Source organism: Molossus molossus, unplaced genomic scaffold, assembly GCF_014108415.1.
Source record: "Molossus molossus isolate mMolMol1 unplaced genomic scaffold, mMolMol1.p scaffold_m16_p_1, whole genome shotgun sequence".
NCBI lineage: Eukaryota > Metazoa > Chordata > Mammalia > Chiroptera > Molossidae > Molossus > Molossus molossus.
The window spans coordinates 6,274,536-6,345,829 of NW_023425344.1; the positions used below are offsets into that span (position 1 = coordinate 6,274,536).

A 71,294-nucleotide genomic window follows, 5' to 3' on the forward strand; every position below is an offset into this window, starting at 1 on the left:
TGGTGGAGGTCTCCATTTACACATGAAGAGACGGGTGCAGAGATTCCTGCAGCTCCGAGAGATGAAGTCACCCACCCAAGTCCACGGCTGCTCAAGGCAGAGCCCAGGCCGGAGCTCACAACTTTGCATCACAGGCTGTCGTTCAAAGCGCACCCTGTTTCAAACGGAAGTCTGCTGCATCAGGGAACAAATGAATCCCTCACAAAGCCAAGTCCCAGACTTCTCAAAAATCGGTACCACCAAGCCGGGGCCCCGGGCCCCTGTGCAGGGCTTCACGCCGGTCAGAGAACATGACGATGCCCAGGAGGGGGGAGGAAGTGAGCAATGCATTTGGTTCTCAGATAGTCCTGGACACTAATGTTTAACGTCCTCACAGGTGTTTCCCACTGTGTCACCAGAACCACAGAACCTGCTCCTGCGTCTGTTAGGGACAGAGCAGGACCGGCCGGCACAGTGAGTGGCCTCCGCCAAGAGCAGACGGCATTGGATGTTCCTGATTCGGTCCGTCATCCAGCCCCCCTCACCCTGCCCTGCAGGACAGCAAGGCTGTCCTCTCTTCGCCCTGCTTTAGAGAGGGGAACAGAGCCCCTGTCCTCACCTGTGCATCCCCGAGCAAGTCACTTTCCTTCTCTGAGCTAACAGCCTTATGTGATGGGACGGTTTGGAGGAAGAAAGAGGCAGATGGCGAGGTGCCAGGTGGCAAGCTCCTGTCCTGGTGACACCTCCTCGAGTGGGCTGATTTTGTCATTGGCACTGGTAAATGGGGACACGAGGGGAAAACCATGGGCTTGGAACCAGTTATGCACAAGGTCAAGCTCAAAATCTGTCTTCCCAGATGGAGGACACTGTCACCAGAGACTTCTCCTTTGTCCCGAGGGAGTGATGGCATCCCTGGGGACCCTCCACTATGCACTGTGAGAAACGGTGGCTCCTCCACCTAAAGGCTCAGCTCCCAGCTGGGTCGGGCCGGGTCAGCTGGGTCTGGGTCCTGCTCTAACCCGCAGTCCACCAGGTCCGGGTTCCTGTGTCATCCCTAGTGACCGAGCCCCATCCAGCACAGCAGCCGCTTCCGCAGAGGCCGCAGCCCCGCGCTGAGGGTCATCATTGACTGGCTGACGCATGCCAGTCCCTGGGGCGCAAAGGTGGACCCAACATCGCCCCGCCTTCCAGAAGGTGGATTTTAGGGGAGGAGGAGAGAGGACAGCCCCTCACTGATGGTTGACCGCAGGCCAGCGCTCGCTGGCACCGCCCTCGGAGCCCGTCCTGCTGCAGGCTCATGTTTGTACCGCAGCTGCTTCAGCACAATGGATACATCCGGGGACAGTTTGAGCTGGACGCAGCTTTTGTGCTTGCTTAGCTGAGTTTTGTCCACAGAAACAATGAACAGAGAGCGGTGCGTCCACGTGGACAGAGCCAAGGAAAATACAAAGCACAGACACACAGCACCCACAGGGCTCCCAGCTGCACAGGCACCCGTGTGGCCATCGACGCCCCCACCCGCGCCCCGCGTCCCGCGTGCAACCCCCCATCCTTCACAGCGGCCCTCCGCCACGCTGCCGTCTCTCCCAGCTACAAACTCCAGGTCCTTTGCAAGGTCAGGGGACACATTCGTTGAACTACTGTATCTCCTCTCGGCTTACGGCGCGGGCTCTGTTATTCCCTATCTTTTCCTTCCAATGTGTCAGTGATGGAGTTTTCCGGGGCTGTGCCACTAACGCCACGTTCCCCGTGAGCCTGGCCGGGCATAGTGTGGTGATTTTTAGTTTCAAGTGTCACGTGAAATAAAGCGGGCCCTATGTAATCGCGTTGCATTTAGCTTAACCGTGGCAGAAGCGTAGTATGTGGGTGTTTACGATGTGGGAGCCCGGGCTCCGGTTGATGTCGGTCACCCTCTGCTACATGGTGGAGCTGAAGTTAAAGCCCCGGTCAGTCTGATTCCCAGTGTGGCTCTAGCCAGGGGCTGCTGGGAGGGAAGAAACCTGTCTCCTGTGACCCAGCAGTCCACTGGGTCCGGGCCTGCTCTTACAACCCGTGAAGCTTTCCAAAGCCCAGTTCCTGAGCAAGGATGCTGTCCGGGGAGAGCAAAGCCGGGCACACCCCACTGCTTCTGTTAGAAACGCACGGCCGGTTGGAGAATGGACTCCAAGCCCCCGGGCTTCACTGTGATTCAGACGCTGCCCGGGCCGGGGTGGCAGGACACCCCCTGCCTCCCTGAGGGGGCACAGAGGAGGAGCCGGGCTGCGGGGCAGAGACAGCACAGATGCTGCGGAAGGGAACATTCACAGTGGAAGGCAGGGTGTGGGTAAGGTCGAAGGCTGCTGGGACCTCCCTCCAGGCAAATGCCAAAATGAGGAGACCATGGGTGAAGGTGGGGTGGGTATGGGAGATGAAAGGAACAGCGGCAGGTGACTAGGAGACCCTTTGGAGAAGCGTCATTTGCCAGGCAGAGACGTGTCATCAGTGGGGGCAGGAGATCATGCCATCTTTTGCTAAAATGAAGGGGAATGAGCCTGTGTAGATGCTACAGGGAGGGAGGGGACCCAAGGCAGAGGGAGAAGGCTCCCCGGGGAGCCAGATGACACCGCGTGGAGGTGAAGACAGGTCAGGGCAGCGCGAAAGGAGCCGGGGAGCCCGGGCACTGCCAGCAAGGCACCCCGAGCAGGACTGGCTCAGGGCGCAGATTCCTTCTCACATCAGGGGAGGACGCAGCCCGGCTGACACCTGGGTCTTGGACTTCTGGTCTCCGCAAGTGAGACAACACAGGTGTCATTTGAGTGACCGCTTGTAGTGCTCTGCTGGGCACAGGCAAACCTGTCCGGCAGCTTCCAGTCCCAGCTCTGCTGTGAGGCACCAGCTCACCACTGGCCTACCAGCAGGCTGAGAACTGGGGCACACACGCGCGCACACACGTGCACTCGCATGCACACATGTGCACACACGCACACACGTGCACACATGTGCACACACATGCAAACATGCACACACGAGCACACTCTCTTCTCCACCTTTTAAATTACCAAGACATTTCGGAAACAAAATCCCATATACAATTCTCAAGGGACTATGGATCAGGCCAGCATGTGGCACGTGGTAAGTGTTATTTTTATTCACAGTTCCAACCAGTGTGACAATGTATTTTCCAACCAATGAGGGAAGAGCCCAAAGGGAAGAGGAACTGACATGTGCCAGGTACCAGGCTCTGGATCTGCGGTTGCAATAGACCACTTCCATCTGACAAACTCCTCTGATTCCTAGCATGTATGTCGACATGCGTGGTCTCTCCACTCCCACACCTGCTCCCAAGAGAAACCCTGGAATGCCAAACAGAGTAGAAGCTCAGAGCGATCAGAGGTAAGACCTCACCCACCCTGGGGTCCTACGGCATTTTAGTGCAACAAACAGTACATAGGATGACCCCCACCCCCACCCAAGACATGGACAAGAATGTGAAAATAATTTCCCAAGAATCCTGTCTTGGAACACAGGAAAAGGTGCTTTATTGCTATGAAAGAATCCATCAAAAATGTTATCATTCTAAATGTAAGAGCATCCACGAGCCAAATTGTACTCATTCCAGAATATTTAGTCACTCTAGAAAATCTAATGTACTGGAGTTCTGGAAGGTGAGCACGGTTTGAACTTATCTGACCATGTTCATTCCTATGACATTACTTAAGCACAGCCACCCAGATACTAGGGTGAGAAAACATAAGTCATAGTGATGTAAACAGTGTTCTCAGGATAGCTCGGGGGCTGAGGTCTCCAAGACGGCGGACAGGGCAGGCCCTCCGGCCCACCATGCTGTCTAGAAATAAAGCACAATCCCTGCGACCATAGTTGCGAGTGTTTCGGAGTTGATGAGCCATCGGGAACCAGCAAAGGCCGTGCTGACCCCTTCTCCTGGAGCTGCTTCTTGCTGCGTCTGTAAGAGTCAGCGTGACTTTAGGCTCCGTGAGCACAGACATCATTCTGAGGAGCGACCGAGGCGGGGCCTGTAGACCTTTCCATGAGCTTCTTGAAGATTCTTTGCTCCAACCTGGGCTCCTTCCGAGTGAAATCCGTGCGAAGTTCGTTCCGTAAGTGTTTGTGAACAGCCTGCGCCAGGGCACCGTCCTAGGAGTGGCTGACAGTGGAGACCCGGCCGTGCTGAGCGTGAGATGCGGCTGCTGTCTGGGGAGCAGGGAGGAGGCGGCTCAGGACAGGTGGCGGGCAGGCGGGGCAGGAAGCCAGCCCTGCCGTAGCCTCTTTGCTGGGGCCAAGGTGCCGCCAGCTGAGCAGCTCAAACAGCATACATCTCTGGTCTCACAGTTCCGGAGCCAAGGTGCGGGCAGGGTGGGCCCCTCTGAGAGGTGTGAGAAAGGAGGGCTCCAGGCCTCTCCCCCTGGCCGGTAGACGGCCACCTCCAACCCACGTCTCTGCACGCAGGCTTCCCTCCATGCTTGCCAGACTCCAGGTTTTCTCTTTTTTTCCCCAGTGATCTTGTTTTAACTTATTTCCTCCGTAAAGACCTAGTGTCCAATTAAGGCTCCATTCTGAGTTACTGGGCCTTAGGACTTCAAGATCTGGATTTGGTGGGGGGGACACAGTTCAACACATAACACACAGTAAGCAGCACAGAAGTTGCTCTAGACCAGGCAGAGACGCACCAAGAGTCCCAAGTGCAAGACAACAGGTGTCGCCCAGGTGGAGGGACAGGAGGGTCTGCGGGGTGATGAGAGAAGGGCTGTTCTGTCTCCGGAGGAACATGCTTAAGGACGGGAGAAAGGTGCTCTATTATGAAACATTTAAGGTATTTTTTTTTTTTATATTAAAAAATTCTTGTCAAATTTCTATCAATTTTGTCTGGATACTGACCACACTCCAGTTATTCATTATTTCCCACAATAATTGGGAACTTTATAAAATACTCCAAACCTAACAGAGTGAACTGAAGAGAGACTGGAGTTGAATCCCGAGGTAAGAACAAGTTTTTACAGGGTACGAGCTTGGCTGCAAAAATAGGCAACTTTTTTTCCCTACGACTCGACTTAATTTATATCCCTTTGCACTTGGTGGCTGAAAATTCAACCCAGGTGGTTGTCTGCAGCTGTGGTAAGGAAGTACCTCAAACTCCATGGTTTAAAGAGACTGTTTGTTTGTTTGCTATGGATCTGGAGGCCAGAAGGCCGAGGGCAAGGAGTCTGTGGCTTGATTCCTTCTGGTGACTGTGGGAGAAGCATCTGCCACAGACCTCTTTCTTTGGCTCCTAGGTGACTTGTGGGGGGCCCTTGTTCACCAGAACTCGCATGTTGAAGTCGTAACACCAGTACCTCAGAAGGTGACTGCATTTGGAGATAACGTCTTCAGAGATGAGGCTACACGGTCGATCGTGATCCAATATGACTGAAAGAGGAGAGTAGGGAAGACACAGGGAGAAGACGGCCATCTAAAAGTCAAAGACAGAGGCGTCAAAGGAGATGAGCGCCGCTCACTCCTGGGTCTCCTGTTTCTAGCCTCCAGAGAGTACGTTGCTACCCCAGCCCGGTGCTTTGTGATGATGACCCCAGAAACTAGTCTGCATCGACTCCCTTTTTCTCTTCACATCATTTTCCCTCGTTCTGTGTCTGTTTCAATAACAAAGTGTTCCCTTTTTATGAGGTCACTAGTCATATCGTATCAAGGTCAACCCTAATGACCTCACTGTAACCCGATTACCTCTGCCTGGCTGGTGTGGCTCAGTGGTTGAGTGTTGACCCATGCACCAAGAGATTGCTGGTTCAATTCCCAGTCAGGGCACATGCTCATGTTGCACGCTTAATCCCTGGTAGGGGGCATGCAGGAGGCGGCCAATCTATGTTGATGCTTCTCTCATCAATGTTCCTCTCTCTCTCTCCCTCTCCTTTCCTCTCTATCTAAAAACAAAAACAAAATACAATAAAAAATAAACATTTAACTTGATTACTTTAGATCTCATTTCCAAATAAGATCACATTTTGAAGTATCGGGCATTAGGACCTTACACATATCTTTGGGTCTCACACTTCAATCAATAACAGTTGTCATTTCAACGTGAGGCTCCTGTTAATTATTGTTTGATCCAAGGAACTCAAATTGGCCAATAAAAGTCATACGAGGGAGAGATTTATGTTCCTTATTGATGGGGAATTAAGGGGAGTGGACATGTAGAACCGAGCTCCGAGTAGCTGTGACCACAGTCGACTTTCCTTTCCCTAAATGCTTGCTGTTTACCTCCTGGAGAACCGGTCTGGTCGTTTCTAGCTAGGGTTCAGGGAGAGCCTCCGACCCCTCAGCTGTAACGGTGGGTGACCAGTGGGACAAACAGGTCCATGTGGGTGCTTCTCCGTGGGCCACTCCCGGCCTTCTTTTTCAATGTTTAATTTTTAACTTTAATGTGCAAATAAATAGAAAAGGAAACTACATTCAAAACAGCTGCAAAGGAAGTCCAAGCCCCAGAAGAGAAATCCTTCAGAAATCAAAGAGCTCCTAGACGCAGGCGGGTCGGGGTCCAGGGGCTTGGCAGACACCCCAGGCCCTCGCTGAGGCACAAGAGGTACTCAGCATTCCTCGCAGCCTTCGTGCTGTGACACGAGGACCATGACATTGCCGAGAATGTCACCCCAGGAACAGGCCCGGCAGCGCGTCTGTGGATGCGTGCACAGGCCTGGGGGTTTCTGTTTTGAGTTGGGCTGCTGGCCACTGGCCACGCCTCTTGTCATTGCTGGCGTGGCCTTGCGGCAGGGAGCATGTGCGGGCAGCCGGGCTTAGAACCGGGGCCTCGGTCACGCCCTCCATCCCTGCAACGTGGGCCCGTGACCCTGCAGAGCCCGTGCGAACGAGATCATGAGTCCTGTCCCTGGGACTCCTGTGAAAATTAGAGACGGCCACTGACATCTAGGAAATGTAAACAACAAATGAAAAACAGCAAAACAAAACAAAAAAAAATGTGTTTACTTTCCCTGCAGGGGTGACCCTCAACCCCTGAACCCCACCGGCTGGGCCACAGTGGGATTCTTAAAAGGCAGACTCAACGTACCGCTGTTTACAAACGCTTCTATGTACCACCCAGTTTGCATGTTTTCCGATAGAAATGACTGAGTGTCAATACTGGCACGGATTTCACGAAACGTTTAACATGAATGAGCTCATGCAGTGCTTACACTGCTTATGGTGGTATGATAGCCCTTCCACAGAAGAGAAACATCAGTGGCAGATGAAATAAATTTCCAAATTTACTAAGCAGTGGGGGGGCCCAGCACGGCCCCCTGAAGTCCTATCCAGTCACCGTGCTTTGTGCAAATAGGGACAGGTAGGGGCAGAGTCCGTGAGTTCTGACTCAGCAGCGTGGGCCACCTGGAAGGGGAGAAAAACTAATAATAATGAGAGTTTATTATGTGTCAGGAACTTTACATGTAATACCCTAGGTTTTTTTTTTACCCCTCAAAATAAGCCCTTAAAATCAGTATTATCATTCTCCTTTCACAGATCAGGGAAACTGAGGCACAGACATTAAGTAACTTGCCCAAATTCAAAGAGCTGAGGAGCGACGGAGCCAGAATTCCAGGGTCACTGCCACTCAGCTGGGCTTCCACTGGGGCTGGGGGCCGAGTCCCGACACATTCCCACCCTGAGCAGGGGGAGGGGGCGTTTGCTGGGGACTGGGTGAAAAAAATGAAGGGACTAAGCCAAAAAACAAAAATAGACACAGACAACAGCGTGGTGAATGTCAGAGGGAAGGGGGTGGGGAGGTGGATGAGGGTGAAGGGGATAAATGGTGACGGAAGGAGGCTTGACTTGGGGTGGGGAACACGCAATACAATATGCAGATGATGTATTGTAGAATCGTACACCTGAAACCCACATAATTTTATTAACTAATGTCACCCCAATGAAGTTAATAAAAAAAGAAGAAAAGGAAGTGAGCTAGAGAATAAACATTGAAATATCTTTAGAAACGATGACATATTCAACCAAGTCACTAGTAATAAAATAATTCAATAAGGTGCATTGTTCTTCAGACACGAGGATAATCCTTCCAGAACTCGGAGCAGCAAGGAACTGTACCTGCTGGTGCGTATGTCACAGTGCAGGTGGTAACCAGGGGACAATCCAGCTGGACTTTGCAGGTGTCCCAGCGTATTCCAGTGAAGACCTCCAGAGACCCAATGAGCAAGGAAATAAACAGTCAGAGGAATATTCTGTGTGACCTACAATATCCTTTCTCCACAAACCTGCATGTGATGGAGAGAATCATTCTTTTTACTTCAAACAAGCAAAAAGAACAAACACCTGCTCACGAAGGGAACTTCCAAGTTCCACCAGGGCAGCCTCGACTCCCTGGGCAAAGGAGCAGTCAACGTTCTCTGTTAGAAGTTCTTGAAAAACCTGAAGAGCTTTGATCACGTGTCATTCTGGAAAGAGAGGAGTCGGCGTGGTGACCCACGGATGAAACCACGAGGCTGGAACACGCGCACACCCACACCATTGGTTGAGGTGTCCCTGCATGCCTGCAGGGGGTGCTGTACACCAGAATTCCCCTCATCCTCGCACCCAGGAAGGGGACACACTCTGGTGCCGCAGAGAGCAAAACAGAAGCCAAGGAACTGTCTAGGATAACACAGCCTGTTAGCAGCAGAAATGCTCACCTGTTACTCTGAAGGTCATTCCAGTCCCAAGGTAGCACACGCTTCTCATTTTCAGTGAAAACACAATGGGTTTAAACTCGTTAAACTTTTCCAGACGGGTCCAAATAGAGGGCCCTTAGCAGTGGTGGGCAGGGGAGGGCGCTGTGTGCAGACTAGACTGAGGGGAAAGCGGACCCCCTGGACTCATTTTTTCCTGGAAAAAGCAGCTTCTGCCACAGGCTGAGGCAGTAACCCAGGTTCTGGCTGCAACGCGATTATCAGGTTCATGAGAAATTCTGGGAATGAGACAACCAAGCTGGGAAATCACATGGCTTTCTCCTGTTACAGAAATATGCGGGGGGCGGGGGGGTGTCAACTCCAGGCCAGGTTTCTGAACGGATGCCTCAGCTCTGCCCATCAGGAAGCTCGTGACGGGGAGGACAGGGCAAGGCCGGGAAACAGGGTGTTTTGTGCACTTTTGGGTAACAGATTCATGAACCACCTCTACAAAGAAATCAGAAGATGGGTCCGAATAGGGATGGGAAGTACGTATAAGAGGCCTTATGCAGCAGCTGATGTCCCGGGCCCTTGCATGTTAGCCAGCCCTCTAAGTGACCTGTGAGTCGGGGATGGGTCTTCTCTCCCTTTTCTGTGACGGAGCAAAGCCCCAGGCAGTCGCCGTGTCTGAGGTTTCACAGGGGATGTGGGAGCCCACTTCCACTCAGATCTGTCTGACACGTCGTGAGGGCCGAGAGCAGCAGGGATGTTTTGCTGGAGCGAAGTCTCAGGGTGCAACCGATCAGACGGAACAGGCAAACGCGCACATGCCTTGGTGACGTGAGCAGTGTGCCCAGGCCAGACAGGCTGCCCCGTAGGCCAGAGGCAGGGTCACTTCGTGGGTAAGCAGGAGGCCCCTTGAGTCCGGCTGCCTGGGTTGGAGCCCCGCTCCGCCACGTCCTGGGTCTGTGGACCTAGGCAGACACCCGACGATCCTGGTGGTGCAAGAGTCGGTTTGGGTCCAGTGAGAACCAGTTGCAGAGATGGGACTAGACATGTAAGAAGACGGGTATCGGGGTGTGGACTGGTATCAGCTCGAGATGCCATAACAGAATACCACAGACGGGGTAACCTAAAGAACAAACATGTATTTCATCAAAGTACTGGAATGTGGGAAGTCCAAGGTCAAGGTACCAGGCCTCTGGGTTTCTGGGGAAAGTCTTGCTTACTGGCTCTCACATGGCAGCTTCTCAGGACATCCTCATGGGGGGGGGTCTCTCTTTTTATAAGGCCACCGTTTTATAGGATTAGGTCTCTACCTTTGTGATTATATTTAAATTTATTTAGCTCTTTTATTTAAAAATAATTCTTTTCTTTATTGATATTAAAGAGAGAGAGAAATAGAGAAACATCGATTGGCCGCCTCCTACATTCCCCTACCGGGAATCGATCCAGTGACCTCTTGGTGCATGGGTTGATGCTCAACCACTGAGCCACACCAACCGGGCAGCTTATTGACCTCTTAAAGGCCTTATTTGCAGATCCAGTCACAGGGGGCGAGAGTGTCAGATGTGAAGGAGGTGGAGGGGCCGGCCCTTGCATGGCAGGGAGGGGCTGGAGAGAGGGAGGAGGGCCTTCAGAACCGGGTCTGATACCTGTGAAAGGAGACCACGTGGGCAGAAGAGTTGAGCAGGAAACCTGAGACTGCAGCCCACTTTCAAGAAAGACTTAGCAGGGCCCCGGTGTTCCTGAGTCAGTCACCCATGACAGGAGTCCTGCACCTCACGGGGTGGGGGGCAGTGTCCTGCCACACTCGGTCACTGGGCTGGGAGTCGCCCAGGGGCAGTGTGGGTGTAGCGAACATGGTAAGGAGCGCCAAGGGGCAGCAGCTGGGATCAGCAAACTGTGCTCCCTGCAGCAAGAGATTTGAGCCGTGCACGTCCCTGTGCATGTGCAGGGACAGGAAGAGGCGGACAGTGCAGAGCTCAGAAGGCTCTCGGAGGACCGCGTGTGTTCACACGGAGCGCGTGTTCACACGGAGGACCGCGTGTGTTCACACGGAGCGCGTCCCCCAGTGCCTGCCGCGTGTGGGCAGTCAATACACCTTCGTTCTTACTGAACTGTACTCTCCTACACATGGTCCTGGGGTGACCACTGTAAAGCTCTAATCACACATTCATCTCAGGCTGTGTTTGCTGATCATCAACATCCATACTTCAATTAAATATACCATTGGTTTTACGGCTTTCTAAAAGCCTTCCAAAGATAATTACTGTGGATGCTTGAGAGGTTATTGCTCAGTTTTTCTGACTTCAGGCTGGTGACCACAAGACGCAAGTACGGTTTCATTGCTTATTCTTATGTCTCTAGTTCAGTTAAGATACCTTAACTGACACAGCCTCAGAATTCAGTGAAAAATGGTAAGCCATCTGGTCCAAACACCACGCTCTACTTGGATTTCCCAAAGAAATAATGCTTCAGCCTCTCTTCACCAATAGTCGCGATGAACATAGACTGTCTTATAAGGTGAGCTGTCTTTTTTCTGGGCTGCGTTCAGGCTGTCTTCCTTCTGACCCCGGACCCAGGCTCCATGCGTTCCCACCCTCCACGCTCCTCCAGCAGGCCATCTGCTTCCGGTTGGATTTAGCCAATATCCAACAGATATGAAGGGATGGGAGGAGAGAAGTCGGGTTATTTACTGGGTCCTGCCCTAAGGGTGGTGTAGGACAGGTGGGTCCCTGATTGAAGTCGCTGATTCTCTAAAGCCGGTGGATGCTAGTACCTGTCTGCTCTTGTTTGTTTTATGAGCCCAGGTGATTAGCCTGCGGTTCCCCTAGAGGCCACCCATATTCCATGGATAAGCCTCTCTGAAGTCGCCCCGTTTCAGCTTGCCTCTGTGTCGCGCCCACGCCCTGATGGCCACAGACTGCTTCTCACTGACAGAACGAGCTTCCCAGTCAAGGCAAGAGGACTCGTTGTCCCCTTCCTGGGAGTCGGGCCCAAGGCTCCCATGCTTCGCTCCGAGGACCAGCTTTTTAAATCCACAAGGTGGATCTTCACAGAAACCTAGAAATCTGGACATTGCCCCTCCCGAGGTTGAAGCTGTCGTGACAAAAATTCCGAGAGGCATTTTGTGAAAAACCAAATTCAGAAGCGAAGCGTTTTCCCTCAGTAGTCTACTGAGGTCAATAACCTTTTGCACACTTTCCACTCGAAACAATGCTCCAGGCCCTGTAGTGCTCTACACACACGTGTGGGGAAGACACGTCCCGTGCGCCTTCCCTCGCGACCGCAGAGGGTCCCTCCGGGCCTGCTGCGTGACGTTCCCCGCGCTCAGCGGCCCTCGGTGACCGCTCGGGCTCGCCCTGAGACGCTGCCCATCTGCCCGGGCTGGAAAGAGCTGGGGGGCAGGCGGTGGAGGGAAGGAGCAAACGGGGGGAGGAGGAAAGACAGAAACCCGCTACCTCACCACACCCCGGCAGCCGTTCCCACACCGATTAGCCTTGTTAGTGGGCAGAGGCGTCGTTTTTCACATGTGGGAACTATACACTCCTTTCCATCCTGCATTTTCCAATGAACATTTACGCACGTTCTCGTATTTTCATGCAGCTTTCTGGAAAATCCTGCGTTAGGACTGCATGCTACGCCGTCCTCCCATCTCCTGTCGTCCACCCACAGGTTGTTCCTATTGGAGTGGTTTGCAGGCTTTGGCGACAGTGAATGTCTTTGGAAGTTAAGACTTACCGTGTGGCCCTTTTAAAACATTTTCCTTCCTTAGGTTTCATTTTCAGAGTGAAGCCTAGTGCCCAGGCATGTAAACCGTCACCCGCGTCTGGTCCCACGGAACGTGGGAGAATCGCCGGATCACCACATCTTGGCACCGAAAGGGGTTGCTGCTGATGTCAACCCTGCACTGTACCAGCCCCCTCCTTTCTGGTACTGCTTGTGGTCCTGGGCAGTGCTGGGGAGCTTCCATAATCAGTGATTCCTGACCCAGAGACTTGCAGTAGTAACCGTCAGAGTAGCTTCCCCAGAACGGCTCGTTCCTGATTGTATATCAGAGGGGCTGATGCTTGTACGATATTAAGCAAGACCTCTCATTCTCTATATTTTATGATACATCATATTTTATACTATATGTATAAAAATAGAGCATGTACATACACACACACACACATCTCTTAATAGACATTTTTGTCGCTTTCAATATTACTTTTATTATATAACTACTCCAACATCCCTTTAAGGCCATCTTTGTTCATACGTCTTTGCTGGAGGTATTGAAATTTCCTTAAAAGAGATTGACTGCAGCAGAATCATTCAGTGAAAGACTCTAGCTGTTGTTAAGGGCCTTGATACATATCGTTCAGTTGCTTTCTGAAACGTTTTACCATTTGAACTTGAAGTTGCAAGACCAGGTCCTCCTGATGGATCTTCTCAATGTAAAGCATCACGTGCATACAGAGTATCTAGATGCATCTTTAATGATCTGATGGGTGAAACCGTCAGTTTGGCCACAGCCCCCTCGGCTCCTCACCTTCCAAATGCGAGAACAAATGTCATGAGCGCCCCGGAGGGCAGATGCCCAGCTTGCATCTGGTCCCTGGCATTGAGCCCATCTGCTGGAGTTCCCGTCCCGGCCCCTGGGCTTGGCGTCTGGTTCTTCTCCTGTTCAGTCAGCAACAGGGATGGTCACTGGCCCGGAGATTCCAGCGTGAAGCGCACGGTCCCAGGTGTCATGAGATGGACCTGATGCTTGGGAAATACTCAAGCGAACTCGCTCATCTGTGGCTCAGGGTCCCTGACAGGGCCTGTGATGGGGCTGCACAGGCCAAACGGCGCCCAGAGACAACACGAGGTGCAGACGTGAAAACTGCTTCAGGCCATGCCCCTGCCTTTGCTCCTGCCATTTTCCTTAGCATCTTCCTGTGCGAAAGACAGTCTATGGGAAGTGACTTGCACACCACTGGACACCTGCATTCGCCCGGGCATTGCCACTAAGCAGCTGTGCGACCCCAAGTGAAGAACCCAACCTCTCTGGGCTTTAATTGCCTTATACGTTAAATTAAGGGGCCCGGGGAGATGACGTTGGCGAGCTCTGTGCCTACAAACCACAGCTCAGGAACGCGGCGCAGACCAGAGCGGCAGGGGCTACGGGCCCGCATCACTGGTTCACCTGGGTCACGTGGCGGATTGCAGGAGCCGATGTCTGGGAGAGAGCGTCGCTGAGCCCTCCGTCTGGATTCCCAGCCCCGGATCTCCCTCTACCGAGGAGCAGCCCTTGGACAAACGCACTCCGTTTCTTTGCCAGGCTGTGCTCTGTGCCCAGATAACAAAAGTCAGGAGTGTGTGCTGAGCACAGCTGGGCTGCAGAGATAGGCCCGAGGACGGGATTTAGGAGACAGAGGAAAGTGACAGCCACAGCCCTCCCCAGGGACCTGCAGGTGCCGTCTGTCCTATCATGTCTTCCAGCTCAGGTCTCCTGTCTCTGCTAACAAGCGTCGTCCGTGCCCTTCACGTCTCTGGCCCCTCTCATCACTCAGACCTCGGCTCTCCATGGACTGCACCCAGACATGTCACTGTTATGGATAACCCCTTCTGGGGCACCCCTCCTCCACCTGGGCTGCAGCGTCCTGGGATGCCGTCCTCAAAGCAGTTACCACCCCTAAAACCGATGTGTGTGCCTTCACTTTCTCCTCTGTACCCCCAACTAGAATTTCAGCCCCAACCCATCAGGAGCACCTCTTCCTTGTTCTTTCTGATGTACTGATACCTGCCCTGTAGCGCCCGCTCTATATACATAGAACATGTTTGCCAAGTGCCCAAGAGAATGAATCAGCGAGTGGACCAGAGGAGAGAGTCCCACAGAAACAGGGCGCAGGGCCGAGGAAGGCGTGCCTGACCCCGACGTGCCTGCCGAGTGGGGGGGGACGCCAGTGGCCTGGGGGGAGGAAAGGCACTGGCAATGGTTGGCAATGCCAGTGGCCGGCAGTGCAGACCCACCGTGCACTGCTTTCCTTTCTGCGTTCAAACTCTACGGGCAGGGTGGCCCTCAGGGTGGCGCCAGGGGCTGTCTGCTCCCCGCCCTGTCTGCAGTGTGCCACTGGTCCAGGCACGCCCCCTCCTCCATGTGGACAGAGAAGGTGCTGAAGGAAGCTGGCGGAGGAACTGACATCTATCAAGTCCCGGTCCTGTTTGCACCCATAGCTATGAACTACTCAAATAGCCTACTGCCAACATTTGTTAAGCACGTGCCACGGGGCCACGGAGTGAGGCGCCTGGCTGGGGACTCGGGGCCAGGATCGAGCGTCCCACGGAGGGCTGAGAGCTGACCCGCAGACGGTGTTTACTAACGGGCTCGGAGATGCCAGCGGGTGCTCAGTGCTGCCGACCAGGACCAGGGTCAGGCAGTCAGGTCCAGGAGGCGGGGCATCAGCTGGGCTCTGGGTCCCAGGAGCAAAGGGAGGACACTGTTTGAGCAGGTCACAGAGACGCACAATTAAGGCCTGTGTGGGAATCGAGGCCAGCGTGTCCGGCACCTTTGTGGCATGAAATACGGTAGAAAATGTACAGGACTAGAGGAGGACGGAAAGTAAAGCTGGGCCCAGCTTGCCAAAAGCAAAAAGTGAACTTGCCTTCTGGCAGTGGGCAGCCACCCAAGCAGGAGGGGTGACTCCCGGGGGAAGGTCACAGCAGCGCAGCCAACCCGACGCGGTGCACAGGGCCGCCCGCGGCGCCAGCGCAGCTCCCGAGTCATCCACCTGCTCTCCGCGCTGAAGTTCCCGTCCTGGATCAACTGCCATTTCTCTGAACCAAAACACCATTCATGTTTATTAATGACTGTCTGTAGCACATGGCAAGTGTGACATTTTAAAACTTAAGGTTGTTTGAATTACAAGATTGCCAGAGACACAAGCAATTCCTCCGCGTCTGAAACCCGTGCAAGCCCCCCTCCCCCGTGGCTCCCGAGCAAGGGTTCGAGGCTTTGCAAACTCCGGGCATTCTGCAGCGGAAGAGGGACCAAGCGCGAAGTATTCCACAGGTTAGTCGCTGCTTGTACACGACCATGCGCCTAGGTCCGCAGGACAGAACGTGATCGGGTCGTGCGTGCGTGGAAAGCCGCCCAGGCAGGCGCAGGGACCGGAGCGGAGTAACCTGGAGACAGGTCAGGAACATGCCATGGGCAGAACAGCGCCGTAGCCCCGAACTCCTGGGCTCAAACCCCGGCCTCAGTTTCCCCTCCTCTGAGGAATCATTGTCAAGGTTCAAGGAGACAGAATACTCCAAAGACATTAACTCTGTGTCCAGGCAAGGTCACAAGTACAGTCAATCAGAAAGGATAGTACCATTGACCCTTCCTCGCGTGATGGCAGGTGTCCGTGTCCCTTCCTCTCAGTGACAATTCTTTCCTGGGTCCCCAAAGGTGCATATCATGTGCTCACAAGTGTCAAGTCATTGTCGCCACCTGCGGGTTGTCAATCTGGTGCAGTTTAGGTTGCCTCATACACCCTAAAGTTCTGCCCTAGCAACACCCAGAATCTTCAAGGCTTCATACCCCAAATTTGTTCCCAGCTCACACAAAATCCACGGAGGGGACTCCAGCACAGTGTCCCCCCACACCACCTGCTCCGCGGTCTGTGTGGCCGCCCCATCCGGAATTCCGCAAGATCCTCCTGAAACCAGCGCCCTCAGCCGCCCTCTTCCGTGCCCTGTCTCCTGGCTGCAGTCTCAGAAACCCAGCATTCAGACATCACCTCCATGTCTACAGTGGCAGGGCACAGTTTTCGAGACATTCCAAATCAAGGTTGTCTCTGCGGTCCCTTCCCAGGCCCCAGCTCTAGACTGGGACAGTCTGCCTCAGCCCCTCCTCCCACCGACTACTCCCACTAGGGAACGGAGCATGGGTCTGTGTGGCTGGACCCCTCTGCCTGACCCATCGGGATGCGGGCGGGCTGGGACGGGATCTTGGTGGATGGACGGCTCTCGGGACAGAGGAAACACAGCCACAAAAGACCCCACACTTTTCTGCCCTGAGAACATTGCAAAATGGTTACAGCTCAGAAGAGATGGCTTTTTCTGGCTCCTGCCCAGAACAATTTCAAGCACGGAAGGTATTCATTTCAGCTAGAACAACCTGTTACTTAAAATCTTGGCACAAAGAGAGAGAAAGAAAAAGGGAAAGGACGGGAGGATGGAGAAAGGGAGGGAGAGAGAAGGAGCAAAGAGAAAAGACAAAACTGTCCTCTGTTTGTTTTGTAACCTGGGAGGAGTTAAAACATGGAACCTAAAGGTCATCTAGCTGTGTGACCGTCTTCAGCAAGGGGATCTGAGGCTCGGAGAGGCGAGATGTTTGCCTGGATGCAGAGCCGGCGAAGAGACGAACTCAAATGTTGGTCAGTGCGTTCACCGCCGTGCTGGGCGGTCATCTGTCCCAACGCGGAACCAGAGAATCCAGCCGCCCATTTGTATCGTTACTTCATCTCTGTGAAGAGAGAATCATGTTTATTTGAGCCTCTGGCCGTCTTCCAGAGAACCGACGCTCCAGAACGTGTTTGGGGCGATGGAGTGAATGGGGGAGGCCCCCAGCCTGGGGGGGGGGCGGGGATCTTGGCTCTCTACTGAGGAATGCACAGGAATCTTTCCCAAGAAACGACTGAGAAATCCCTCCAGGATGGTCAGAACAGCCAGTGCCCAACTGCTGCCCGAGGAGAACACACTGAGGTGAGCAAAAAACCAACGAAATGCCCTCCTTCATTCCTCTTTTTCTCCCGAAACTTCTTCTCTTCCATAGCCCTCAGGTGACTGGTTGGTCGGGCACGTAAACCCGAGGTGTTTAGAACTCCCAGCATCCATTTCACACGCAGTGTGTGGCGGAGCCCGGAGTGCAGAGACTTTGCACCCACAGAGGTCTTGCCCACCTTTGCTTCCTTCTTTGAGTCACTGAATGGCAAGCGTGTGCTGTTCTGAAAGACACTGTAGACAGAGCGTGAGCTCCGGGCCAAATAGACCTGGATTAGGGTCCAGACTCTGCTCCTCTCTGGCTGTGTGTCTTGAGGAAGTTACGTGATGTCTCTGAGTCTCATGTTGCACAGCCGATCTGTGAGGGTGAACTACGGATGCATTCCATCACCAGGTCTCCGTCCGTAAGAGAGCTTCGAGGTTCCCCTCCGTTTCTCCCTGGTATCGATGTCCACGCGCCAAATAGAAAGATCGTCTATTCATTCATTCGCTAAGTTTGGATAGGCTGGGCCAGGCGCCGTGCCAGGCTCTGGGGAGTCAGGAATCAACTGAAGGCAGAACGCCACCACCCTCGTGGAAATGGGGTTCTAGCGGGGAAGGTAAGAAATTCAGGTTCCTGAGACCAGAAAGAAAAAATCTTCGTGACGGAAAGAACTGTGTCCTTTTATTTGCGGCTTCATTACCAGTTTCGTGAGCAGCGGCTGGCACACAGTAGATGCTCAGTCAATACTCATAGAATAATCAAACACTTTACATGGGGCGCAAGGAACTGGAAATGAGGGAGAAAAATAAAAATAAAGACCTTTAATCTACAAATAAATATATACCATTGGTAATAATCAGTTATTGGGGGGGGGGAGCTAGAGTGGAAGAAATAGAAAGTTACAGTCCGCTGGCGGGTAGAGGCATTCCCGCCAGGGAGGTGATATTGAGGGGGTCTCTGAGTTAAAGTGAGGGAGGGACCCTGGTGAACCCGTACGACCACATAATGAAGCAAGCCCAGTTCTTGGAGCTTTCCACGTGTTCAAAGATTCAGCCCTCAGGCAACAGCTACCGTGATCACTGCCTTTTTAATGCCGATGACATAAGGCTCTGGGGGTTCAGTGGCCTGTCCGAGGTCACACAGAGAGGGAGCAGAGAGACAGAGGTTTGAACCTGGCAGCCTGACTCTGGTCTGTCTTCAACCGCCATGGGGCACGGCCTCCATTCCATCAGGTGGGGGTCTGTTCCCAAGCCATGAACCCCTCTGACCCAAATGACACAACAAAGTTGCAGTCATTCTGTGTGTCTCAGAAAAATCCCTGGCGCTTAGAACCTTCAGATCCCTGAGACCCAGCTTCACCCCTGTGAATAAATATCTTCTGGAAATGGAGCCTGGTTGTGTTTCCTGAAATCTCCCCGCTGCCGACCTGAATACACAGCCGTCGGGAACACTGCGTGGGCTGGGTGGTGGGGTGGGGCTGGAGAAAACCTTCAAGTCTCCACTGAAGAACAGGGGTTCTGGCCAGTGGGGCGTTGGAGGCCAACTCAGGTCAAATGTGTCCGGTCTGTGATGCCTTCCCCAACCAAGGTGACCGCCAGGCCGCTTTGTCCCCCCCCCACTGTTCACCACTGTCTCCGGGCTTGCAGGCTGGACCTCTCTGTCTCCCCCACTGGGCCTCAGGCTCCTCCAGGACCGGGACTATGTCTAAGCCACTCGTCCCCATTTTACAGACAGCAGAGGCCTCTCAAAATGTATTGAAATAACTTCCCAGAGAGTCTACACTGGGATTTCAGGGTCAGACCAATAGGCACCAACTCTGAAAAGGGAAGACAGGACAGAACAATCTGGGGGTGCAGGGTGAAGACCCCTCTCTCAGAAACTTCATGCTCATTGACCAGTGCTCGCTGTGCCTCTCTGCCTCTTGGGCCCCACGACCTCTCATCCCCGTCGTCTCCACAGTTCCCTCGTTCTGGATACGCCGTGTGACCGCAATCACGGAACACTCATCCTGTCGGGTCTGGTTCGGTTCAGTCGGTGTAAGGTTTCCCGGGTCCATCGTGCCGTGGATGTGTCCACACTTCATCGTGTGGATGGAACACAGCTGTTTACTCGGTCATCCGCTGGAAGGCACATGGGTTGTTTCTACCTTTGGTGATTGTGAGCAAAGTTTGAAGTTTAATAAACAGGTGGGCATGGCTAAAATAGCTCTTGAATTTGAAATCCCTTTTACGTTTCTTCTTGGAAAGTTGCCATAATCCCTGTGGGGGAGGGAAACTGAGTAGGACATTCACTGGGAGAGGGAGACACTGCAGATTGTGTAGTCTTCCCGATGGAGGGCCATGGGGGAGCAAGGGGCATCTGTAATACTTTCAACAACAATAAAAAGAAGGGGGAGCAAGGGGCATCGGTAATACTTTCAACAACAATAAAAAAGAAGAAACCAGTTTAAAGGAATAATTTTGTTTAAAATGAGAGAAATGACAACTGATTGAAAAACAGTCATTTTATGTCCTTAGAAAACAGTGAGGAGCCTCCTTTACCCAAACGGGTCCGTTTCCAAGCACTTTTCTGTCCAGGTTCCCTCCCTTCTGCATCTGCCGTGTGCAGAGAAGAAAGGAACCGAGACCATGCAACCCTTTCTCCTCCTTCTTCATTGTTCGCATGTGTCCGAAAACATGAAGATCTCTACCCTCCAGATAACGGTCTCAAAAATTGTGTTTGTCGATGGCCTGGCTGTATATGGACGTTTATGTTTAGAGGCACAAACAAACAGCCCACTGACTCCGATGTGTTGATCTGGACTTGCACAATGGACCATGAGGGCTACAGGATGGTTCTCACACCAACAGTGCGTCACAGACCCTTTGGACGTCTCTGCGTTAAAAGAACAATGGGTGCGTGTGTGTTGCGTGCCGTGTGCCTGGCTGTGCCCACAGCCTGTAAGCTGGACAATAATTCCTTAAATGAGGGCGTACTCCCATTGAACACAGGAGCCCGCTGACCCCCTGAAATGGTTAACCAACCGTGTCCAACGGGACTCACGTTTTAAGGGAGAATGTCAAGATTCCAAACCCAGCTTTCTCACTGGGAAGCAGATAAACAGATAGGGAAAGAAATGTAAATCACAGCTGAATTGGATCCTTGAAGTGCAAATTAGAACTAGGTGCAGTCTTTAATTGTGTGGAAAATGTAAATTGCTACTAAAGATAGAGCTTCCAAATAAGGGAAGTGGAAAGGGAATCTGCCATGCTTCCTGTTCTGAAGGCTGAATTCCGCTTTCAACATGCAGCGTTAACAGTCTCCGCAACACTCTCCCGTCTGACAAATTACCTGAGATGACTTTAGGTCTGCCAGGGTTTGTGCCTACACGAGCCACAGTCTGCGGAGCTGACCTCGGTCCGCAGTTCCTTAGAAGTGTACCTTTTCTCAGATGGTTTGATTGGGCTGTCACAAGACACGGGAAGCCTCCCAGTGTCCCTGCCTCTGTTCTACGTATGGGACAAAAGGTGTTTGCAACACCACTTGCTCACCATCAAACATGATCAGATGATTGGACTGGATGTAGTCAAATGCCTTAGGTCAAAATAGTGGAAATGACATAGCAGGCCCAAGGACTTACAATAAGGAGAGCTTACATTAATCTAATGAACTCACGAGAGCGTCCACCTGTGTTCATCTCCTTTTCAAGTACGACCAAAGATCCATGTGGTAGGTGTTCTTTCCATGTCACTGCCCAGGAACAACCAAGTATAGACTAGTCTCCAAAGGAGGCCCCACAGTGAGCCAGGGCCCCTACTCTCCAGCTCTTCACGTGGTCCCGTCCCACACCAAATCGGGGCTGGCCCCGTCAGAACAATAGAACGGGGCAGTCGTCTCATGATGTAACACTTGCAACTTCTGCTTTGGTCTTTTGGGATCTTCACTCTGTGGAGAGCCAGCTGCCATGTCTGAAGTCCCACCAATGAGCCCCAGTCAGCCATGCTGTGAGGAAGCCCAAGCTGGCCACATGGAGAAAGAGAGGACGATGCCTAGGCCTTGCCAGGTGTTCGAGTCACCCCGCCTGAGGCATCAAACATGTAAGTAAAGGAGCCATCTCGGACACCCAACCCGTCCAACCTTCACGCTACTTCAGTCCTAGCTGCCATTTGGCTACAACCAGGTGGGCACCCACACAAGAACTTTCCGGCTATTTCCAGCCCCCCACAAAACTATGAGAGATACTAGATTGTTACATTAAATCACTAAGTTGTGGGTGGTTTCTTACACAGCCACAAGTAACTGGAAACCAAGTCTAGCTAGCTTTTATGATTTTTCCCACTGCACCAAAACGCACTGGTAAATGAGGACTATGAGTTCAGTCATCACTGTCAACTGGTATCTTCTCTATGCAAAGAATGTGAGACACTGGTTGCTACCTGGGGACAAACTGGTGGGCATCAGACGGTCACCAGACAACAAACGCACAGCATAGGAAGTATTGGGAAGTGAGTTCTGAGTTCCGGTCTCTGAAAAGCAGGGAGAATAAGACATTTTTGTAAGTTGACTATTTTAGGTTGGATGCTCTAGAAGCAACCTGAGAGATGCAGATTTCTATATTCTTGGGTGAATCATTTGCTGGGGGTGGGGGTTACAGGAGACACGTGCAAGGCAATAGGACACAGGGTAAGGAGGCATCTGGCCTCAGTCTGACCCATGCGGAGCTCTGGAACATGGGCTCATGGGTTGTACCACAGCGGTTGTCCTGCCCAGAGACCAGCACGCTGGGCTGCCGCCCCACAGCCCCAACCTCTCATCACACATCTGTCAATCATTAGTCATAGGCAACCCCAAGGAAAGTGGAGAAGAGGGTGAGCATACCTTCCCAGGCACCCCCAGGTAAGGAGGTCCCTGCCAACGGAAGGAAGGTCCCCAGCGAACCGTCCAGGTGAGCCATTAGCTGCCGGCTCTTCTGGTGCATGGTGGGAGCAGTTCCCGGGAAGGGGGACCTGGATGGGACACTCCTAGCAGTGGCTGCAAGCCCACCATGGGGGTGGATAGGGAGACCAAGGCAGTGGGTGACTGCTGTCTGGTTCAAATCAATCTGGGTTTGTCAACCGGAGTCCTAAACACGCCATCACTAAGCTGCATAGCCAACCAATTGATATTTTCTACCTAGATGGACTTAGGTGATTTCTCCCAAAGCAGAGTTAAGTCATTATCAGCCCATTAAGATTGACAAGGAAATCGAGGTTCTGAGAACATGAACCACATGGTCAATAATTAATCAGTAGAGTCAGGATTTACCCCCAGGTCTCCTGGCTCTAATTGCTTTTTCTCTTAGGTTACCTCCCTGGGAAACGGGGGGGTGGGGGGGAGTGGATTTGGATATGAGGGCATTTCCTGCATCAACGGACTCCAGGAAAGGAACCCAGCCAGAGGCCTGCAGCTTGGTCCTGTGTGCTGGCCACTTGGAGAGTGTCCTGCTCGGTTCTCCGGTCAGGGTCGGTCTTCCTCACTAACCTTCTCTGAATAAGATGCATGCTTTGTCATGCACCAGCTGTATCCAGTCTCAGCCAGTCTTTGGCTTGAAGAAGATCTTAGCTATAACCCTTTCTGTGTACCCCCACGATGCCCCTCATTCGCTTATGGGCTTTGCCTAATGTACTTCTCATATGTACTTCCTCCCCTTACCCACGACCACATAGACTTTATTGTAGTGGGGCAAGGACCCTGGGGACTCAATTCTAGTTCTAACAACCAACGGCTCTGCCATCATGGGCAAAACCTTTGATCTTAGAGTTGGAGTGTCTGCCTCTGTAAAATTAGTAGCATGCCATTTCCTACTTAGAACTGTCATGAGGATTAGAAGCAACACATTTAAAATACCAAGCACATAGCTGGAGTACAATAAATGGTAGCTATTTTTATGCGACGGACACACCTGCACAGGAGACAGAGCAGCCCGAGTGCCTGCTAAGTAAGCTGCCACCCCTTGGAGAGCAGATGGCAGGGCCACAAATGTCGGATGCATAGTGGGTTCTCAGTGCGCCTAACCCATCTGCATGCCAGGTAGACAAGTCTCTCGCCTGCATGTCCCCTCTCCCCTCCCCCCTGCCCATCGCCGCTGTCTTGATTTCCCCGGCTGTCCTTGCCCAGAATGCCCTGCCCTGGTTCCATCCACCACCCTCCATGCGCTGGCTCCCTAGTACATCCCTTGAGAAACTTTCCCCTGGAAAGAGCAGGGTCCCTGTGGCCCATCAGTTCTCCGATCTGAGGGCCGACACTCTAACCTCTGAGCCAAACTGGCCAGAGCCAGGGCCCATCAGTTCTAAGTGATCTGGGACCCAGCTCAGCCTTGCGACCTCCGGGAAGAGCGTTCCTCTGTTATCACTCCTGAGTAATAACGCTATGTGTGTCGTCTCTGTCATTTCCCACCCTCTGTTTAAAATCCTCAATGCCAACATTCCCCATCTCCGGAATAGCCGTTTCTGTAGCATCCTTTCTGTGAAAGCAACAAGGGCCTCCCACTTCCTATGCCTCAGTCTCCTCCTCTCTGTAATGGGGGTACTGCTCCTCGGTGAGATGAGAAAGCACAGGCCCTTGCCCTGCCTTCCTGGCCCCTCCGCGTTCTTTTATCTAAACCCAGAACGATTCATAAGCATGAGTTCCTGTTGCTGCCTTTCTTTTATACCCCAGGGGCTTAATGATACGTTAAGCACAGAGCAGGGGCTCAAAAGAAAAAACAATTGCCATGAACATCTGAACTGGTGGTGACCTCTGGTTCTCTGTAAGCAGCAGGCACTGGGGCATCGGTCTCTTCCCCCCACTCTCCCGCCTGTCTCCGGGCACAGAGAGAATTAGCCCCTGTACTCGGAGGCACTGCACCGTTTCTGCTGAACTCGTCAATGTTCAGACTCTGAGCTCATAGCCAGTGTTCCCAGGATTTCAGCACCAGGGTTTCTGGAGGAACGGAGGATGGCAGGGGCTGTCTTGACTCAGAAGCTTCAAGGGCTGTGACTCTTCTAAATATATTAGCTGAGGCTCCACTCAGCCAATCTCAGCCACCTCTCCCAAAGGACCCCGGGCCTGGACCAGTTTGGGCAGGAACCTCACTCCGTTCAGTTGGCATCTCTCTCTGTTAACAGAACTGGTATTAGGCGTGTTTGGGGAGGAACCAGGTGCCCATCTGGTTGCCGAGTCCGGGCCTGGACCAGTTTGGGCAGGAACCTCACTCCGTTCAGTTGGCATCTCTCTCTGTTAACAGAACTGGTATTAGGCGTGTTTGGGGAGGAACCAGGTGCCCATCTGGTTGCCGAGTCGTGGCATGTGGGTCCCGTCAAGGTGGCACAGGTCAACTGCAGGGCATTCTCTGAATGTGAGTGTTGAGATGAGAGCTAAGTGCCTGGGCTAGATCTGGAGCTTGGCTTACTCCTTGTACCCTCTGAACAGACGCAGCCACGGGATCCCAGCCCCTTGCCCATGGGAGACCTCCATGGACCGTCCTTAGTCAAGACCCCGCATCCCCCAATCAACAATTATTGCACTGACACCCTCTGATCACTTCACACTGGGCCACCCGCCTTCAACCATGCCAACCCCAGCAGCTAGATCGTGTGCCTGGTGCTGGGTCCTTCCTTCCTCCATTCCTACCCACCACCTCTTGCCCAGTCCTCCATGCTCAAGCGAACCATCCCCAGGAGGACACAGACATTCACAGGCATTTGCAAAGGCCAGCCTCTCGGGAGTCGGAAAACTCACACTGGGGTCTCCACTGTCACCAAACTCCTGGCTGGGCAGCCTCGGAAACTCGATTTAACTTTTCTGGGCCTCTCATTTCTTCAGCTCTTCAGTGGAGGTGCTAAGGCAAGACCAGGTGATGTGCTGTGGTGGGAAAGGGGAGATCCTGCTATAAGGATCTCTGCCATGCCCTCTGGGGAGCCGGTGGTTCATGCCAACCTAGTGGGTTCTGAGGAAGAGGGCCTTTTCTCTGATACCCAGGCAGGGCTGGGGGTGCAGTGTGGGCCATGCTAAGCTCAGGCCTGGCTGCAGATGCTGAAACAGAACCAAGGTGACTCACCTCGCTGGCAGCCCCGCTGAGAACCCCTTTCCCCTGGCTCAGCACACTTCTTGGGAAGGAAGACCTTTGGCACCAGAGAAGGAATCTGTCAGGTGAGGTAGGGAAGAACTGTCTCTCAGTCTAGGTCTGTTATTTTGAGTTCTGAAGGAGTTGTGTAGAAAGAAACAAAACATATGCTTTCGCTCTACGTGGACTCCAAGCCCTGGCTTCCCTACAGTGGGAGCTTGGGCCTGTGCCTTATCTTTTCCATGCCTGTTTCCTCCTTTCTGAACTTGCCACAATGATCCCTAACCTTCCCGAGGTTACTTGGGGAAACGTTTCCATGAGTTCCTGTCTGTAGAAAACGATCCACAAAGTCCATTTCACTCCTCGGCCTCAAGTATAAACGATGTCAGGAAATGGCTTTATTTTGCCTGTCTGTATTTTCTGTTTTCCCATAATGAATATGTTTTGCTTTCATGGGAAAATGAAAAACACCGCAATTTGTTTGATCCTATAAAAGGCTGACTGAAGGAAGCCACGTGAGGCTCCTCCCACAGCCTGCTGTCTGGGGGCAGGAGTCAGACTGCAAGGGGCCGCGCTTCCTGCACAGGTGTACGGGGCTCCGGGCTCGTGTGCTCCCCAGCTCGTGGTTTCCTTGTTCCTTATTTAACCCTTGGGGGTTTACACTGCTTACATTCGGGACTCCAAACGAAGAGCTGGTTTTTAAACACACGCATATCTATGTCTCAAAACATATGGCATCTATGTCTATAAATACATACTGAGCTTTCAAGAAACAGATAAACAGACACCAACCTAAGCAACCTAGTCAGCTTTTCACAGAAGCTACAAGACCGGACGCATCCAGATTTCGCAATTCCTCTTTCTATTCTACGCAGGGAGACCCGTCGCCGCCCGGGGCGGTGTGCACAGTCCCAAGGTCGAGCTGAAGGCCGGTGCTCTAAACCCCTTTCTTGTAGGATTTGTCCAGCTTTCCTGCAGGTTTCGCCCAATGCTGAGATCAGGACTATCTGCACGCACCCTCTGAGCCACAGGTGCGGCTAGTTGTCATTAGCCACTTCTCCAGTCTCCTCGAGTTTACGCGGAGTTCAAATCCACACTCGGGTACCTGCCGAAGTCAGGAGTGGGCGAAACTGCCTCCTCTAAGAATAATAGGGGTCTCAGTGGAGATAAATCTCACAGTGCAAGTAAGAAAGTAAATCTGATGACCACAGCGAGACAATAAAAATTTAAAAGAGCAATGAAGAAAAGAGAGGAGAAAAGACAGACGTAATAGTGATCAAAACCTTTTTTTTTTCTTTTAAGTAACAAAGGAATATATACTCTCCAATGAGTGCAACATAGACAGTCATTTTGAGTCGGGCAAGTTAATTATATTAAAAAAACGACAGCGTCTCCAGAATTTTTTTCTTTTTTCTTTTCTTTTTTTTGAAGTGAAATCTTTTAGTTCCTTCATAGAGAGACGTATTACACAATGTTAACAACCATGAAAAACAATACAAAATGCCCTCAATTTAACAAGTAGAAAAATATAACTAGTATATATATATGGCAATTGTGAATCTAATACTGTACAGAAGTAATTTATGGATTTTACAAATAAATTATAGCTTAAATGCCCTTTTAAAATTCTTCCCCTCCCCCTCCCCACCTACACCAGAACTTACGGCAGGAAAGTTTCCGAGCCCAGCTTATTGCCCATCAGTGCCAGTCAAATGTTCTGCCCACAAGCTCAAAGAATTTCTTATTTGGCTCGTGGAAATACTCGTGCAGTTTATTGAGGAGTTTGGGGTCCACTTGGGGGTGCGCCCGGCCTTTGGACTCGTGCAGGCAGCGGTCCCGGCCGCTGTCCCGCAAGCAGTAAAAGCCCTTGGTTTTGTTGAAGTAGAAGTTCGAGGCGTTGATCTGCGGCGACAGCTTCAGAAACCGCTCGACCTTCTGGATCTCGGGGAAGGGGTCCCTGATGAGGCGGTCGCCGTCCACGATGTGCACGCGGCTGCGGGGGAAGAAGCGCAGCCAGTTGCGCATGTGCACGTGGTAGAGGCTGCGGTTGAGCGCCTTGTAGTCCACGTTGAGCCGGCCGTCGCGCACCAGGAACTCCTCGATGGACGGGTAGGGCTTGCGCTTCTGCATGTGGTTGTACAGCACTTGCGTGTAGTCGGACAGCACGCGCTCCGACGGGTCCCGCAGGATGAGCAGCAGCCGGATGGCCGGGTTCATGCTGTGGACGCGCTCAGGCACTTTGGGCGACGTGAAGTACGCGGGGGTCTTTTCCACGGTGAGCTGGTGCGGGGCAGAGAGGGGCATCTGGCTGAGGTACCAGCCCAGGCCCTGGCTGTAGTGCTCCTCCCAGTCGAAGAAGTGCACCTCGTTCTCGGCGGCCGCCACGTCGGGGTGCAGGCTGAGCATCTCCAGCAGCGCGCGCGTGCCGCCCTTGCGCACGCCGATGATGATGGTCTGCGGCAGCTGCTGGGCCGAGCCGTTGGGCGCCGAGCTGGCCAGGGCCTGGTCTTGGAGGGCGGCCGCCTTCCGAACGAGCTCCTGCTGGCCCGTCTCCGCCCAGGGCGCCCCAGGGCGGGAAGGCGCTAGCTGGAGCTGCGCCCCCAGCAGCAGCGCGCCCAGGAGCAGCGTGGCCATACTGGACTCCGCGGTGGCTTCGCTGGGCCCGACGTCACTGGATCATGAAGCGCTGCGCAGGAAATGCTCCCTGATCAGTGACACATGGGTGTGCGCAGCCAATTACTAGGAAACAAAGAAAAGCAAATATTAACCCAAATCTCCAGGCTTAGTGGAGCCGACGACTCTAGTCTTGGGCACGGCATTCACCTGGGGGGGGGGGGGGGTAGAGTTTCTCAGCTTCTTGACCCTTTCAATCACCAGGGTGGCAAAGTTTCTGTGCAGGGCAAGATAGATATGGTTTAGGCTTAGGGGACACGGTGTCCATGGCAGCTGCAAGTAGGCGGTATCTCTCTAAAGCACCCCGAGACAACACACAAGGAATGGGTGTGGTTGTGTCCCAATAAAACTTTATCTGTGGACACTGAAATCTGAATTTCATACAATTTTCAGGTGTCATTAAATATTATTTTTTGTCTTCCAATAATTTCTATGCATAGTTCTGTTTAAAAAGAGAGTGGTTTGGTTGTGTAGCCATAGTTTTCCAAATTCTGCTGTAAGAGGAAAGTATTGGGAAGGTCTTTTGGACTTCAGCAGACATCAAAAAAGTATCCACCTGCCAGCTTCAGGCTGAGGGGCAGGTGATACAGGAGCTGACGGTCAGACACTGTTCCTGCCCCCTGGGCCCAGGGGCTCCCCACCTGATAGGGCAGATGACCTGTACGGAAGAATGGTTGTTTAGTTCCGACTCCACCCACCCTGCATCCCATCCTTGCTATGGCCTCCGTGTTGGGAATGTGCTTCCCGACAGTCCGATCTGGGTTTGGCCAGTAGTGTGGGGAAGAAACGATAACCGTCTGTCCCCAGCCCAGGCATTTAGAGGCCTCGAGTGTCTCCCCGTGCCCTCTTGCTGGGAGGACAGTGCCCCTGGCCCCTGGTCCCAGGAGGAGGCTGAGAGGCAGGTGCCGTGAGCCACCTGGGTCACGAGTGAAAAGGCCCCCTGGTGGTTTCAGCCACTGAGTTTTGGGGTGGCTTGTATAGCAGCACCCCGTGGGAAAAGAAACTGATCAACCTGACTGCAGGCATGGACACGATGTGTGCTATGGTCATCCTGCAGGCAGGGGACCGTGCGGGCACACTCCTGCTGCCCGAAACCGCCGGGGAGGGCTTCACGGCAGAGGACATGTCTGAAGGGGGCTAGAGGGGTGAACAGGGAGGTTACTAGAAAAAGCAGAAGAGCCTTCAGGGGGCGAAGCCTTATAAAGTGCTTCTGCAGCCTGCTCAGCTGACGTGTCACCACAGCCCTGCAGTGTAAGGTAGGAAGGCAGGAGCGCGAGACTTGAGCTGCTTGCCCAAGGACACCGCGATCCGGTCCTCTTCAAAATACAGAGCCCCACTCAAAACTCTAAACTCGGGGCTCTCTTTCCACAAACTGCCTCCTCTATGCCTCCTCCTCTCTCCCCGTCTGGGAGTGATCACAGCTAGGCACTGAAGTCCCGCAAGCATGCTGGCACAGCTGGGCAGCATGGCATGGGCTTCCCAAAGACACGAGTCATGGTTGGTGGTTTCTGGGTGCTGATAAACAGCCATCTGTGTCTGACCCTCTCCCAGAAAGAGGAGATTGAGCTATCTTTTATTTATTTATTTTTTTAATTTATCCTCACCCGAGGACATATTTGCATTTATCTTCAGGTAGAGCGGGAGGGAGAGAGGGCGGAAGAGAGAGAGAGAAACATCGATGTGAAAGAGACACATCGACTGGCTGCCACCCATACAGCCCCAACCAGGCCGTGGACAAACTGCAAACGAGGTTCGCGCCCTTAGTGGGAACCAAACCCGGGTCTCTCTGGTCCGCAGGCCGACGCTCTAACCGCTGAGCCAAACAGGCCAGGGCTGCGAGCTATCTTTTAGATAATCCCTGTCTAAACAGGGATGGCTTAGAGACAGGCCAGGCTCGGGGACTGGGACTTCCGGAACAAGTTCACATGTTCTCCATCAAGAGGGTCCATCATCTTTGTTAGACCAGGTTTAAAATTCACTTCATTGGTTTAAAACTTGTCCAGAATGTGTAAACAGAGAACCACATCCAAGGCTTCCATTTTTATGATCAAACCAATTGATCTGTTTCCTTCAGCTCTGACTGTATTAACTGTTGGGGGAAAATGTGTATTAAAGAACAAGCAGTTGAATAGCTGGAAACCTTTGGAGAATCACAGAATGGTGGAGAGGAGACTGGCAAGATCAGCCGGCGTAATTGGGCGAAAAGGGAAACACTTGAGGATGGCTGGCCAAACAAGATGCGGTTCAGATGGGCCCTGCTGATTGGATAAGCTCAATTGAACGGGCCATTTGCTTTAGTCCGCTGAACATTTCAGTATGTTTCAGGCAAATTCCATTTCCTTCTCAATGGCTCTTATGGGTCAATAGAATAGACCAGCGGTGCTTGCCTTTTACATGTTTGTGTGTGTGTGTGCATGCACATGTACATGTGTGTGCTTATATGAGTTTGTGCATGCGTGAGCATGGTTGCATGTGTGCACCTGTGCAGGGGTGGGGTGGGTGAAGTGAGGGCGAGAGTAGCTACTCCACACTACATCCTACTCTCTGCATGGTGGGTGGACCCTCTCCCCTTACTGCTCTGGGTTCTGACTCTGGAAACAACTCCAGGTCCCAGCCAGTCAGCACTTGAGTGATGGAGTCAGAGGCCAGATTGGAAAGTCGTATCGTCTGACTATTCTTCCTACCCTAGTATGAGCATCCTGGTTGGCACAGTGCACAGCTGAGATCTTTTTCCTAAAAGGGAATTACCAGCAGCCACAGAGAGAAGAGACTATATATATAGTTTGTCCTTTCAGAAATAGAAGTAAAAAATAAATACACTGGGCTATTGGTAGTTTAAAATTAAGTTCCTCATTTCTACTTTAAAATTTCTAATAAATGTATTCACTTATTGTAAGCCTTCTACTTTCCAAAATTTTTTCATAGTTGAGCTATATGGAAAATAAAATCTCAACTAAAGTCTCATACACACACGCAGAGACACAGAGGGACACAGAGAGCACATATGTGTATGAGCAATAGAGAGAGAGCTACGTGTATAGCATGTACATGTATGAAACTTTAGCCGTTGATATATATAAACACACACACACATGCATCATGTGCATATGTATACATACACACATATATGTATATCTGAATGTATATGTAAAATATATACACATACCCACACACACAGTAGCCATCAAGAGCCAACTTCCTCCTGTGGCAGTTTGGTAATTTTTTTTCTTTATTGATTTTAGAGAGAGAGGAAGGGAGAGGGAAAGAGAGAGAAACATCAATGAGAGAGAACATCTATTGGCCTCCTCCTCCATGTCCCCCACTGGGGATCGGGTCCACAAACTAGGCATATCCCCTGGGAATCGAACTGGCTACTTGTTGGTCGACGCTCAACCACTGAGCTACACCAGCCGGTCCAGTATGGTACTTTGAATTGCTCAGTGGCACAGACAGAATTTCTGGGCCTTTTAGTCACACTCTCAGAGAAGCAAAGGTGCCCACGCTCAGGTGAACCTGTCAGCCAGGACATCTGAGCCACACAGATCTTGACAATGAGATTGTGAACATCACAGCACAGAGAGCCGAGGAGGCCCCAAGATGACTTGCCCAAGGTCACACAGAGAATCCAGGCTTAGACCCTGTGGCTCCTGAATCCCAGTCTGTACTCTGCTCTTACTGCTGCCTCCCAAGCATGAGGTCTCCAATCAACTAATGGCAATGTTTTCGGGGTCCTAAACAAGAAAGACTCCCAAACCTGCCCAGCAGTGACAGCCCCCTGGCCGCCAGCTCCAGAATCAGCTGATACACGGGGTCTGTACAATACGGTCAGACTCACTCACTGGTTCCATTCAGTGGCAGAGTCAGAAACAATCACACAGGCTACGGAGTGAGGACTCCTTCTCTAGGTTGGACGTTAGTCCAAGTGACAACCTCTCCTAGTCTCAGTCTCCTCATCTGTAGAATAGTAATAATCCACCCCGTCAGCTTGTTACCTTGAGGCTGTGTCATCAATGATACTGTGTACCAATAAGCACTGTCCAACAGAAATATAATGTGGCCAAATACGCACGTTTTTTACGTACCAAACAAATACTTGAATTTATGCCACATATCGGGCTTCTTACCTAAGTATTGAGATGAATTCCCCACTTCTACCAATGCCTTCTCGCCTCTGTAATACCAACCACAGCCTCCCCGGAGCAATCATGCGGCAGATGAATTGTGCAGATAAAAGTGTAGCACAGTTTGGGTACATTCTCAGGAAAACTCAGATCTCCACTGGCAATCAAGAGATGAATGTGCCAAAAACCCTTCTCAAAGGTGAGCGTACTCACTATCTGTTCATGTGTCTCTGGTACTTCATCAAATCTTGCCCTATGACAAATCATGCGTTATTACTACTTTCACTATAAATGTGTTAAAATGACCCACAGGTGCACTTGAAAATTTTCCAGGAGCCACACTAAAAACAATGCAATGTATAGAGGATGAATTATAGAACTGTCCACTTGAAACTGATATAATTGTATTAACCAATATGACCCCAATGCATTTATTAAAATTTTAAAAAGAAATATTTTATATAACCCCGTACACCCAAAATGTTACCACTCTAACACATAATCGCGATATAACATTAAGAAGGTATTTTGCATTTTTTTTGTCTTCAGGCTTCACCATCGGTATGTACACCTTTATTCTGTCGGCACATCTCAAGACCGCCCGTGGCGGTGGCAACCGAGGCGGACAGCAGGAGACACAGAGCCCGGGCACAGTGCGGATGCTGACCCCGGAGGCCAGGGATTGTGGACATTGCTCTCCTACAAGCGAGATCCCCACCGCTCACGGATGAGGAGCTTCCTAAACCCCAGAAGGACCAGGGAGGCAGGTTTGAATTTGCGGGCCGCACAAAGTTAAATTCATTATTCTTCCCAAGCCAGCCAGGTAGTATTGAACAAAAGGAGTCTTCTGAAGGTCTGGACCTGAGCTGGCAAGGTCACAGGTCGTGGACGGGGTGATGGACAGCACCTGGAGCCTAGACCACACCCCTCGCCAAAAGCCACGGTGGCACTTGCTGCGGAGCACACTCCGGGCTGGAAGTGCGCACCGAGCACCCTGTGAGGGTCAGCGCACGTCCCGGCTGTGACCATCACGGGAAAGTGAGGCTACGGGAAGCGAGTGGGCATGCGCAGTCCGGGCGGGCGCAGCGGCTTGGCCTCGGCAGTGCCCAGGGGGTGGAGCAGGGGGTGCTGGGCTCCTGCTGTGAGCTTCTGGCCCTGTTCAAGCTCCATGCCTGACACCGATTCTTTGCTGAGAGCCAGGATTTCTTAAAAGGCCCCGACGTACAAGGATGAAGACTGAACCTTCTCCTTCTCTGTGTAGATGGGTGGAAAGACCCCCGAGAGAGATCTGGTCCGCTCGCCGACTCCCCCTGTATCGGGGAGGCTGTTTCTTCATCCCGCAGTGGTAACGAGCCCCGGTTTCAAGAACTCAAAAGGACAGAGTCTTTCCCATCAGCACCCCTAGGCGTCCGTGGGTCCCGAGGACGTGGGGGACACCGAGGAAGGGCCACAGGACTTTCTGGGTGGAGGGTCCCTTGCACTTGGAATCAAATCCACACTCCTTTGCCGGCCCTGGATGCCCCTGGGATGGGCCCTGCCTGCCCCTCCGGCCTCAATCTGCCCTTTCAAACCCAGCTCCCACCTCACTGGCCTTTCTGTTCTTCGGACACAAGGAGCTCAGGCCACCTGTGGGCCTCGGCGTTGGCTGCCCCTCCCTCGTTCTCATCATTCAGATTTGATCTCCAACGCGGGCTTTGCCTGCCACCGGAGCCCCCCCTCCCCCCCTCCCGCTCCCGCTTAGTCACCTTTCTCACCGCATCCGTAATAGTCCTCGTGCACTACCCGAAATCTGACCTGCTAGTTTACTGGCTGTCTCTCCAGCTGCAGGTGTCCAGTCACGCCCACTGCTTGTCAGGGTCCAGGCCCCCCTGCTACCCGCCCCCCCGGGCTGGGTGACTTCCAGGACCAGGACCGGGACTTGAGACAGATCCTATTTGCTGGACGGGCGTGTCAAAGGCAGAGGAAAGTAAGGCAGGTGTCCGAGGGGCCTGAGAAAGACTTTTCATCAGTAAAAAGGGAAATTCAATAGTTTGTCCATGAAAACAACCGCATCATAGGGCAGTGAGGTGTTCATGCCTAGAGAGTGCAGCAGAAGCCAGATGTTGGAGTGGGTTGGGGGGGGGGGGGCGCTTAACATTTTCTAATGGTAGTTGAGCAAGGTCACCCGAGAGTCTAGGAACTATTTTAATTAAAAAAGGAGGGGAAGCAGTGGAATAACTCTTCAAAAATATTTTAATTTTGTCCTTAAGTCTTATTCCACGATTCACATCATGACCTAGATTTCAGATGTAATTAACTACAATATATTCTCTGAGTCCCACCCCCCGGAAGATTCGCGGATAAAATGAAATACCAAGAGTCTCTCACAGGAGGGATGTTCAAGGCATCGGGGACAGTGGACGCCGTCCCAGCCCCTGGACACGAGGCCGAGACCGCTGTCACAGACAGGAGTCTCCTCCAGAGAACAGGGGCGATCAAAACACTCAACCTCACATCCTTGAAGGGGTTGTAATGAAAGTGTCAGAAAGGAGGGATCACTGACTGAATGCCCACTGTGTGCCAGGCGGGAAGCACTCATGCCGAGATCACCCCTCGCATACTTGTGACAATACCACGAGGGGGTTATTCACACTTTATTTGACCACTTTTTCAGCAACGCGAAGGTAGTATGCAGTCGTGGAAAAACAAAGAACTTTTGCCACTGGACAGATCCAGGCTAGTATTCTGATCGCTGCCGGAGCTCCGGTAAGCTGCTCACCTGTCTGGGTTCAATCTGCAATTCTTCAAATGGGCTAAACCTACTCGTATGAATGCCCTCGGGATTCAACTGGACCCCTCACACTGAACTAACAGCGAGCTGCCTTGCTCCCTGTGACAAAGAGGAGAACACGCTATTCAGGTTGAATGACCTTCTCAAGGTCACAGACCCAGGAAGTGTGAAAACCATAGTTCCGTGGGCCATCTCTGAAGCCCGACGCTCTTCTTCCTCTGTGACTGGTGGGGGACGCCCCCGTGGGCAGTGGGGGTGCCTTCCAGGCGGGGGGCTTAGCGAGCGCAGGATAAGCTGGCGGAGGGGGCCAGAGTCATTCCACTGTGAAGCAGGGACGTCCTCTCTCCAAGCTTCCCAGGGTGCTGAGGGGTTTAATTTTCTGGAATGTACTGAACAACAGAACCATCGCTCCCTCTCTGGCCGATTTTCAGAGCCCGCAACAGGATAAGATCATGTGTTCGCCTGCGAAGTCACACACGTCTTCACTTCACTGTCGCACAGCTACCTACGGAGGCTTTGCCGTGGTGCAGGATCCCCCCGGCGGGCCAACGTGGAAACCAAGCCAGAGGAAACAGATCTCGCTCATGCCTGTCGGTCTAGGAAAGACAGTGATACCTCCAGCCTCACACACCTAGTTATTTCCTAGCAACTGCCTACACAGGATACTTTTCAACAAATGTTGACATTCGCTTTTGTTTGGACTTACTGGTGGCAGTTTCTGTGAGGGAGGATGTTTGGAAATAGCTCAGGGTGGAGAGGACCCGCGGTCAGTCCACGTCATGTTCCTCAGTTGCCCTGGGCCAGATTTGCCGTCGGGGACAAGGAAGTGTAGTTGCCGCATTTCCCCTTGGGAAGGAGGTGGATTCCTCAGAGGTTCCCTCCCCCAGCCTGTCCAAGCTCCCCGGCATCCGCTCAGTGCGGGGAGGTTCCATGAACAGAAAGGATCACTGGACAGTGAACCCGCTCCCCCAGATTGAAGAAAGGAGGTCCCCAGGCAAGCCAGGGAGGGCAGCGTGGTGTGGGGAAGGAACAGGGGTGTGGGGCCCCAGGAAACAGATTGCAGTGTCGTTTCTGAGCCTCGGAGGACTCCAGGGTGCAAGGAGGGTGGCCAGTGCAGCCCGTCCCACAGGGAGCACGGAGTCCAGCCACCCAGCCGTCTCTTCGAAGTCTGTGTGACGAGGCAGAAAGACCTGGCTCAGCAGCGGCAACTGGGAAGGACTAAAGCTTCCCCCCAAGAAGCTCTGGCTGCCCCGTGGGCAATTCCAAATCCAGATGTGCACTCCAGCCCCCTGGAGACCTACTTCCAAATGCAGATTCTGACCTGAGAGGGTTGGAGGAGGCCCGGGGGTCTGTGTTCCGGACACGCTCCCCGGGACCTGGCTGCCCGCCTTGGGCCCTGGCAAGGCGAGGCTGCCGTGAGCTCGGAGCGCCGGCTCCCATTTGGATTTGGATTCTTGGCCTGGAGCCAGGGTGCCAATTCCCTTTTTATTTTCGTTTCTTACCGTCGTTGGGCAGTTTGCTAAATCAACTGCGGAAGACGGAACAGAGAGGGATGGGTCTATCCCAGAGGGGTACTATCCCAGAGGGGTAAGGAGGAGAGACTCTGGATTTCACGGAGGATTTAGAGCCCAAACTGGGCTCAAATCTTAGCTCTGGAACTTGAAATCCAGCAGCATGGAAACACAGCGCCCTAGAACGGATGCCCTGGGCCTGTATCCCGACCGTGAGGCTCAGATACGACAGTCCGTGTCGACGCTGAGGACATCACCACCTTGCCTGGCCCACGGAAGCCCTCAGATCGTGGTAGCTATTTTTGTCCGTAAAAAAGAAGGCTGTGTGGTATAAATGGGATCCAGGGATGATAATTAGTCAAACTCATTTGTTCACGATCCAAGTACTGCAGTGACTCAACCAGACAGAGGCTCGGGAAGCAGGGACAGTGGCCCCCGTACAGGATCCAGGCTGTCTGTTTAGAAGGGGCCCGCAGTGAGTGGGTCCTTCGTGACTGTCCCTGAATAAGTGATGGGCAGCCAGGTGCATGCGGTCTGGGAAGGAACAGGAGGAGGAGCCACCTTGCCGGCGGGTGCAGGCTGCTGCTGCTGGCACAGAAGGCGGCGGTGACCTAAATACACGCTTCACGAGAGGCAGCCAGCATGCGGGCAGCACGCGGAGCTCCTGCCAGGAGGGCGGCGGGCATCCCTCCTTCCCGGCTGCAGCCCAGTGCAAGGGGCTGTGCCCGCAGGCGGGGGACAGGAGCCAGCCAGGGAACAGTGCATGCCAGTGTGCGTGGGTTCAGTTCCTGCTCCCACTGAGACCCCACCTCCACACAGGTACCCTCTGACCGTGGGAGACTCCTGGCTGGGGCAGACTGTTGACATCACTCCACGGATGGTGAGCACCCATGAATCCCATGCGTTTTCTCAGAAATAAACAGGAAAGACATATACATGGGGCATCGGACCAAAGGGACACGAGCCAGCATCTTGTCCTGCCCTGATCCCCGCAGAAGGGAAACTGAGGCAGGCAGAGAATAGGAACCCCAATGTCAAGCATACAGGGGCTGAGCTGATGAGAAACCAAGGTCTCCGATGTCTATCCCACTGGACCCCAAAGCATAAAAAGTTGTGCTTCTTTTCTTTGTGGGTAGAAAACATTAAGTAGTTTGCAGCTAAAAAGAGATATCTATAAACCAGAGTAAATTCTTCCCCCAGGCTGGCAAAGGTGGTGGAGGATGGGCCTCATTTCTTGAGCCAGCCCATAGGGACCCAGTGTTTGTGTTCCCCCAAAGCATGTGTTGATGCCCTCAGGCACAGTGACGTGGTATTGGAGGTGGGGCTCTGGGGGGGAATCAGATCTAGAGGAGGCTGGGAGGTGAGACCCATGGTGGGATCAGTGTCCCCGTGAGGAGGAGAGAGACCAGAGCTCCCAGCCACAGGAGCACACCAGGAGGGGACAACCACTCCTGCAGGAGCTGAATCTGCTGGCATCTTGATCTTAGACTTCCCAGACTGCAGGACTGGGGAAAGGAAATACTGCTGTTGTCTAAGCCACCCAGCCTGCGGCATTTAGTGACAGCCACCCGGGAGACGCACACACAGCCGTTAGAGGAAGAGCGATGTTTCTGCTGTGGAATCTTCCCGGGGGTGCTCACCTGTCTCCTGGATTGAGGCAGTGACAGCAGCTGATGAAGCTGGGGTGCCGGTGGGGACAGCAGCCAGCGGCCGTGGCCGTGGTCTGTCTACAAAGCTGGATGCTGGCAGCTGTGCAGAGGCTGGAGGTGAGGGGCCAGTGCGCTCTGACCTTTTGCTTTTACAAGATTCAACCATGAATATTTACGTGAAAACTCCTGATTTTTATGAATGGAATACATGGCTATTGGTTGCCACGTCAGGGGACCTTGAGACACAGAAAAGACTGGAGGGAAGTCTGTGGAGACGATGCCTGAGGTCCACGCTTTGCTCACAGGTGGTCGCCCAGACTTTGACAAGGCACCTAAGGTGTTTCTCAGATTGCAGGGAGTCGCCGGGCGTAGGGAAATAATGCAGCCGCTGTCTGCAGGACCACCCTGTAAAGCAGAAGCCAGGCATGGAAGGAGACCTATCGCCGCGTTTGTGTGTGTAGATCCAGCCACAGGTACACGAAAGCCCAGAGGAGACAGACTGAGCGGGTGGAGGAACAGAGAGGGCCTGCCCGGTATGATTCCCAGAAAAGGCCATCAGCACTCGGGCGTAGTCTGGAGGAGATGTGGGGTTGCTGGGCAGGAAGTCCCACAGGGACGTGCATGCTAGAAGGTCTGCAGCAGGAGCTGGCTGGAGCCTGGGCACATGTGGGCACTGGGCACAGCTCTGGGGCATGGTGAGGATATGAGGCTGCACCAGCCAGCAGGACCATGACCTGAGATTTTGGGACACAGTAGAATGTCAGAGTGGCTGCCCCCCCAAAACCAACAAACAACAATGCCAGTGAAGATGAGGAGAAATGGGGATCCTCACCCAGTGTTGGGGGAATTGTCAACAGGTACGGCCACTAGGGAAAACAGTATGCAGGTTTCCCAAAAAACTAAAAATTGAGCTTCCATATAACCCAGCAGCTGCACTTCTGGGTATTTACCCTCCCCCCCAAAAAAAAAGATAATTCAGAAAGATGTAGGCACTCCTATGTACATTGCAGCAATATTTACAGTAGCCCAAAGGTAGAAGCAATCTAGGTGCCTGTCGACAGATGAATGGATAAAGATGTCATATTTCACACAATGGAATATTACTCAGCCATAAAAAAAGAAAAAGACATCGTGCCCTTTGTGACAACACGGATGGACCTAACGGGCATTATGTTCAGCAAAGTAAGTCAGATGGGGTAAGACAAGCGCCATCTGATCCCACAAAACAAGATACATGAAGAAAGAAAACACAACAGAAATAGATCCACAGACCCACAGATACCGAGAACAAGCTGATGGTCGTAAGGGAGGGGTCATGGGGTGGGGAAAGAGAAAGGAAGGAAAGGGTGGAGGGAAAAGGACCTTGGCCATCGGAGGGATCACAGTTGCGAGCTCAAATCCCAGCGGCGCCACCAACAGGCTGCAGGGGGTGGGAGGTGTTAATGGAAAATCGTGGAAACCACTGCTCCGTTTGGCCCAAGGGCTTGTCTTTGTCTTTCTTTTGGGATATGCATGTCCTTGGTTTGAGCTGATCATTTACAAACAGACATTTCAGTGAGCCCTGAGCCTTACTGCGGGAGCTGAGGGGAAAGAGGCCGGAAAGCAACGAAACTCGGGGCCATGGCTGGTTTTGGTTCACACGGCCTGTCTTTTCTCCTCTTCTGAATTCGACGGTGCCTGCATTTGTTAGCTCGGATGATGCTTCCACGATGGTGAGTTTCCAGAAATGTCGAAAGAATAAAACTAACTACAGGGAGATTCTTCTTCTCCTTTGACAACTCCCTTCCCTGCCCCAAAGCCGATGCACACACACACGCTGGGCTTGGTACCCCAACTGGTGCTGAACCAACCAGCGGGCTCTTTAGGTCCAACAGGCCACAGAAAGGGATAGGTGTGGCCAAAGCATGATACTTCAGGTTAAAGGAGGTTTTGAAGGCTGTGCTGAGAGTCCTGGGTTGGCCTACCATAATTTTTCTTCAAATGCATAGATTCACAGGGAGGAAGATGTTCAACACTGTGAGTCACTAAGCTGAATTCCAAGAAGATTCCTTCTTACAGTTACTATTCTGCCTCTGCCCTCGACATTCCCCGGGAGTATAAGCCCTTCGCTCTGGCCCTCTCCCAGGACACTGTCCAGGGGTCCAGGAAGAAGACCGGCCCCTCAGCCCCCAAGGGGCCCGCTGGGAAGGGGGAGAGGGATATGGGAGCAGAGTTTGAGCCCAGTGAGATGAAGGAGGCCATGGAGCAGACACTATCTCAGCAACCTGGAGGTGGCCGAGAAGAGGACATGAGGGAGCGCTTGGTGGAGAACCGATGCCTGAGAAACATCCGGAGATCTGATGAGGACAAGCGTCCAGTTCAACGCTTTGAACCGAAGGCCAGCCTGAAGTGTACAAACAGGAAAATCGAGACCTAAACGGAATGTGGGGGGAAGCAGGTGAGCCCAGCCCTCCTGGGGTTTCCATCCTGGCTTACGTATCTGCCCACGGCAAAGCTCTTTCCTCGCTGAGCCTCAGGGTCCCCATCCGAAGAAACAGAATGCTTCCTGCCATGCAGGGTGGCTATAGGAATTAACAAAATAGTACAGACAAACAGAACAAAAAACTAGCCCGCGTGACAGGGCAGACCCTCAACATGGAAGCTCGATAATGTTAGTTCGATCAACAGTAGTCTGAACATCTCGAAGAGCAGAATCAAAGGACAAGAACAGCAAACACTGAGCTTGTAGGGCAGCACCTCTGCCTGAACGATGGTGATGGGAAGGGGACAGCACCATCCCCACACCGGCAAGGACGGGGGAAGCCTTCTTCAAGAAAAACAGAAGACTCCGAGCACTGGAGTTAGCAGAGGTGGGGAAGGAGCGTGAAAGCACGCAGCGGCTCTGCGTCCACTGTTGGCGAAGGACAGCTGTCAGCAGAGAGGGGCCGTCACCTGCCAGCACAGGCCAGGAGGACCCCTGGAGTAGGAACAGGCCGCAGGTGGGGGCCGCTCTGAGCACAGGGACCGCTCCACTGAGCAGAGCCCGGCAGCCTCGCGACCAGAGTCCCGGCAAGTGGCTCGATGCCAACCAGGGCCCTCTGCTGCCCTGTGCCAGGAAGGGAGTGTGCCGGGTCAGAAAGGGGCGAAGGCGGGCTCCCCCTAAAGGACGACCACTGCAGACTGTCCCTGGAGCAGGGGCCTGCGAGGCTGGGCAGGTGCACACATAGCCAGCACGAGAGAGTCCGGGAAAGGAGGGGACACGGCTGACATGGACTCTGTTCAGAGAACATTTGCCCGGGGCCCTGGGACCCCCTTGTGGGGCCACAAAGGCTGGCGGCCCATGGAGCTCGAGGCACCTGAACTGAATCATCCCTTTCCTGGAAGACTGGTGTTTCTCTTCATAAGGATGGTCTTACTTCCCAGCTCCCGGACCGACACCCTGCGCTCTGCCCTTCCTACCACATAACCCGTCTTTCATTTGGCAATCCTGCGAACATGCTGGCTCGGGCATGAGGCTGCGGGTCAGGGGAGCTCCAGGAGCCTTGGTTTGTCCTGCTCTGGAGCCTGGAGCCAGGGCTGTTTCCCGAGGCACCAGCCAAGCCCACACTTAGTCGTGACAGTGACAGCTGTGCGGTCGGGAGTGTCACGGGACAACAGAAACCGGTGCGGGGCTGTGGCCTTGCCGGCTGAGAGCCACACCCACGGCGGCTGGGCCCGGGGCTGGTGGGGGACTTGCTCGGAGACCCGGAAAGACAGCACACCTGCCCCTGGAGAGTCCAGGCCACGCCGGAGGGGACGAGCACGTGTACTAAGCAGAGTGCCCCGTAAAGCTCCGGCGGGGTGGGACACATGTGAGCTCACAGCTCAGGGCAAGTCTCAGGGTCACGCTGACCTTCACAGGAGAAGGGAAGTACAACCCTATCACATGCCCGGAGGAGAGATCCGGTGCCACAGCCTGGCGATCATTTATTACAGGTGGGAGGCGGTGGGTCAGCAGAGCGGCCGAGACAGGCCTGAAATAATGACGGCGGAACCGGGGGAGAAGGGGCACAGGCGGCGGGCCTGCAGGCGGAGGGCCTGGAGGAGGCAGGCCTGCAGGTAGAGGGCCTGGAGGAGGTGGAGGGCCTGGAGGAGGCGGTGGGCCTGCAGGCGGAGGGCCTGGAGAAGGGGCACAGGCGGAAGGCCTGCAGGCGGTGGGCCTGGAGGAGGCAGGCCTGCAGGTAGAGGGCCTGGAGGAGGCGGAGGGCCTGGAGGAGGCCGAGGGCCTGGAGGAGGCGGTGGGCCTGCAGGTGGAGGGCCTGGAGGAGGCGGTGGGCCTGGAGGAGGCCGAGGGCCTGCAGGAGGTGGGCCTGGAGGAGGCGGTGGGCCTGGAGGAGGCGGTGGGCCTGGAGGAGGCCGAGGGCCTGCAGGAGGTGGGCCTGGAGGAGGCGGTGGGCCTGGAGGAGGCGGAGGGCCTGGAGGAGGCCGAGGGCCTGGAGGAGGCGGTGGGCCTGCAGGTGGAGGGCCTGGAGGAGGCGGTGGGCCTGGAGGAGGCCGAGGGCCTGCAGGAGGTGGGCCTGGAGGAGGCGGTGGGCCTGGAGGAGGCGGAGGGCCCGCAGGCGGAGGGCCTGGAGGAGGAGGCCTGGAGGCGGAGGGCGCGCCTGTGTAAAGGGTGGACTTGTCCACATTCCTGACTTATCGGGGAACAGTGGGTGGCGGCCCTGAGCTCCGAATTTGAGGTATGTGTGCAGAGCCGAGGGAGGGGAGAGATGACACTGAGAGGGGAACGTGCTGTCAGGCTGCGGGACTCGATGTCATCGCTGCTTTGACTATGAAAAACGAAGCAGGCGAAGAAGAGCCTGCCTGGAGCGCCGCGCGTGCGCAGTCGAGGCTCCGTGCGCACCCCTCCCGGCGTGAATCTGGACAACTGCAGGAACGCGCGTGCGCGGTCGAGGCTCCGTGCGCACCCCTCCCGGCAGGGAAGCGCGGCGCTGGGGGCCCCAGGGTTCTCATTCAACAAGTGTTCCTTGGTGCCAGGCACTGGTTCAGGTTTGACCCGGGTCTGGGTGCTCTTGACAAGTGCCCTTTCTCCTGCAATTTAATCTACTGAAACAGATGAAACATCAAATTAATACGTGTATCAAATACCTCCTTAAAAGCCGCCAGGAGTATGTGAGGTTCGGAGTGATCATGTCGGGGCTCAGACCTCTTCTTGCGGTTGAGTCCTGACTCTGTAAATAATGGGGCTCCACCTGGGGACAGGGCAGGGGCCTGGCTATGGGTGTGCCAAGTTTGCTCAGGTCAGGGGAGAGATGAACACAGAAAATACAGGGCCTGGCAAAAGTAGGCTGATAGTTGTGAGTACATGAAACAGAATTTATTCTTGTATTGTTATTGTCAATTATTGTACTCTTTTCCAAACTGACAACTGTACACCCGTTTTTTCCCACCCCTGTACGGCAGGTCGCAAAGCGCTGTGAAAGTTACCAAGCGGGCGAGGAAAGAAATACAAAACCAGAAGAATACAAGGTTCGCATTTCAGCTGAGGACAGCGATCAAACGGACCTCCGGATGCTGCACAGGACCAGGCTCGCTGCGGTGTGCAAGCAGGAATGGAAATAGTTGCTCAAAGGCAGGAGGGATCAGTGCAGGGTCGCTGTATTCCACCAACCGTCCTCTTCCGCAGTTTCAAATGGCTGTGTGCCTCAGTTTCCCCTTCTGTAATTTTTGGCCTGTGGGCTTGTGATTAAGTTTTTGGGTGATGGGACCTACAGGGAAATCTTCTGCAGGCTTTGGAGAAAGATTTCCTCCTCTGATTTATTTATTTAAAAAAAAATTTTTTTTTTCTGCATTGATTTTTAGAGAGAGGAAGGGAGAAGGAGAGAGATAGAAACATCGATTGGCCGCCTCCTGCACACCCCCCACTGGCGATGGGCCCACAACCTGGGCATGTGCCCTGACCGGGAATCAAACTGGCCACCTCCTGGTGCAGGGGTCGATGCTCAACCACTGAGCCACACCAGCTGTGCAATTTCCTCTCCTGACTTAAAGAGAGTCCCCAACCTCGCTCTCTTCCCACATTAGAGCGGAGATGAGAGAGGCCGCCTGGGGACGCCATGGCCCTCTCTCCAGGCGGACAGGGATCAGGCAGATGGACAGGAAGGACTGGAGAATTCTCCACAGCTAGATCCTTGATGACAGTCTTGATCTGCTTTTCAAACAGAATCAGGCTTATCAGAGAGAAGAGATGATGACAACTGAGGCTGCCTTACTGACACGCGGCACCAGTCTCGCACACGGGCGTTTGACGTACATGATGTGATTCTCCCAAGACTCAGGAAAACAAAAACACTTGCCCAGTGTCAAATACCTCAAATGGTACGTGGCTTTGGGATGGGGCGGGGCATTCCCCTGGGCTGAGTCACCAGGAACGCCTCATGGCTGGCCCAAGGATGCCCTGCCTCCCAGAAATCCAGGGATGTGCTGCAGATGGGATAGCGATCAGGGAGGAGTCAGTCAGAAGAGATGCCACCTGAAACTCTCTTCAGTGAGAGCTGATGATCAACAAATGGCGAGTTAAAACCAGACCACAGGAAACAGCCCTCTGGAAGTCAGAGGACAAGGGGCACCGTGGCCAATCCCTCCACAAGATGGCACTCGGTTCCCTTGTCCTCAGTTCTTAGGACCGTATGCCATGGAAGAACGCTGCTTCTGTCACGTCCATTCTCCAGTCTCACCTTGCAGTGCCCTCCCTCAAGGTCATGGGCGGTGAGTGGAGGCCTGAGAAGCCTCGAGAAGGGCCGAGGGTGTGGACGTCCTTAAATGGCTGCACCTGGGGTTTAGTCGGGGACTCTGAAGACTGCGCGCTATGAAAGGTCGCCGTGTCCATGCCCTTCAAGCGCTTTGGTCGGCTTGCACTGGCTCCCCTGCCAGCTTCCCTCCGGGTTCTGCCCCTCCCGCCCTCTCCGGCTCCCCCTCGCCCCTTCCCTGGTGCACGGCGTGTGTCTCCCGGCAGCTCTCCTGTACCTTCCTGCACGGCTGCTTCTCCTCTGCTGGCCCAGAAAATGGAGGCAGAGTGCGGTTGAATTATGTAAATTAAGACTAAAGAAAGGGCAAGGGACTCAGACACTCTCCCACGAACTCGATGCACGACACAGCCCACGGCCTCCGCGACGTGACACCGAGTTGGCAGCCTAGAGGCCTCCGCCGCTTTGGCATCTCACTGATGGCGCCTTTTTGTCTTTTCCTAAGAAAATGTGATTTTATAGGCTGGGAGAGAAAATGTGTGGACGTTTTTTTTTAACAATAATTCAATAATCTCCATAAAAAAGTTTTATAATTGTTCCCACTTTTTGAACAGTTTCACCTTTAAGTTTTTATTCTAAGCAACACATTGTAAATATATACAAAGAATTACATAAACAATCATAAAAAGTTGCTTTTTAAAAGCTAAAACCATATTAAAAAATACTTTATAGATACTGAAATCACATGGTATAAAACAAGTAAGTGATATGGAATAGTGATCATGGCCAATTTTTTTAATCCTCACCTGAGGGTATGTATATTGATTGTATTTTATTATTTGGGGGGGGTATTTTATTTATTTATTTTTAATTAATTAATTTCTTGTTTGTTGAATGCTGACTATGAGCCAGGCGTTGTGCAAATGTTTGCCATAACTTATGTGGTTTAACACTTGCTAAGCGACTCTCTGCTACAATTTTAATTCTGTCCATTTTGCAGACGTGGAACTGGGGGTCAGAGATGCGAAGGAACTCGCCGCCTCGCACGTGGCCGAGAAGCGGCAGAGTGGACGCCAGCCAGGTCTCTCTGGTTGGTGAAGCCTGTGCGCTAACCATTATGCAGCCCCGCCGGCTCTCTGGTCCGAGCTCCATGTGAACATGTGAACACACTGCTAGGAAGCAGCTCGGGTTACCTGGGGGCGAGCAGCATGGTAGGCTGCAGAGGCTGATGACCTTGGCACGAGCCACATCTCACTACTGAAGAAAGCACGAAATTCTTTGAAAAGGCCCCAGGCAACCGAAGTCTCATGGGTTCGGTTCCTCCCCAGGTGAAGTCTCATCGGTTCGGTTCCTCCCCAGGTGACTGCCTGAACTGGAGACACGCCGCTGTCACAGCCGCCCGCAGAACAGCACACTCCAGCAGTGCGAGGGGCTCCCGCACTCGGTGTGCCACCCGCGGCCACCGCCCGGCCGAGCTGGTCCGAAAGGCCAGCTGAGTTCTGCCAGCGCTGTGTCCGCGGAGGAGGGAGGAGTTTGCAGAGGCCAAGAGCCCTTCATTGCACTGGGCGGGGCCCTTGCGTGGGCTCGTCTTCCCACGCCCAGCCCCACAGCAATATTGGTGCTGAATGGGGTCTGCCCCAATGGGGTGGACGCTGCCCTGGCGGCCTCCGGCCGAAGCACCTCTTCCCTAGGGTGTTGGGAATGGCCGTTAATGCCTTCAGGACACGGAGAGAATCTGGCTCACTTGTGAAATGCACTCAAAATTCTGGTCTGGGCCACAATTCTTTTGCTTCTTTCAGCAAAAAAAGAGAGCGCCTTGGTTTGCTCTGTTACTGAGCTCACCGGAACTAGCAACCCTTCCTTTCCACCTCCGCCACACCCCGGCATTTCCCCTGCACGGTTACTGGACCCCCCATAACTTCTTGTGGTTCCAGAACCTACACCAAAGGAATCGCTCAAAACTATCCACACAAGAACAGGGATGTGCAACACAATACAAGCCTTCCCGTGAACTCCAAATTTCAGAATAAAAAAGTAACTCATTTCTTAAGATTTAGTGTCTGCGATATACCAACACGAACATTCTAGGTTGTTTCTCTGAAATCAAATTTCGACTGGGTGTCCCGTATATTTATTTGGTAAATCTGGCAACTCCACACAAGAAGGATATACGTTTTCTGGAGTATTATGCACTTTATGTTGGCGGTCTCCTTTAATCCTCATTAAAATGTAGGAAAAAAAAAAAACAAAAGCGAGGCCCAGGACAATCGTCTGTTTCTCAGGATGACAGTCAGTGAGCAGGAGACGAGAAATTCAGACAGGTGTGCCTCCAAAAACCATGCTCTGTCCCCTCGAGAATAACTCCAAACTCTAACCTGGAAATGTGTAGGGGACCCCCTCCCCCTCCTCCCACCCAGGGCGCTGGAAGGAGTCTGGTTTCAGACGTCATCTGAGCAAGGTGCAGGCAGGTTCTCCGAGCCGCCGCCGTCTCTCCAGCCGCTGGAGTGTTTATTTTCGGAGCACAGCTTGGTAAGCTTGCCTTTTCATTTCAGCTACATCTGCAGTCACCTACCTCCACTGTATTTGAACTGCTGATACAGGACTCTGATTTAACTCCTAAACGAAAGAGTGAGGACATTTACATAAAACCATCTAGTGCATGGAGCACCTAATCTGCAGGAATTCTAGGGGAAATTCAAGAAGACATGAAATGCAGCCCAGAAAGTGCTGAAATGGAAGTTCTTGATGGAGAAAAGGAGACACAGGGAAATGTTTGAAATCTAGATTTATTTTTTCGCTCATAGCAAATGTAAGCCACTGGGTCCTCCAGGGTTGCACGAGTCTCTCCCCCTTGAGCCGTCCACTTGCGGCAGGTGGGGAGTGGTGGCCTGGGCCCCGGGTCTGCAGCCTTCGTTCTGAGGGTCTAAGAGAAGTTGCTCCACCGCCAGACCTCAGTTTCCTTAAGCAACAATGCAGATGCTATAAGTTTCCACCTCCCTTAAAGGACTGGGTACAGGAGAAGACAGACAGGAGGTATTACCACACTATGTAAAAGTAAGGAATGATCATTTTCATCCTTGTTATTCTTTGATTCTTTGTGTTTTTCGTTGTTCTTTCATCGGTTCCATTCTTTACTTGGAAGAGTGCTTCTGCTGGGCCAGGGACCACTCAGCGAGGGTTGTGTGGACCACTGAGCTCTCAATGGGCTTGGGGGCTCCAGCAGTTTTGACTCTGACCATCCTTCTTTGGCTTTTCTCTCCGTGCCTCTCTTTCCTTAAGCATGTCTTCCCCCCTGAAGCCTTCCTGAATTCTCCTAGGCAGAAATGCTTCCTCTGAGCAGCTAACCACGCAGAACACAGACGCGGTATCCCAGAAACCGGTGTGAGAAATAAACATCCCCGAGACATCTCACTCTGAGGACGCGTCCTCTGAAGGGGGAGCGAGACAGTGAGCAGGCGAGCCAAGGAAGTAACCAGAGAAACATTATTGTAACCAAAGCCTACTGTGGAAGAAAGTATTGCAACTAAAGAAACCCGGGGGGAGGGAGGAGGTGGGTTCTCACCGGAGGTCTGCCTCAGGACAGCCAGAGGCCCAAGCATGGTGCGTTTGGCCCTCGCGTGCAGAAACTTGCTAACTTATCTGCCAGCCACACTAAGCCCAGGTGCCCCCAGAACAAGGACTATTTCCATCTGGTGCACAGCAAGGCCGGGGCCGGTCTGAGACGGGGTGGACCAGAATTTCAAGGGCACAAGTGCATTTCACACATCCCAACAAATTTTTTACATACTTCGTTCTTGTCATGCAAAATAAAATTTCGTAATAATAAAAAATGTCTTTGCTGGGGAAAGAAATGAAAGCTTCAAAAAAAAAAAACAACCTTCGCTAATGATAGGGCTCCGGTTTCAGGTTGAGGAGCACAGACCTAAACTGGCCCTTGCACAAAGCAGATGCTCAATTAAAAAGATGCTGCTCGTCAGCTCCGGTCCTCAACATTGAAGAGGGAAGACCTTCTTCCCACCCTTCTCACTTAACTTAGTTACCTACTGCTTCGTGATCACGTATTAACGGCTTTCATTTCTCCGAGGGCTGGCCCTGGATTGGTTTTGTTGGTTAATGTATTCCAGCACCTAATCCAGTACCTGGCACATGGTGAGGTCTCAATTAATGTGCTCAATCATTGATTTCATTCAAATTATGAGCACAGACTATTACTGGGGGTTTACCCACAGCAGCGACTCCCAGAATGTAACCTGAATGCCCACACCTCAAAACCTTTCCTGTGGGTCCATGACACTTGAGTTAGGTCACACTGAGTCAGAGACTAAACTTTGAGATCCCTGCGTTGACCCCAGTCCCCGGACACATGACATGGCCCTCTAGCGATCTGCTGTTGTCTTGGGCACGTCGCTGTGGAGCACAGGATGGACTTCACCTACCAGCCTCACTTGTGTCTGTCTCCTCCAGCAGAAGGTCAGCACGAGGGTTTTCATCCGCTTCACCCCCTACAGTGTCACCAGGAAGTAGAACATCACTTGCTACCCGGCTGTAGCTCAGTAAACATGAGTCAAGAGAATACGTTGTTGTTGTTGTTGTTGTAACCACTTGCTGGGGAGGGGAAGGATACCAGCCGCGTTCTGCACATGCGCAGGCCCCTCACGGGAAGTCTGCACATGCGCAGGCCCCTCACGGGAAGTCTGCACACTCCGGCTACACCTGTGCCTTGATGGCCTGGGTAACTGCTCTCACCGTCAGCCACTGCAACCACTTTCTCCTCCGCCCCGGAAACGAGAGGTCACAGATGGGGGCCTGTGGGACAAACACGAGGCCTACCTACACAGGTGGTTTGTTTGGACCATGTGGTATTATGTAAAAATATTGAATTAACTGTTGGTACTTAAAAGGGAGTAGATTCTATATACAGTTATGAACTGATAGCCAATGCTGAAAACAAAAACAAAACAAACAGATCTGGGGAGACTGGGCCTGAGGGCCCAGGGGAAGCCCCTGTGCTGGCCTGAGCCTCAGCCCCGCCCCCAGCCAGGCCCAGGCCCTTCCCCAAGGCTGTCACTTGCCCTGCAGCAGAAATGCCTTTGAGTTTGCGACCCCTGCTGGAAAGCTATCAAAAAGCATGCAACGTGGAGGGGAAAACAAAAAGTACAGAAAAAGACGTCCACTGGGATCTATTCCATTACATTCAGGCTATTCCTTGGAAGAATAATGTATTCATTTCTGTAGCATTCTCATGGTTCCACATAACTATTGACAAATTATAGCCCAGGAAGTATTATTCTAACGGCCTGAAAGAGCTGGGAGCTCATTCCCCGCGGGGAGGAAGCGGAGACCGCCTCGTGCCGGAGGCAGGCGGCAGATGAATCGTGAGAGGCTGTGCGTCCGCTGGTTACAGATCAGGCTAACTCCGGGAGGAAGCGATTCTCTTGGAGACCAAGTCCCTCTAGAAATTGATGAGAAGCCGCAAGGCCAGGCTTGGGAAATGAGAAGAATGAGGGGAAACTAGGCACCAAGGAACACGCCAGGGTCATGGCACGGGAACTGCACCCCTGGGACACCCTGGGACATCACATGCCACTTGGTTCGTGACTGACGATGGTAACTACGCGCTCAACTGTGTTTAGCTAGTGCCTCAAGGTGCCAGGTCCCAAATGAGATCATCAACGAAGCCCCAGCTCAGGGCCGAGATATGGACAAGAAGAAAGAGCCCCATCTCCCACAGAAAAGTCTCTCCGTGAGAGAGAGGAGGGTTGTGCCCCCTGAAGAAGAGTGCTGTCTGGTTGCTGGGCACCTTCTACCACGCCGAAGTCCACATGGTTGGAGTCCAGCACAGCGAGTGCAATGGGGACTCACAGACCCGAACTTGCCTGGACTCCTCTGCACCTTCAGAACATTAATTACCTTTTCTGATCTGCAGATTCCAAATCTCCACAACAGAAAGGACGCCACCGGCCTGTGCACAGCACAGGGCTGCTGGGAAGATCCATTCAAGCATTCACTCTTGACCTCAGAAATACGTATCAGACACCTGTCAGGGGCCAGGTGCTTAGCTACGTCCTGGGGACACATTCTGAACAACGCTGGCAATGCAATCGAGGCCCAGTACTTTATGCTGATGGTAGATTGAGACAAGAGAGACCCCAGCCATCTCCCTGATCCTGTGTCACTTTTCCCCAATGGATACACACATCTGCAACTTTCCCTGTTTTTTGATTAAATAATAGCAGGCCCCTTCCTCCAAAAACAGATTAAGACATTAAGACATATCAAGTGCATTAAACTAAAAAACAAACAAACAAACAAACAAAACTCTAAAACACTTTACTCTGATCCTAAAAACAAGAAACTAATGGTCTGAGATGCAGTGAAGCCCGGTGCCGGTGGATTTCAGGTAGAGTGCTCACAAGGAGACACGGGCACACTGTAGGAAATCCTCTCCTTTTCACGTTCAGCCTATGCAGTTCGTACACACACACACACACACACACACACACGACAGTGAGCATTAGCACAGACCACATAAAGTTTGCAGGAAAGGCAAGTTAAGTAACCCTGTGCATTTCCATCAGAGTTTTAGAATTGCCAAAATGCTCCTGTGCATTTCCTCACGTTCTCACAATAATCTTTTATTTCTTGTTGCAGAGGAAGAATCCAAGGCTCGGAGAGAAAAAAGTCCTTTGCGGAGGGTGCCGAGGAAAGAAGCTGCCTCCAAAGTCAGCCAGCACCCCCATGCCCCCCACTGCACAAGGGCAGCCAAGCTAGAACGCCCTGGGTCATTAGTGCTATTTGAAGGAAGACAGATGCTCCAGAAGGATGGGGACCGACCCAGGTCTTTCCCAATACCAGCTGGAAAATGACGGCTTTCCATAGTGGCTGGGAAGTCACTGCGTTTCCCACCCAGCAGCTAGAAAGTTCTAACTCCTCACTCCTCTAGGACTGTCTCTCATGCATGGACCCTGGCGGACGGGCACAGCCTGGAACATGGGGTCTGAGCCATGACCCTGGGTACAGGCTCAGTTCCACCAGGACATCAACACAAGTTACTGTCCCGCCCTCCAAACTCTAGCCTCAACAGAGAGACCACGACTCAGCACTCACAGTGGGCAGGGGCCACTCTGGGTGGGAGCCGTGGTCTGGGAAAGGCAGTGGGTGGGCCCTGATCAAGCAATTTCACACCAGCCAGTCCAGCGTCCAGCGTCCCATCCCTTGTCCCTTTTCTAGTCGCCACTGCAGGTTAATTCAAGGAAAGCTTCACATTCTCATTCCTGTCAAAGAGCTCTGGGGACTGTTCCAGTACGGGGATTTCTTCTTCTGACAACAAAGGCACAAGCCCCAACTTGACAGTGCAGCGGGTAAAAGGTTCCTGCACCTCTGCACTGTGCAGAGCGCTGCGTCAGACCTAGGGCTTGAGGTTCCATACTAAGCACACCACCAGAGCCCAGAGTCCCGGGTTTCCGAGGCCACATGCAAGTTCAAGGTACCACTTTCTCACCAGTTTTTCAAGCCAAAAAAAAAAAAAAAAAAAACCTCTCATCTTAAAGCTACAGTGCCTTGTACACCAGGCAGCTTTGGCCTGGATCTGCAGCCCAGAAGAACGCACCAGAATCCCCAGTAAGGGATCCTCATTCATGCCACTGTCATAATTAACTGCGGACTTAAAGAGTGCTTAGTCACGAAGTTGTCACCCTTGTCAAACTCTGCTGAGAGAGTTAGAGGAACCCACTGACGCCCTGGAAGGCTCCTTTCGAAGTTGATCTTTCTCTGCCGAAGGCTGGGGAAAACCTTACGTAACAGAACGGTCCATTTCAACATGCTCTTTCTGCAATCCAAGGGGAGAAAAACATCTAAGCGCTGGAAATACGAAGCCGAACGCGGAGATCGCTGCCGAAGCGTTCATCTCCTGGAATTTCACCCGGTCAGGCTTATTGTACTTGTTCCCCCTTGTTCCTGAGGAAGCCGAAGCAGAACAAGAATTCCCAACGCCAGAGGATGGGCCTTACAAACGCAGAAGTTGGGTTCTCTCCCCCTCCTTTTTTTAAAAAAGATGGGATTCCTGAGATTAACCTTTGAGTGGAAGTTGGTTATTGCGTTTCCACAAATTAAGATGAGATTTGGCTGCAAAGCGAGAACGCACAAGTCAGACCTGGAGAGCCCTGAGTGTGCACTGGCGGCCGCCACAGAAGCCCTCTGAGCGCAGGCGGCCAGGCGCAGGGGACTCGTCCGGGGACCGGCTCCCCCGGCGGGCGGCGGCGGCGGCGCAGCGGAGCAGGCGGTACCCGGTTCCCCTGGTCGCCAGAGGAGGAGCGGGCGCACTGTGCTCCTCCTGGATCCCGTGGCCGCCACTGTAGGCTGCTTCCAGAAGGCAGAGGATCACTTCAGGGAGCGCAACTCCAAGACAGTGGAATAGGATTTGTCTCCCCAGAATACCCCCCAGAGCATCTTGGTACAAGTAGTGGATAAAAATAGCCGGCATAACGCTGGGGGAGGAGCAAGACTCGCAGAAGCAGAGGGAAAGGAAGAGCCTGGTCCTGCAAAGTAGGGGGCCAAGGAGAAGGGATGCAACGCCCCCCGCCCCCATACCCGGGAGAGAGGTGCCCCTGTGTGCCAGGAAGTGCGAACGCGGCCGGCGAGTCCATGAAGTGTAAGACGTACAGCACCCAAAAAAACCGGGGTGCCGATCACACCCCGCGCCAAGCATCCCGGCTCCTGATCCCGCCGCTTCCCCTCCCGTCCCAGGCTGTCCGAGCCCGCGCTCCGTTGCGGGGCAGGTGGGGCCAGAAGGGGAGCCGCGCGCGGTCGGTCGCCTGGCTCGGAGAGCGCACCTGGCGATGCCAGGCTCCTGGAGGGTGCCCTTCGCTCTGAGCTGGGGCTCCCGGCCCCCACCGCGTTTTGGCACCCCTCCTCCCCTCACCCTCAACCGCTGCCTCCATCCTTGGTGCTCGAAATAGAAACAGAAGCAAGAAAAAAAAAGGGGGGGGGGAGTAAAAGTAACAGGAAAAATCAAGAGCGCGTACAATTGCCCTTCGGGGGAAGAGGATACTGTCAGGCCTGTCGTCTCAATCTCTCTGCTCCCCAGCACCCTCACCCCTCGGGGGTGCCCCATCTCCTCCACTCCAACCGAACGCAGAGGCAAACCAGACCAAGGTTTCCCCCCCTAGATGCTCCCTCGGCCGACTGACTTTGCTGACTGTATCCCCGCCCCAGCTCTAAGCCCAACTGGTACCCGGAATCCGCTGCGCTCTTCGCTCCTGCCTCCCCCTACGGTACCAAGGAGCAGCGGCGGGCAGGATCGAACCCCCAGTCTGCTAGTGGAAAGAAATCCAATCCACTAAGGGTCTGAAACCCGGATACCTGCCGGCGAAAATAAACATTCCCTCCGGACTTGCAGAGCTGGGGGGCCAGGGCAGGAGATGAGGAGGACAGGGAAAGCCGAGTCCCTCCTTCCTTGTTCACCCGCATCCTCTGTACTGTCTGCAGCCCCGACTCACCTTGGGCCCTGGGCTTGCCCTAAGTCCGGGCGCCAGGTCGGGCACCTGGAGCGCCCCGCGTCTTGCCACTCCCCAGCCGGTGGCCTCAGCCGGGCAAGCTCCGCACTCACCTGAGCTGCGCCGCGGTCCAGCCGGTCCGGCGCCCGAAGTCGGCTCTCGGGCTGGGCCATGGGCAGCGCCGTCGAGCACCGGCGGCCTGTGGAGCGAGCTTCGGAACACCCCAGGACAGGCGGCAGGGAAGGGGCGCGGGCACCCAGAGACGCGGCAGTGGCGTCGGTCGGCTGCCAGCGCGCAGGCGACTTTGCAGGCGGGAGGCTCGAGATGAGTCCCGCGGAGGGGAGGAGCGAGGGGAGGAGCAGGAGCAGGAGGAGGGGACGCAGGAGGCCGGGCCCGGAGGGAGACGCGCTGGGCAGAGGAAGATCGCGAGCGCCCACTGCTGCCAGGCCCGCTCCGGTGCTGCCCCGAGTCGTGCCCACTGGGCGCTCGGCTGGCGGCTCCGCGGTGCAGCCCCGCGGGCCCGGCTCCCGGCCTCAGCTGACAGGTATGGGAGGAGCCGGGCCCGCCCACCCGGACTCGGCTCGGGTTTCAGTCCGAGGGGCGGGGACCAGCGCGGCCCGAGGGCGGGGCCGGCTGTGGGTTCGGTGACTGTGCTTGGGCTGCAAACCTGGAGCGTCCGGTGTGCTGCCTCACCCTGCTGGGAAAGGGCAGGTCGGAACCCCGAGGCCACCTCTTCCTCCACTCTCCAGTCCCGCAAGGTCCCGGGACCCGCGCCCTCCCCCCGTGCGTCCGCTCCGCGTGTTCCCTTCCCGGCAGGTGACCCACCTCAGGCTCAGATTCTGCCTGCGCCGCCCGGGAAGCCGGGGGTGACGTCCTCCGGAGCTCGCGGTGCGGCCGAGCGGGGACGCCTGCCGCCGGCGGCCTGAGCCGGGACCCGCGCGAGCGGCCGGCTGCCGAGCGCTCCCGGTCGCCATTGAACACGCCCTGGCGCTCGGTCCGGCGCCCGGGGAAGGATGGCGACTGACCGAGAGCGCAGAGCATTCGGCGCCTTCGCGAGCGCGCGGGCCTGCCCACGTCAGCTCCGCTCCCGAGCAGGGTCCCCCGCGCCTCCCCCGTTCCCACAGGTGGGAGCTTTGGTGTGCTGACTCCACCCGATTCCGGAGTTCAACTTCAAGAGTAGGGTCTCCAGGGGCTGGGGCTCAAGTGCCCTTGGAGGAGCTAGGCTGCCTGCTTACCCCTCAGCCAAGCCAAAGCAAGTCACTTCGCAGGAAGGTCATCACACTTGTTCTCAAAAGACGTCAAAGAAACATCAAAGGACAGTAATCATTTTAGATGAGCTCTCAATATATCTTCCATATTGTAAATATTGGAAGATCCATGTTTGGAAGAATTCGGATATTTCACTTGAACGTCGAACATCTTTCACTAACCTTGCTTAGTTTAAAAACACTCTCCCAGCTAAGGAATGGCTCCCATAGGAAAATGAGCTCTGTACTCCCCTAATGCTACTGGCTGTCCTCTCAGAAAGCAAAGCAATGACCAGCATTTTCTGGCCATCCGATAAAGCCAAAGCCAGAAACATCTGTGAGCCGAGGCCAAGCCTTATTCTGGAAAATAAGCTTTTAGGAGTTTTAATGTCTCTGGCTACTTCTTTGAGCCAAACTAATGTTGACGTGTGTATACACACACACACACACACACACACACACACACATAGTTCTATATAGTATAGTACATATAGTATATATAATATATAGTTATACATATATGCATTTTTAGAAGTCAATTTAAAACCCCACTTTGAAAAGCCTTAGCATTTAAATTTACATTAACTTTAAAAGAAGTGCTTCCCTCCCTTATTCAATGAAGCCCTGTAAAACCATGTTTGAGGTTGTGCTGGTAAAATGGTAATCTCAGATAAACCCCTGCCAAGTACTGGTGTCCTTAAGCTCCTGCTAGCAGCTAAGCCCAATGCAGATCATAAGTTCTTCAAAATAAGGAGCGCTTTGATGCTCTAAGTCGCTGTGACTACTTTTCCATGAGAGTTCAAGTGCTTATATGCCCATGGGCTGAGTCTCAAAACTCAGTTGGCCAATGCAGAGGGAAGTTGGCGATAAGATTTGCCACCAGGGAGCCAAAGGCAGGTTAAGGGATATGCTTAGTTCCCCACTGCAAATCCTAAAAAGGACTGAGAACCCAGGTCCCAACCCCAAGTCTCTGTTAGAAGCTTCACTTGCAAGAAGTGACTAGGATCAGATCTGGCGAGGGACAAGCATTTGAGGACTGGAATGATAGCGTCTCTCATTTTTTAATTTCAGCCAACATTTATTGATCAATGATCGATGTTCTTACGTTTTGATAAATGAGACAGTTTTCATTGGCTCTTTTGTTCTAATTCAGTTTTATGTCTCTGCCAAGATGTTTGTCATTTCTCCTACCCCTCTCCTTGGTCTCTTCTGGGCATGAGTTAGATTCCCTAGCAGGAGCTGACATATCACCAAAACTCAGCTCTGTTATGACATGAACATTTTATTGAAAGAATCTGCTCAGAGATCTGTTTTCCCCATTAGATTAGAAGGGCTTTGAGCACAGGGACCAAACTTTAGTTATCCCTCCCAAAATCGTGCATGGTGTCTGAAACATAGTATACTAAAAAAAAAGGCTTCTGAACTAAAGTTCCCTCAAGGCGTCATGGTTTAAGTCAGACATGTCTCTATTTCAAAGCCCTCAGTAGCCATCATTCTTCGATGTGTGGCCAGAGACCCTCTTACTTAGTGTCATCAACTGGAAAATTAGAGGGTTTCAGTAGATGATCTCTCAGCTGCTTATATTCCAACATACCAAAGACTTTATTGAGCACCTAGTGTATGTTCAACACCATGCCAGGTACTATGGAAAGTTAAGACATCTCTACAGCCCTAAGGGAACAGAAAATTGTATCTCAAGGAGAAACAAGACTAACACCCACAACCTATTGGTACCAAAACTCCTTGACATCAGCTGAGTTGCAAACTATGTTCTGTAGAAGGTAAAGCCTGGAAGAATAAAATGGAAACAAAGCAACTGATCTGAATTGGGTCAAGCATTGGTCATCACACCAGCTGTGAGGTATTCGAGGCTTTTGTGCCCGGCACTGTGCAAGATGAATTACATGAGTTGCACGTTTTGTCCTTGGACAAACCTTCTTAGAAACTATAGTTTCTTCATTTTGCTAAAGCCAAACACAGATGTTTAGAGTCATGACGTCAGTGAGTGGGAGTGATGAGGGCACCAGCGGAGGAAGGGTTATCCAAGGTAGCTGCCCTTCCCGTGAAAACTCAACTCCTCGCCCGGGCTGTCAGTAGCTGAATGGTTTTGTTATTTTTGGTTTGGGGTTATTTCTGGTTATTTTCTTTTCCACAGGTATGTGATGGAAGAGGGAGGCCAGGAGAAGGGGAGGTGGGAAGGGAGAGAGAAGAGAGAGCTTGTTCCTTGGTAGAAGTCCAGGATTCACAGTCACTCCACCTGCCTGAGCTCAGTGTGATTTTACCTGTAACTCCCCTCTGCCCGGCTCCCCTGTAAAGTCTTTCCTCCTGCAATGGCCGTTCAAATCTTTCTGGTTAAGAGCATGAATATTAAGCAGTCCAGTGAGATTCTTTATAAGCAGAGGAAATTGGGATCAGGTTAAAAATCCAATTTTAATAAACTTTGCAAGTCCTGATTTAGAGGGGGCACTAATGGCGCTTGTTGCTGAATCACCTGAAAAGTCAAGTGAGCTTTTAAAAGGCCCTTGTTGTATGGGAAGCTCGGTGTGCATTGTCAAGTGGTAATCGTGCAATCTGTCCTCACCTGAGCACATTTTCCCGTTGATTTTTTTTTTTTTTTTTTTTTTTTTATCCTCACCCGAGGACATTTTTCCATTTTATGTACAGATAGAGCGGGAGGGAGAGAGAGGAAGGGAGAGAGAAAGAGAAACATCGATGTGAAGGGACACATCGAGTGGCTGCCACCCGCACGACCAACCAGGGCCGGGGACAAACTGCAACCGAAGTACGTGCCCTTAGCGGGAACCGAACCCGGGTCTCTGCGGACCGCAGGCTGACGCTCTAACCGCTGAGCCAAACTGGCCAGGGCTCCCGTTGATTTTTAAATAGAGTGGAAGGGAAGGAGGAGTAGGAGGGCAGAGAGAGAGAGACAGAGAGAGAGAGAGAGACATCGATGTGAGAGAGACACATCCATTGGTTGCCTCCCACACACTCCAACCAGGGCTGGGATTGAACCTGAAACCCAGGTACATAGGTGCCCTGGACTGGGAATCTAATTCGAGACTCTGGTTCATGAGCTGATGCTCTAACCACTGAGCAGACTGGCTCGAGCTATTTTTCACTCTTTTGACCAAAACAAGAGAGCATGATGACACTGTTTGAAAGTGGTATCCTCAAATCACTGCCCTAATTTGATGGTACTGAGGTCTAGAATTCTTTCTGTTGCTTCTGATTTGCTAATTAACTAGAGCAGTGGGCTTGTGAGAGAGGAAATGAGGGTCATATCCCCAAAATATGTGGTTTGTGAAGGATTGTGGTTCCCCCCAACTGAGCTCACCGTCACATGCCCCCGCCCCCAGCTTGGCCCCAGGGCCCCAACTTTACTTGCATGTCCTTGAAAACAACCCAGCCATTAACAGATTGTTTGACATTTTCCGACAACAGGACATTCATCCCCTTCCTGACACCTGTCTACCCCCGGCACATGTGGTTACTGGGTGGAGTGACAACTTTTGTCCTGGTGGGACCTACCGTCAACTAAATGAAGACTAAGTGAAACCTACGTATCATGGCTGCATTGGTGTAAAGATGAGCGTATTCTTCTTATGTACTGAAATATTTTCTGAGACCCAGGAGCTCATTCTTCTAAACGCAAAAGAAATTAAAAAGTTTGGGAGAGGCCCTAGAAGTACCTTGGGTCCCCATGCCCTCTGACGGGGAGGTTGGCCTGTTTGGTACATTCAACATTGCAGAGGCTGAATGCTCCATTCGTCCAGGTGAGGTGTGTGTGACCAATGCAGCTCCATGGACGGGTCTCACAGGCCCTCTCCTGTGTTGGATAAACAACTGTAGACAACACGGCTTTGATTTCTGATTGCATGTGCGACTTTGCCCCAGATCGCGTACGTCAGTCCTGCAAGAATTGCAATATCACGGGCCTGGAGTGGCCCCTTTGTTCAAGTGCTTCGACCCTGCCAAGTGCTGGGCTGCCTTCAGAGCGGTGGGGAAGGGTGGCACACTCTGATTGTAGGTTTGCGCACTGAGGCTTTGAGGGTAGGTCTTGATGCTTTTCTCTGTGGGCCTTATTCAAGGATACTGGGAGGTTTAAACTCTTCACAGAATTTTAAAAAAGCAAGAAAAGAAAAAAGAGAGAGATCTTTTTCCTCTTGAGCCCCAGCCCTGTTACTTGAGTTGAAACACGTACTGGGTATGACTCTTATAGCAGCCCTGGGGCAGGTATATGGACAAAGATGTATAGAAATCAATTGCATATTAAAGTCATTTATTTTATTAAATGTAATACAGTTTAATTCCATACCTGAAGGAGCTCACAGACATGCAAGAACAGAAAAGTGATGGTTCGGTCTGCTAGTCGTTAGGAGCTCCTTGCCCTCTGCGTGTAAGGAAGGTCAAAGGGGTATTTGTTCTCACACTCACGTTCCACCCTGAACTCTCCGCTTCAGCCACATGTGGTTTTTCTAGCAGCTCCCTCCTCTTAGAGTCCCACTGAAGTCCTCTAGAGTGTGGCCCTGTTGTCCTTGAAAATCAACAGTACTGCCCTCTCCTTTCTAAGCCTTGGTTTAATTCCAGGTTTAAAATAGGGCCCATGCCCTGAGAAGTCTCTCTTTCCCCATTTTGGATACACTTTTCTTATGAAGGGTTTACAATGACACTCACAGGAGCGAGCTACATATAGCTTTTTCTCCTTTATGGTGGTAATACATATTTCACAGAACGCGTTGGAGCTCGGACAAGGCAGCTCTTAAATGAAAAAAAGACAGCGTTGTAAATTTAAAGTGACCACGTAGCAATATTTACTGGACACTGATGTCATGAGGGCTGGCTTGTTTAATTTTGCCAACTCTGGGACTTTATTCAAATGCAGTCACCCAGTGTTCCTCTGGGCTCAGTCCTTCCGTTCGGCGTTGTTGGCGAAGCCCAGCCTCTCCATGCTCGGAGCGGAAGTGCATGGCCGTGCTGAGTGGTACCATCTTGCACGTGTGCAGTTGATGTTCTCAGGCCTCCTGCTGCGGATGGCGGGACCTTCCCAGGTCACGGGGCTGCCAACACTCTTGTGCATGGTTTTTGGTGCACAGGTGCAGATATTTAGGGTCGCTGTCCACTGAGTGGAATTGTCCCATTGTAGGATTTGCAAATGCCCAGCTTGAGTGGTGAATGCCCAGGTGTTTTTCCAAGAGGTTAATCCCACTCCCTCCCACCTGTGTCACGTGAGTTTCCATCGCTCTGTTTCTTCCCAACACTTGGCAGAATCGTCTGCTCCATGTCAGGCACCTCATTAAGTATGCGGCGGCGTCATTTGGTTTTAATTCGGTCTTTTGTGTGAGTGAAGTGGAGCACATTTGCCTTTATTTAGTGACTCTTGGGAGATCCACCTTTATGAAGTACCTATTTATGTCTTCTCCTATTTTTGTGTTGTGTTGCTTCTCTTTTTGTTATTGACGTATAGAAGAGATTTATATATTGGGGAAAGTTCCCGTGTCTCCACTTTTTATCTGTAAACCAGGAAGAAGAAGAAGGACAACCTCACCGCATGTTGTGACAAGGATTCTAGGCATCGGTACAGGTAACTGGGAACACTTGTGGCACAAAGGGAGTGCTCAGTGGACACTTGCTGTGGTGACTGTCCAAGATCACAGAGCTGGGGACACAGCTCTCAGGAGGCCTTGTGACTCCTATTGCCCAGACTCCGCCTCGGACAGAGCCACTTTGCACTTCCAAAGGACAGGAACTCCAGAGTCACCCAGCGGTGTCCACCCAGGGCCCCTGGGTAGCTTTGCGGAGAAAGCTGCTGTGATTTTCTTACCATCTCCACACTACTTTTAAAATATTAAAATTGTCCTTTTCCTCGGAGGAGCGCAAGGCGGTATTCAAATTGAAAATTACTGAAGACGCATCCACCTCGGGGCCGCTGCACCGTGCAGCTGGCGTTTGGCATATTAATTCCCAAAGTTTTAACGGAATGCTGTGCGACCAGTCGCTTAACAAAAACAAAACCTCTTCGAACTCACATATAAAGTGCATTAAAAATTAAAGGACGTGCAATGTGATCAATGAAGTATTTTAGGCTAAGTGTCCCTGTCTGCCCGTCCAACTTCCCTTGGGTAGCAGCCGAGCTGAGGACGGCAGGGACCATCATTCTCTTTGCCTGCTGGGAATTGCTTTGCTCCTGGTGGCCAAGGCAGTAAGGACTTCTTAAAAGCAAACAAATAAACTGTAATCAGCCTCCGTGTGTGAAATTTTCTCAAATACATTAAATACCTTCTTTTCTTGAAGAGGGGAGCGTGCGGAGAACCCCAAATGACAATCTTTCATTTATTATTCCTCACAGAGCACAGCCACTAATATCATCCTTCTGGATCCCTTAATGAAATTCAGTTTCTTCTATTTCTCTCTTGGTTTGCTCTCTTCCTTCCTGGATTAACCTAGTCCTTCATAGTTGTAATTTCTCAACTGTTAAATTTCATTTGCCTCATTTAAATGTCTACAGACTTCCCTCCCCCTGTGGAAAGTTTGCATATTTTTTGCATTTCTCTCTCCAGGCAAGAAAACCATCCGACTTAGCTCAGAACTAACTTACAGACCTCCACCCTGACGTGTATTATCTCATTAATCAGGACACAGGCACGGGCACTATGGGTTCGAGTTGTCAGTACGCGAAACGTAGAGTTTATTCTTGTATTATTATTTAATTGTTATGTTAACTTATTTGTATTACAGCTGGAAACCCACTTTTGCCCATCCACGTAAGCGTAAATAAAGAGTGATTTTAGAAAGGGAGAGAGCGGTTGGCCCAAGGGTGTCATGAAAATGGTCTCCCTCCTTGAAACCTCTTGAAAGAGTTGTCTTTCTCAAAATCTTGTTCCCTCTACTCCCACGGAAGGTATTGCAGGAAACCAAGGTATTTCCCTGGTTATTTGCTCTCACGTCTCGGAAGGCAGGTATTCATCCACGCCTACTGCTGTGTAGCACCCCCCCCCCCACCCCGGCAAGACCAAGACTGCATCTCTCTGTCCATTGGTGTTGAGGTTGGTGCAAGGACATGCTTCAGCCACTGAGATGTGAGCAGATGAACCTTCTCTGAGGGGAAGCTTCCCAGGACATAACAGATTTGCACCAGCTTGTTTCTCTTCTGCCACCGGAAGTCCCTTCAGCCTGATTCTCGGACAGAGAATGTATGAGGAGCCACAGAAGCCCAGCCGTGTCCTCCTACGTGGGACGTGACCAAGAAGCACATGCCTGAGGCCGGGGCCTTGGTTACTTCCCGTCTTTCACAGAAACTTCTTTGTTCAGTTGTCTGATTCAAGGGACATTCCTTGGAGGCAGGGAACGCACCTTCTTTGGTGAGCATCTGTCTAGGTCGGTGGGTGGCAGGCAGTAGGGACTAATAAATGCTAACTGAGTAAGTAAACGACTCCGTGAAGGCCTCCAGTGATAGTGTCTGCCCTTCACCACTGCCGCTCTGCCCACTGGGAGAATTTTGTCACCCTGAGCAGAAATCTGACCCTCCAGGGCCTCCTCTATGGGCATTGTTCTTGGGCTCACATACGAAGTCTAACAGCTCATCTGTAAGCTAGCCCTCTGGAGTTGTAAAACAATGCTACTATCCACTTCAGGAATTTTCCTTCACAGAATAAATACTTCTGGCCTCTTCCATGGTTTCAGCCTCCTCCACCTCCTGGGGCCTCCCCTTTGAAGGTGCTCTTCTAGAATGTGGGATATGAAATCAGCGGCAGCCCCCACGCGGGGTCAGAGCCCCACAAGCGAGAAAGGGCCTCCCCTCTCCACCAACCCCGGGTCTGCACAGTTACTGCGCCTGACAGAGCCCTTGCTATTTTTGGCAGCCACTGCTCGGTGCTGACTCATACGGAGTCCATCACATCCCTTAAGGCTTATCCACAAACCTGTGCTACCAAGCTCAGCCTCAACTTGTGCAGTCGGTTTAGGGGACCCAAGTGTACACCCTAACACTTTTCCTTATTGAATTTTCCATCTCATTTCACTTGGCTCATGGGTCCTGTCTGTTTGGGGAAAGAAAGACTTTATGTCCGGGAATGGAAATGCAGCTATAAGCCAACAGACAGGAAAAACAGCCTTGTCCCATCGGCATGACTAATGAGCCCCCTGGTCTGGTCCAGGAGCCTGTACTTAACTAAGTCACATACGAGGGTGCCTTTGTTCAGTTTCTCCAAGAGAACAGAGGAGGAGCGTCGCCCCGACACGCATCTTTATCTATGTGTAACCGACTCGGCTCCATGATCTGCGCCTCCCAGTGTTCACGCTGCGGCCGATTCCCGTTGCTTGAGTGTGGACGTACCCTCCAGCTCACATCAGACTCAGAGTTCGGCAAAGGGCGGAGGCTGGGTGTGACCGCGTGTTTGTGGCTACATCACGTGAGAGCCTCCCTTGCTGGCTGTGACAAGCCATGCATGTTGTCAGCTGCCGTGGGGGACAGCAGGGAATGAAGGGCAGCTTCTAAGAGACAGTCAGCAAGACACTGAGGTCCCTCAGTCTTACAGCCTGAAAGAAGCAGATGCCGCCCACAGCCATGTGGGCTTGGCAGAGGGTCCTTCCCCCGCAGAACCGTGACATGAGGCTGCAGGACTGGCCAATACCTTGGCTGCAGCGTTCAGATGAGACCTGAAGCAGACAGCCCAACAACTCAGTCCTGAATCCCTAATCCACAGAAACTGTGATATACTAAATGTGTGTTCTATAAGCAGCTGAGTCTGTTGCAAATTGTTACTCAGCATCATGTAACTAATATTGCATGAGATCAGGTGATAGAAACCAAATTCAGCTGGAAGTCAATGACATCATGAAGCCCAGAGAACACACCCCCTGTCTCTTTTTGGCAGTTTGGGTCAATTTATAGGACGTTAGATGAATCCTATGTACCACAACACCCGGATGTTAAATGGCCACCTACTATCCAACCTCAGACAATAGAGACTTTGTCTAGTATCTTCCCAGAAGGACTGTATGCTCATCTTTCTCATTCCACAGTCCAGCTCTCTTCTGTTCCTCCCTTTTGGGTCCCTTGGTTCTATACCCAGCCTGGGTGTTTGGTTCCTACCCTCCTGGCCTCCTTTGATTCTCTGTTGAGTCAGGGTTCTAAGTCTTGATCTCATCCTGTACCATCATTGGGAGACATTTCCGTCCTGGTCTGTTCTACCTGTATCTTCCAGGTATGGTTCTCCCAGACCACCTGCCAAAGGAGAAGCAGCTAATGTTCTTGACCCCTATGGGTGAAAAGCCTCCGCTAACAGTGTGCCCTTTCACAGGACAACAGATATTGGCCATGTCGGTGGGGTCCCCTCAAGCATTTTGTTATTTCCACTGGGGTTCTTTTCCTCTTTGAGCACGAGCTGTGTCCTTATCAGCATCACATTAAAATTCTGCACATAGGGAAAGAAACGTGTAAGTACCAGTGGCTAAGCGTCACTTGCATTCGCGTGCTGATGGCCCAGTGGTGAGTGACCCCAGGCCGCCGTTTGTAGCTCCGGGAAAGTGCTCGCTGTCAGGCGAGCGTGAAGCCGGCTTGTCACTTCCGATGGCTCCGAGACTAGACGCTGGGGCCTGAGGGAGGGCTGGGGCCTCGGCCTTTGTGTCTTGACGAGCGACGCTCTTTTTAGTGCAGCCCAGCTTGCTGGAGACCGAGGGCTCCCGGATGCCTGGTCCTGATGCACTCGAAGGCTTGTCCAGAGCGAGGGAGCCCAGGAGCCCAGGTCTCGCTCACTCAGGCTCTTTAAAATCAAAAGGACCTTTGAGCTTAGGGACAGGGGCCCCTCTCAGACTTGACCTTTCGGGCTCCGGCACTGTCCTGAATGTATTACTGCGGAGGCAAAGCATATGCTCCGAGCCACCTGAATCACCCCCGGGGGAGGCCCGGGAACTACAGAGATCAGGAACGGGACCAGCCGACTACTAATTCAAGCCCCTAATTTTACCGACCGAAAAACGGAAGCTCAGAAAGGTCACATGCCTGCATCTGATTTATGCAGCTAACTAATGGCAGCACCCAGGCCTGGTTTCGGAGGAGCCTCGTTGCTCTTCGAGAGGCCACAGGGGACGCACGGCAGAGAGGACAGCCAGTCCCTCAGAGGCCTGGAGAGGACGCACGTTCCCCATCCGGTGCGCAGTCAGGTGGGGGTGAACCAGGACCCGACAGCCCTGGGGACCAGGGTCCAGGAGAGGACCGCAGGCCTGGAGCCTCCCCCCTGCTCGGCGCAGCCTCTTAGACCAGGTTTTGATATTGGAGGACTGTTTATCTTCTTGTTTCCTCTCCTGAGCATTTAGCAAGAGGCCTATTGATTTCCATTATTTTTAATTCCAACCTCACCTGGCCGGGCAGTGAGGGAGTTAATGGGAACGTCTTTTCTGCCTGGGCCCGAAGACTACGGTGTGAGGCCGGGAGGAGGTGATGGTGGGAGCCCGGGGGGGCGAAGCAGACAGTCCAAGGAGATGAGGCAGAGCCTCGGCAGCAGAGCCCTCTCCTCCAGGATGGTCTTTCAAGTGCGACCTCGGGAGAGCGTCTGCTAGTTCGTTTCGCGTGCAATCCGTCCAGGGCCCAGATGAAAGGCGTCCTGTACGGCCCTCTCCGGGGCTGGCCTCCCCTGACAGCTCTCGCCTGCCCCAGGGCTCTGGCCGGACAGACGCCCGTACTTGGAATCTGCCTTGTGTCAGGTTAGCTGTAAATGGGTTGTCGGTCTACCAGGGAATACTTTTCCTCAAGGCAGGGAGGTCGCCTGTTTTCTTGCATAGCATCCCCCTCCTCCAGTCCTTACCCCGCGTGGCTAATGTAGGACTGAAGGCAGCGGACAGTCAAGAAATCAGTGCTCTGGCCCTGCCGGTGTGGCTCAGTGGTTGAGTGTCAACCCATGAACCAAGAGGTCACCTGTTCGATTCCCGGTCAGGGCACATGCCCAGGTGGTGGGCCCGATCCCCAGTGGGGGGCCTGCAGGAGGCGGCCAATCGATGTTCTCTCTCATCGATGTTTTCATCTCTTTCTAAAATCAATCAAAAAAAAATTTAGAAAGAAATCAGTGTGGTGCTAAGGAGACCAGGGACGCAAGGGGGAGGCCTGTCCTGCAGGCGCCGGCTTCGCAGTGCAGCTCCACAGAGCGCTCGCCTTGGATGTCGCCAGGACCCGGGCTCGCCTGCGCCACTGCTGAGCAGGACCTACTCCCGGTTAGAGCGAGTGTTATTTCCTGAAAAGCTCTGAGGATGTTGCATCTACACGTCTGAAGGGGATTCCACACACTGCCTCTGTGCATGTGGGGGTCCCCACAGCACGGCAGAGCACCCCAAAACTCCGGCCTGGCTCTGTCAACACTCCCCGTCCCCACGATGATGTCCCTCCCATCTCAGCCATCCTCTCCCCGACATGCAAGGAGGTACCCCAGGGCCCTGGTGTGTCTGCCTCAGTGTCTTGCTTTGACTCCGCCGCGGGTCCCCAAGGCTCTGCTGTAGACACATCACCTCGGCACGGGTGTCCGTGTTCCGTCAGCCTCCTCCATCGCTCTTCACTCAGTGCGGAGGGCTAGGATTTGGGCTGGTTCTCTGAGAACTCAGTGAGCACCCTGAGAATTCCAGGTTTTATTTTCTAATATTTTTGGGAAGGAACTTAGTCTCTGATCCCCCAGCCTGCTCTGATAGGTTGTTGACTGGGAGGGGGTCTGTTTGGGGGGCTGGTGACTGATAATTACCAAGACCTGAGTCCTCTGTGTGGAATCCTGTGGACATTGTGCCCCTTCAAGGTCCGTAGTTCTGAAAGCGTGGTCCAGGACCAGCAGCTCCTGCCTCAGATGAGAACTTGCTAGAAGTGCAAGTACTCAGACCCCAAGACCTTCTAACTCGGACCCTCAGGGGCTGTGGCCAGCAATCTGCGTTTTCACAGCCGTCTGGAAGAAGGCGTTGCAGGGACTCTGGTTTTTGAAGGTGGCGCATTCCACACCTGGATATACGCTCAGCCCATTTACACGCCAACGCAATCAGCACCTGCTCTGAAGGGGGCCAGAGTAGGAAAGGGTCCGAGGAAGGTCCTGGCTATTGTGGAAGCCCCGCTGCTGTTTGGACAGCATATCCTAGGTGACCCTACGGTGTGAGAAGTGTCAGGTGCAGGAAAAGAGACTGTGGAGTTTACGGCAAGTCCTCACGGAAGCAGCTCTTCCTGGGGGTGCAGGGCAAGGCCGCCCCCCCTGCGGGGGAATATACGCCTGTTGAATGACAGCTCCTGTTGTGCTGTTGGCCGGGTAAAGACGGAGCACCTGACCTTGACACATCAGGTGACTGCACATCCAGAGCTGCCTGTTAGGTGGTGGGTTCTATTACATTGACCAAATCATGTGTCAGGTGTGGCCAAAAGCTGTCTCTCGTTAGTATGGGGGTGAGGCACCCAGGACTATGAGCAGGACAAAAGATCAGGAGTGACACCATCAACGACCAGGAGAACCCCTGCTAGGTGTCTCTCACCCCTTCCTCAGGTGACAGGCTTTAGAGTGGTGTGTCTCAAGCTCACAAACAGCATGTGCAGGAACTTCATTGTCCATTTCACCCCACCCTCTGAATCGAGATCCCCCGGGGCAGAGCTGGGGAGCTACGTTTTTTTTGCTTGTTTTTTTCAAATAAAATTTTATTTTATTTTTTGCAATTTTTATTAATTTATTTTTGTTACAGATGTTTCTCCTTTTTCCCACATTGACACCCTCCTCCCGATCCTGTCCCCCAGCATTGTTGTCTATGTCCACTGGTTGCACATACGTGCATATAAGTTCTGTGGTTTATCTCTTCTCTCCCTCCCATCCCCCTCTCCTGAGGATTGTCAGTCTGTACCCCACCTCTGTGTCTCTGGGTCTGTTTTGTTTATCACCTTGTACTGTTGATTATATTCTACAAATAAGTGAGATCATGTGATATTTGTCTTTCTCTGATTGGTTAATTTCACTTACCATAATACTCTCCAGGTTCTTCCATGGTGTCTCAACAGATATGAGATAGTTTTTTTCTTACAGCTGCATAGTATTCCATTGTGTTTATGTACCACAGCTTTTTTATCCATTTGTCTACTGACAGACACTTGGGCTGTTTCCAGATCTTAGCGATTTTAAATAGTGCTGCTATGAACACAGGGATGCATATATTCTTTCTGATTGGTGTTTCAGGCTTCTTAGGATATATTCCTAGAAGTGGGATCACTGGGTCAAATGGCATTTCCATTTTTAATTTTTTGAGGAAACACCATGTTGTTTTCCACGGTGGCTGCACCGGTCTGCATTCCCACCAGCAGTGCATCAGAGCGGGAGCTATAACCAGGGTTGCAGGAGAAGCCTGTCAGTGAAGTGTAGGGAACTCGTGTTGAAGTTGGGAGAGGTGGCCCTTGCTGTGGGACCCCTTCCCACCCAGCACACTGGAGCTGGCACCGAAGAACAGGCTGCTACCAGATTGGTCGTTCTCCGTGGCCCGCGCATGGCACAAAACAGCTCTGCAGCCAGAGGAGCTGTGTGGCTCTTCTCTCCTGGCATCCGCACCTGCCCTTGAAATCGCGTCCAGCCTGCACAGGGCAGCTTCTCCGTCCCCTGCTTTATGTCCCTGGTACCCGGAGCCTCTGAGGATGGGAAAGGAGACTGCACTCAGCCCAGGTGCCAGCCACTCGGCGCAACCTGCCTTCTGCCCCTGACCCTCTGACAGGGCACTCACTCACGCGTGCCCTCTGGTCTCCCCGTCTTCATTTTCTCCCAGCTCCGCCCATTCTCCAGGCCTCCAGCACCCCCGGATAATCAGTCCTGTGCTGAAACAACTCTTTCCCATTAGTACTTCTCCCTTGCTGCAAAGAGAAAACCCAGAATTCTCAGTGTCACCTGGCCCTGCCCCCTGGGCCCAGGCAGAGAGTTCCTTACACCAAACAGGGGTCCTGCTGACTTAGGGGAAAGGTGAGTTATCGAAGGGTTAGCGGAACTCACAGAGGCAAGAGGACCGGACGTAGCATCAGGTCATCACCAGGGACAGATGACCATCAGGACTGCAGCAGAGGTCACTGCAGAGGTCACAGCAGAGGCATGGGCTTCCCTGCTCAGGACACCATGGTGATGACAGTGACCTTTGTCCCACATGAGTGCATCACTCTCAAGATGCAAAGCCCAGAATTGGTTGTCAACCTGCTGAGCCTGTTGACCCAACACAGGGCGAGAAGACCCAGGGCTGCTTTTCCTTCTCAAGTGAGGGGCAGGTGTCCCCAGCCGGACTCCCACTAACAGCAGTGTCCAGAGGGGAGACTGGGACACAGGAGGACGAGGCTGGTCATCAGCAAAGCTAAAATGGACAAGTGTCTGCTATCATGGCAATGCAAACATTTGGAGAAAATAAGTTCACAGAAGACTCAAAGCCTTCCTTGAAATTAATAGCAAATAATCTCCTTTCCTCTCTTCTCCTCCCTTCTCTTCCATCCCCCTCTCCCCTCCCCTTCCCTCTCTTTCCCTTCCAGTTTCCCTCTCTCCCCTCCACGCCTTCTTCTTTTACTGGCAGCGATGTTCTACTGCTCAGTATTAGCAAAGTTATAGGTCCTTGGAGGAAGAGTGGAAAATAATATTCTGAATTGTTGGAAAGGAAATTAGAAACTGCATCCATCAAAGTAGGCTACTTAAAACTGCTAAGAGTTTTTATCTTGTTTTCGGGTCACCTCGGGGTCCTTCTCTTCATTCCACGGTACACAAATGTCCGTTTAATGTAGATCCGCAGAGTTGGAAGGTGCTCCTAACATTTAACCTAGACATTTCCCTCTGGGTGTTCATCTACGAGAAAATAATCCGAAACAACTGGGCAGCAGGTTTAAAAGAAAGCTGCTCATTTCGGCTTTATTCATAACAACCTTTAGAATGGAAACAATCGTGATGGGATAAATGTCTCCATGGTATGCTCACTGGACGGTGTGCTCTGCTTCCAAAGCACATAAAATATGTGTGTTCAACTACAGGCCAGAAGGGAGTGGCATGAAGTAATCAAGGTCATGAAAAACAAGGATCTGAATCCAAGACTACTCTACCCAGCAAGGCTGTCATTCAAAATAGAAGGTCAAATAAAGAGCTTTCCAGACAAAAAAAAAGGCTAAGGGAATACATTAGCACCAAACCAGAACTGCCAGATATGCTAAAAGGACTGCTGTAATTAGTAGAAGAAATAGGAAGAAAAATATAACCACATTAAACAAAAATGGCAATAAATAAGTACATATCAATTATCACCTTAAATGTGAATGGATTGAATGCTCCAATAAAAAGACACAGAGTAGCTGACTGGATAAGAAAGCATGACTCACATGTATGTTGTTTACAAAAGACCCACCTCACAACAAAAGACTCACATAGGTTGAAAGTGAAGGGATGGAAAAAAATCTTGCAAGCAAACAGGAAGCAAAAAAAAGCTGGGGTAGCAATGCTCATATCTGATAAAGTAAATTTCAAAATGACGGCCATAACTAGAGATAAAGAAGGCCACTACATAATATTGAAAGGATCTATCCAACAGGAAGATATAACCTTGGTAAACATATATGCACCCAATTTAGGAGCACCAAATTATATTAAAAATCTTCTGGAGGACTTCAAAGGATAAATCAACAGCAATACAATCATAGCAGGGGACTTCAATACCCCACTGACATCACTGGATAGATCTTCTAGACAAAAAATTAACAAGGAAACAGAGTCTCTA

At 52.4% G+C, this 71,294-nt stretch overlaps 1 protein-coding gene across 1 annotated transcript; it reads right to left on the reverse strand.

The window, feature by feature from the left end:
* Positions 1–26,765: 26,765 nt before the first annotated feature.
* Positions 26,766–28,137, reverse strand: HS3ST1 (heparan sulfate-glucosamine 3-sulfotransferase 1). The gene has a single exon (XM_036277098.1). The coding sequence runs from the start codon at positions 28,034–28,036 to the stop codon at positions 27,101–27,103; it is 936 nt and encodes a 311-aa protein (XP_036132991.1). The 5' UTR covers positions 28,037–28,137; the 3' UTR covers positions 26,766–27,100.
* Between the last annotated feature and the right edge of the window lie 43,157 nt (positions 28,138–71,294).

Excerpts from the sequence above, each read along its gene's own strand:
- HS3ST1 (XM_036277098.1), bottom strand. The coding sequence starts at position 28,036 with ATGGCCACGCTGCTCCTGGGCGCGCTGCTGCTGGGGGCGCAGCTCCAG.